At 50.5% G+C, this 70,381-nt stretch overlaps 2 protein-coding genes and 1 long non-coding RNA gene across 4 annotated transcripts in view; all 3 read left to right on the forward strand.

Moving 5' to 3' along the window:
* The first annotated feature begins 1,509 nt into the window (after positions 1–1,509).
* KCNN1 (potassium calcium-activated channel subfamily N member 1) lies at positions 1,510–35,490 on the forward strand. The gene is given in 11 exon segments (XM_081937977.1): positions 1,510–1,618; positions 15,999–16,148; positions 26,462–26,920; positions 27,984–28,079; positions 28,728–29,146; positions 29,892–30,033; positions 31,295–31,405; positions 31,802–31,808; positions 31,811–31,928; positions 33,230–33,299; positions 34,569–35,490. Coding segments are annotated over 10 exon segments (1,722 nt in total). The 5' UTR covers positions 1,510–1,618; positions 15,999–16,130; the 3' UTR covers positions 34,851–35,490.
* Positions 35,491–65,852: 30,362 nt separating this feature from the next.
* Positions 65,853–69,241, forward strand: LOC309384425. 2 transcript variants are annotated; one of them, XR_014174056.1, is made up of 3 exons: positions 65,853–65,886; positions 66,517–66,627; positions 69,205–69,241. It is a non-coding gene; the product is annotated as an uncharacterized lncRNA (long non-coding RNA). The 2 variants fall into 2 exon arrangements; XR_014174057.1 differs by lacking the exon at positions 65,853–65,886 and adding an exon at positions 65,988–66,333.
* A 3-nt stretch (positions 69,242–69,244) lies between these two features.
* OCEL1 (occludin/ELL domain containing 1) overlaps positions 69,245–70,381 on the forward strand; it is a 4,410-nt gene continuing 3,273 nt past the window's right edge. The window contains exon 1 of the mRNA XM_081937976.1: positions 69,245–70,381. This exon is cut by the window's right edge and continues 39 nt beyond it. Within this exon, the coding sequence (XP_081794102.1) occupies positions 69,308–70,381 (1,074 nt within the window). The 5' untranslated portion in view covers positions 69,245–69,307.

The following is a 70,381-nucleotide window of genomic DNA, read 5'->3' on the forward strand; positions in this document are numbered from 1 at the left end:
AGATGCGGGCGCGGAGGAAACTGGGAGTGCGGGGATAGGCAGGTGGGGGGGGGGCTGAGCCTCCGGCACCCCGGGACCCCCCAGTCGCCTCTCCCCCCGCTTCTCTCGGCCGTCCTGTCCCCCTCGCTCGCCGACGATGCTTGCGGGGTCCTCCTGCCGCGGCTTCCCCCCCCCCCCAGCGGCTCTCCCGGGGTCGCCGTTTTTGCAGACGGGGAGCCTTACGGGGCCAGGCGGCCTCTGCGAGGGCCCCCCCCCCCCCTTGAGGAGGGCTTGGAAGCGGCCGTGGTGGCGCTCCCTTCCGCCGCTGCTCTGCGCCGGCCTCCCGGGGGAGCCACGGTGGAGTTGCCGCCTAAAAGCCCGGAAGAGCCGAGAGGGCGCCCCCACTCAGCCAAGACTCCTCGGGGGGCGACACCCCCCCCCCCGCCCTCTGGTGGCCCCCGCCCTGGGGCTGTGGAAGCGGCTCCCCCTGGGGCTGCCCGGCCGAAGGAGCCCCGTCGCTCGGCTGACCAGCTCTGGGCTTTAGTGATGGTGGCGGGGAACTATTTTCTCCCATCCAAGTCCGGTGTTCGTTTGATGGAAACCGGTTCTCGGCAGGAGGAGAGGCGGCCGCTTCCCTCCTCTCTTCGCGGTCCCAAAAACGGCCTGTCGGTATGTCCAGCCGCAGGCGCTTCCTCCGCTTCCTCCGTGGGCGGCCTGCCCGGAGGGGGGAGAGAATTCTGCTCCCTCGGTTGAGCGGGGAGGGTCGGGTTGACTCGGGCGCTTCGCTCGGGCGGAACTCGGTTGTGCAGGCCGCTCTGCGAAGCCCGATCCCGCTGCTACTGCTGCTCTGCGGGGAACCCTCGCCCCGGTTCCGTCCCTTGTCCGCCCGCAGCCTCCGCCCTGGCCACTTTAGCTCCTTTGTTCGCCCGGAGCGGGCAGCGGAGGGGGCGGGTGGCTTTGGAGGGCCGAGGGTGAGCGGGAGCCCCGGCAGAGCCGTCCAGGCCCTCTCGGGAAGACCCCGATCTCCCAGGGGCAGAGCCGTTGCGGGCGGCCCCTGGGAGGTCCTGCAGCCTTCCGCGGGGGTGACGCTCTCGAGGCGGCCCAGGGGCGCGGATCGGGCGGGAGCTCCCGGGAAGGCTCCTGGGCGGCCCCGACCTGTGCTGGCCGCTCTCCGGCGGATCAGGGCGGCGGGAGGCGCAAGGCCCTGGTCAGCCAGCGCTCGCGGCCTCTCCCCACCGCCGGAAGGGACTGCGGGTGCCGCGGCTCGGAAGAGTCCGCCCGCCCCGAAGGGGACCCCGCCGCGGCGCCCTCCCCGCCCGGCTGGCTTCTGCGAGGAGATGGGCTTCCCCGGCGCTGCCGCTGCGGGTCCCGAGAGCGGGCGGGGGTCTCGGGGAAAGCCCGCCCACTCCCCTCCCTCGACGTGCTGGCTGGCGGGAAGGAGCCCCGCCCGCCGCCCCCTGCTTGGCGAGGCGATCCCGGGGGCTCCAGGCAGGGGAGGCGGAGAGCCCCTCCCCGAGCCTCCGCCGGCGGGGCTTCCTCTCCGGCAGGGCGGGATCCCGGCTGCTGGGGCGCGGCGGGGCTTTTGTTCCCGTCTGGCGGGCGGAGCGGGGCCGCTGGAGCTTCGCGGAGGACGGAGCAGGTATTGGCGCAGGGCGACCGGGGTGGGGGGCGCGGGGGAGCCTCGGCGCCGGTAGAGAAGGGGCGCTCGCGGACTGCGACTCCCCCCGCCGCGCGCTCTGCCTTTGACCGGGGCGAGGCGAGCGTTTGTCCCCGGGCGACTCCGGCGCTGCCGGCCCACACCCCTCTTGCTCTGCCGGCTGATGGTGGCGTCCGTCCCCCCAAAAAAAGTTGCCCCGAGCTCTGGCGGGAGGAGCCGGTGGGCAACTTGCGGTGGCGCTGTGGGTTTCGCGTTTGCACTTCGGGGGTCTCAAGTTTGCCGAAGTTGGCATCGCCAGGAGCAGCCCAAAGGGCCGGGAGTCTTTCTGGGGGTGCCGCCGCTCAAAGCCCCCCCCCCCGCTCAGGACTCCCTCCCGTCCCCTTCGCTGCCTCTCCCTTAGCAGCCCCCCCCCGGGGGCACTCGTGGGGGGGGCAGGAAACCTGCACCGCAGCCCCCCCTCCCCCGTGACTGGGCAGCCAGCGGGGGGGGGGGGCTGCGTTTGTGGTGGGATTCGTCCGGCAGCTTCCCTTCTGTGTGGCTGGGTGAGTTGGCAGCCCCCCCCCTCCCCTTGCTTGCCAGCCGTTCTGAATTGTGTCGTTTGATCTTTTGCAAGTCTTTGTGGATTGACTTAATCCTAACATCCCCTCAGGGAAAAAAGAAAAGACACCATCTAATATAATATGCCGAAATCTAATATAAGGTATCAGAAATATCATCCAATATAAGATGTAAGAAAAAAGCATCTCCGGGAGAAGCTAATAAGCAGTTTAAAACTTCCTGCCGTTCTGGAGAATGAGGAGGGCGGCATACAAATTTAATAAATAACTAAAAATGATTCCCAATGCAGGCTGGGGAATTCTGGGAGTTGAAGTCCGTGGATCTTAACCTTGCCCAGGAAGGTTAAGGCAAGGCCTCCAAAGGCCATGCGGGGGTCCCTGGCCCTGAGGAGGGGTCTGGCTTTTCATGATTTAATAATGGAGAATATTTGCAGATCAGAGAGTTGAACCGTGTGTGTGTGTGTGTGTGTGTGTGTGTGTGTCTTTGTGTGTGTGTGTGTGTGTGTGTGTGTGTGTGTCTTTGTGTGTGTGTGTGTGTGTGTGTGTGTGTGTGTGTGTCCTTGGGCTCTCTCAGCTGTGTGGTTTTTTTTTCTTTCCTGCAGACGTTTCATTGCCCAAAGTAGGCAACGTCATCAGTGCTAGGGGGCTGCTAATGCTAGCTACTCGCCCAGTTCCCTAGTTTGGGCAATGAACCGTCTGCCATGAAAGAACCGGGGAGCACGAAGGGCCCCTCGTTTTCAGAATCTCCTGAGGGGAAACAGAAAACACGCCAGGCGGGTGGAGGGAGGAAGCAGGGCTCTTCTCCTGAGCTCAGGGGGCTGGAGCCGTTCGCCCCCTGGCATCTGGGCTGAGGCTGGCCTGAGGGAGCTTGTTCGCCCAGGGGGATCCCAGGCCCGGCTGGAAGAGAGAGGCCTCGGAAGGCCCTGGCTTTGCTCAGCACAAGGGCGCTTCCGTGGCGCCCCCTTAATCTGGCCATCCCCCAAAGTCATGAGGACTGGAAACGGGGGTTGAGGAGGGAAGCCGTTGTTTGCCACTTGCGTCACCCCCCCCCCACCCGGTCTGGCTGGCTGGGCCAGATCCTTGCTCTAAACTGGGACTCCCGGAATCCGCCTTTATTCTGTGGGGAAAGGTCTGTGGAGATTCTCAGGCCACGGTTGTCCCAAAAGGGCTTCCTCAGAAGGAAGAAGTGGCCGTTTTTCCCCTGGAACTAAACGTTTCGTTTCTTATCCAAGAAACACGAAACTTCATAAAACGTTTTGTTCTGTCCAGCTGCCTTTGGAAAAGGCCTTTTTGAGTCCTTCAGGGGGGAAACCCAGTTTGAATGCGCCAGCCGTGAGCCAAGGCTGCCTTTCCGGCTTTGCCTGGCACGGTGGCAGCCCCGCCCGGCCCCTGGGGAGTTTTTAACTGGGAAAGGGGGGGAGGGCTTCCTCCAGCAGCCAAGGAGTCCCCTTTCCTGCCAAAGGCTGCCCTTAGCGGCCCACCCACCCCAGGGGCCGAGGCGAGTCCCTGCCCAGCGGCTCTTTTGATCCCTCTGCCAGGGGTAGGTGGGCAGCCGAGGGGGGCTGTTTTGGGGTAGTGTTTGCGTTTCCACAGGGACCGTGTCCAAAGCAAGGCTACAATGGCTCCCCCTCCCCAGTTCTCTCCAGCGTGTTTATTAATAGCTGCTCCTTTGTTTGGGGAATGAATGGCTGGCAGATGGTGGCAGTGACGGGAATCCCCACAGCCGCTTCTGGTGGGCGAGGAGGAGAAGGAGAGGAGGGGGGGGGAGGAGGAAGGCAGAAGCGGCCATGCTGGGAAAGACCCTCCTTGGGGGTCTCCCCTGGCACAGATTCAAACCTCTTCTGGCTTTCCGACTTTGGGAGACGGGCAAGACGTCCCCGTGGGGGGGGGGTTGGGCTGCAGCAGAGGGGGAGTGCCCCTTTGTGCCCCTGCCTGCCTCCTGGCATTCCTTGCTCAGGGGACCCAAACTCTCCCCGCAGAGGATGGGGGCCACCGGCCTTTGGACAGGGGAAAAGATTTAAAGCGTCTCCCTTATTGTGGACATCAGTACAGGCAGCCCTCGACTGACAAAACAGTTGTTTGGCAACCATTTGAAGTCACAACTGTGCTGAAAAAAGTGACTTACGACCCTTTTCTTAACAACCGCTGCCTCCCCAGAGTCACATGATCCACACTTGGATGCTTGGCAACTGGCATGTACGTGCGCCTGTTGAAGCATCCCAGGGTCAACATTGGTAACCCTCTTAGCCAGTTCTGGCAAGCGAACTCCGTGGAGAAAACCTGGATTCACTTAATGACTGTAGTTCACTTAACAACTGTGGCCTGAAACATTGTGAAATGGGGGGGGGAACTCACCATTGTCTTGCTTAGCAGAAGAAATTGTGGGTTCAATTGTGGCCGTAGGTCGAGGACTGCCTCTGTCTGCCCTTGGGCCCTTCCTTCTTCCTTCTGCCTTTTGTTGATTCAGTTAGAAAGCTGAGAAAGTGAAAGGGGACCCAGGTGCGTTTCCACACCCACAAACCCCCCAAAGACTCTCACGGCCAAACGGTCTTGAATCTCAGGGAATCTTCTCTTCTCCATGGTAATGGCTGAGGAACTGATTCGTCCTGGCCAGTCGGCACCTTATCCCAGGGCAGGTGGATTGATTTAATAAGAACCACAGAACAACAGAGGTGGAAGAGACCAATACAATCAAAATAACAGAATAATAGATTTGGATGGGACCCTAGAGGTCTTCTAGTCGAGCCCCCTGCTCAAGCAGGAGACCCTAGTATACCATTTCAGACAGCTGACTATCCAGTCTCTTCTTGAAAGCCTCCAGTGACGGAGCACCCAGAACTTCTGAGGGCAACTTCAGTTCCACCGGTTAATTTTTCTCACTGTCAGGAAGTTTCTCCTTTCACTGTCAGTTGCTTCACTCCTTGATTAGGTTCCATCCATTGTTTCTTAGTTTGCCTTCTGGTGCTTTGGAAAATAGGTTGACCCTCTCTTCTTTGTGGAGGCCCCTCAAATGCTGGAAGACGGCTATCATGTCACCACTAGTCCTTCTTTTCATTAAATTAGCCAATTCCTGCAACCATTTCTCATATGTTTTGGCCTCCAGTCCCCCAATCGTCTCCATTGCTGTTCTTTTCAACATCTTTTTTATATCGTGTCAAACAAAACTGGCGACCACAATTTAATTATATGGCTGCCTGACTGAATGACAGGAGGCGGCTTCTATTAAAAATTCACTAAAGACAAGTCAGAGGAGTGTCACAGGTACAACGTATGATGCTGATGTGATAGGAGAGGGAAGCATGTGAGAATCAGACTTGGCTAAGGTTAGGGTCAGTTATTGGTGAGGTCATGAAGGTCTCATTCCTTCCTTCATGTGCCAGCGGGAAGACCCCACACATTGTGGGGTCTCACCCCCATAGAGGCACGGCTGATACGGCTTTTCATATCTGCTTCCAGCAATGTTTCTTAACCAGAGCAAGTTTAAGATGTGGACTTCAATTCCCCAGCCAGCTTTGCCAGTCTGAGGGGACTCCATCCAGGGCAGACGCCCCAAATTTGTCTATTAAACTTGCACCCCCTCTTGGCTCCAAAAACCCATGGCTCCGTTTAAAACCAATCACTCCAATCCAAAGTCTATCGGCTAAGAAAACTACCAACCAATGAAATAAGTCAAAACTAAAAGAATTGCAACGATTAAGAGGGGTTAAGAGTTGGTAACTACGTTTAGTCTCTGTCTGGCTGTGCTTTCAAGAGCAGATTCCTGAAAGCCAGCAAGGGGGTTAGGTTAGGCACAGCAACAGCCCCCTCCCCCTCACAGACTCCCGTAAGTATGGGGGCTGTAAGTAACGGCGCTCTCTGGTATTTAGGGGTCTGGTGGAATCTGGAGCAAACTTCTGGTACTTGAGAGGGGGCCATAAAGAGGAGGGGGCCCAACTATTCAATGGTGAAAAGAGTAAGGTTCTACATTTAGGCAACAAAAACGAAATGCCCAGGTACAGTATAGGTGGTACCTTGCTCAACAGTAGTAACTGTGAAAGGGATCTTGGAGTCCTAGTGGACAACCATTTAAATAGGAGCCAGCCGTGTGCAGCAGCTGCCAAAAAAAGCCAACACAGTCCTAGGCTGCATCAACAGAGGGATAGAATCAAGATCACGTGAAGTGTTAATACCACTTTATAATGCCTTGGTAAGGCCACACTTGGAATATTTGCATTCAGTTTTGGTCTCCACGATGTAGAAAAGATGTGGAGACTCTAGAAAGAGTGCAGAGAAGAGCAAGAAAGAGGATTAGGGGACTGGAGACTAAAACATATGAAGAACGGTTGCAGGAACTAGGTATGTCTAGTGAAAAGAAGGACAAGGGGGTGACATGATAGTAGTGTTACAATATCTCAGGGGCTGCCCCAAAGAAGAGGGAGTCAAGCTATTCTCCAAGGCACCTGAAGGCAGGACAAGGAATAATGAATGGAAACTGAACAAGGAGAGAATCAACCTAGAACTAAGGAGAAACTTTCTGACAGTGAGGATAATTAACCTAAGGCCACACTGGGAATACGGCATTCAGTTTTGGTCTCCACGATGTAGAAAAGATGTGGAGACTCTAGAAAGAGTGCAGAGAAGAGCAACAAAGAGGATTAGGGGACTGGAGACTAAAACATAGGAAGAACGGTTGCAGGAACTGGATATGTCTAGCTTAAGAGAAAGAAGGACCAGGGGAGACACGATAGCAGTCTTCCAATATCTCAGGGGTTGCCCCAAAGAAGAGGGAGTCAAGCTATTCTCCAAAGCACCTGAGGGTAGAACAAGAAGCAACGGGTGGAAACTAATCAAGGAGAGAAGCAACTTAGAACTGAGGAGAAACTTCCTGACAGTTAGAACAATGAATCAGTGGAACAGAAGTTGCCTCCAGAAGTTGTGAATGCCCCAACACTGGAAGTCTTTAAGAAGATGTTGGATAGCCATCTGTCTGAAACGTATAGGGTTTCCTGCCTAGGCAGGGGGTTGGACTAGAAGACCTCCAAGGTCCCTTCCAACTCTACTATTGTATTGTATTCTCCAAAGCACCTGAAAGAGGGACAAGAAGCAACGGATGGAAACTAATCAAGGAGAGAAGTCACCTAGAACTAAGGAGAAATTTCCTGACAGTGTCCCAAAGGGGCTTTTTTAAAAGAATAGAGTAGGAATAGAATAGAGTAGAATAGAATAGAAAAGAATAGAATAGAATTCTTTATTGGCCATGTGTGATTGGACACACAAAGAATTTGTCTTTGATGCAGATGCTCTCAGTGTACATAAAAAGACAAGATACATTTGTCAAGAATCATAAGGCGCAACACTTACAGTCCTGCAGTCATAAGTGGGAGGAGATGGGTGACAGGAACGATGAAAAGACTAATAATAATAGTAATGCAGCCTTAGGGAATAGTTTGACTGGCAAGGGAATTAGTTGTTGAGCAGAGTGATGGTGTTGGGAAAAACTGCTACCGTTGTCTTGGTGTGCAGTGTTCTATTGCGTCGTTTTGAGGGTAGGAGCTGAAACAATTTATGTCCAGGATGTGAGGTAGATATTTCCATGGCCCTCTTTTTGACTCGTGCAGCGTACAGGTCCTCCATGGATGGCAGGTTGGTAGTCGTTCTGGTTCTCCTCTGAAGTCCGTGTCTGTCTTGTTGGGTTGCAGAGCCAAACCAGACAGTTATGGAGGTGCAGATGAGAAGATTCAATCGTTCCTCTGCAGAACTGAATCAGCAACAGAATCTTTGGGGCAGCTTGAGCTTTCTGAGTTGGCGCAGGAAGAACATTCTTTGCTCTGCTTGTTTGATGACATTTTTGATGCTAGGGGTCCATTTTAGGTCTTGAGATATAATAGAAGCTAGAAACGTGAAGGGCTCCACTGTCGATCCTGTGTTGTCTAGTATCGTAAGAGGGGGTAGAATGGGGGGGGGTTTCTCCTACAGTCCACCACCATTTCTACGGCTTTGAGTGCGTTTCAAGAGCCATCTGGGCGGTTTGTTTTTTCTTTGAAGATGTTTCACTTCTCATCCAAGAAGCTGCTTCTGGAGAACCGAAGAAGCTCCTTGACTGAGAAGTGAAATGTCCTCAAAAGAAAAACCAGAAAGTCTACCTGCCTCTTGTAAAAACACCTCTGGGGCAACCGTGACCTGGATGACGGAGAATCTCCATAGAGAGGACAACCAACCGGTGGAATGGCTTCCCTCCGGGAGTTGGGGGGAGGGGGGGGGCTCCGTCCCTGGAGGCTTTTCAGAAGAGATGGGGCAGCCACTTGTCTGGAATGGCATCAGGTCTTCTGCCTGAGGAGCAGGTTGGACTAAAGACCTCCAAGGTCCCTTCCAAACTTGTTATTCTATGTTCTAGAATGCTCAACCACAACGAGGTTTATGGACAAAGCAGCACCTTGACCTCTCCCACGACTTTTAATTACCCCCCCCCCCCCCGTTCACGTCTCTTTCTGACTCCTCTAGACTGGGGGGGGAGGGGTGGCAGGTATTTTTGTGACTTCCTGGCAGTGGCCTTGGCCGAGATATCTAACCCAGTGACTCTCCTATTCCCAGTTGGAGGCCTTGGCTGCCTGTCTGTCAAACGTCCTCTTTGCCCTAGCGGTTGTGCAATTCCTCAGCTCAGGGCTGCCCTTGTCAGGCAGGGGTGTGAAAAAGGGAGCCTGCAGGACCAAGAAGGGCAGCCAAGAATGGTGGATGGGAAGGCCTCCCTTGCTGCCTCCTCCTCCGCCAGCCTCCCCTCCAGGGCATCCCAGGGCATCCCAGGGCGGTGGAAGGGGCTGCCTGGCTGGAGCTCTTCAGATCTGGCAGGAGGGGCTCCCAGGTGCCCCTGGCTGCTTAATCTGCCTTCGGAAGAGGAAAGAGCCAGGGAGGGGCCTGTCAGAGGACCTCCTGGGCTGTTCATGGGGGGGGAGGCAATTCAAACGCTTGAAACCTGGGGGGGGGGGACAAGGGGGCGGCCAAGCAGGAAACCTCTGTGTGTGTGTGTGTCCCCATCACACATGAACCTCCCTGGAGTGCTGCAGAAGCCCCCTTCCCCTTCACCCACTGGCCATGGGGCCCTTCTCTGAAACACCCTTCAACACTTGGGGGGGGGGGCGACAATGGGGGGAGGGGCTTCTGTGAGTGAAGGCAGAAAGTTTCCCCAGGCCCTGGGACAGGATTAGGTGGAAGGGTTTGCATACAGGGAGCCCTTCTCATGGGGCCCGAATAACAGAATAACAGAAGGGACCTTGGAGATCTTCTAGTCCAACCCTGTGCTCAGGCAGAAAATCCGCTACCATTCCAGACCAATAGTTGTCCGGTCTCTTCTTGAAAACGTCCATTGATGGAGCCCCCCACAACTTCTGGAGGGAAGCCGTCTCACTGTTTACTGTTCTCCTCACTGGGCAAGTGGGTTGATTTAATAACAGAATCACAAAATAACAGAGATGGAAGAGACCAATATAATTAAAACAACGGAATAGTAGAGTCTTCTAGTCCAGCCCCCTGCTCAGGCAGCAGACCCCAGTATACCATTTCAGACAGCTGACTGTCCAGTCTCTTCTGAAAAGCCTCCAGTGATGGAGGAGCACCCACAGTTTCTGGTGGCAAGCTGTTCCACTGGTTAATTTTCCTCACTTTCAGGATGTTGCTCCTTAATTCCAGGTTGCTTCTCTCCTTGATTAGTTTCCACTCATTGTTTTCTGTCTTGCCCTCAGGTGCTTTGGAGAATAGCCTGACTCCCTCCTCTTTGGGGCAGCCCCATAGATATCGGAAGGCTGCCATCATGTAATCCCAAATCCGTTGTTTCGTTAGACTGGATTAGATTATGAGATTAGAAGGTCTGTGCCTGGGGGTTGAAGTGGAGGGAGGGGGATTTGGTCCTCTCAGCTGTTCTCTTGCAGGGGTTTCATTCGGATGTTACATCTCAAAGAAAACAGCCAAGGTCAGAGAGACCCCTAAGCAGGACTGAGCTTCTGCCACCCTCTTTGTTACTCTGGGGTGGTCAGCCATGCAGCTCTGCCAGGCTTCGATTCTCATTTGTGAGCCTCCCCCTCCCTGCACGCCCCCCCCCCAATGCAACCACTGTAAAGTAAAAGCCCCCCCCCTCCCCTGGGATCTCTGCCCACATAGCCCTCAGCCAGGGAAGGGTCTCGTGGGCGCTCCTGGCACCAGGACGAAGCAGACGCCCCACGCGGGAATTCTCTCTCTCTGCTTCTCTGAGCTTTGCACGTCAGTTGTGGTCCCAACCCAATGCAGGTAGTCCTCAGGCTTACAACAACTCATTTAATGACCATTCAAAGTTACAATGGCAATGAAAAAGGGACTCATGACTGTTTTTCACACTTATGACCGTTGTAGCCCCCCAAGGTCACGTGATTAACATTTGGGCCCTTGGCAGCTGGCTTGTACTTATGACGGTTTCTCTGTCTTGGGGGAGGGGGCACGTGATGATGACCCCTTTTGTGACCTTCTGACAAGCCAAATCAACGGGAAGCCAGACTCCCTTTGCAGCTGCGTTACTAAACAATTCCACTGATTCATTTAACAACTGTGGCAGGAAAGGACATCAAGTGGAGCAAAGCTCCCTTAACGACTGTCTCGTTTAGCAACATACGTTTGGGGCACAACCGTGTCATACGCTGAAGTCTGCCTCCACTAGATTTCCAGGGACTGACATTTCCTGCGCCCCCCGAAGGGCAGCCTCCTCGGCTCAGCCTCTGGAACCCTTCTCCTGAGGTTTTCACAGCTGATCCACGCAGGTTTTTGTGGTGACGATCCTATTTATGCCGCAGCGGGGGCTCAACCGCTTTTAAGCTCCTGGTCGGCGCCAAAGCAGCCGCGCTGGTACGACTCCAAAGCCAACAACCACAGACCACACGCCCTGGAAGCTCCTTTCCTTCGGGAAAGTCCCCTTGGCCGCAGCTCTTCTCCCAGGAAAGGTAGCAGCTTTGCAGAAGGAGCCTGGGCTTTGCCTGTCAAGGCAGCTGGTATAGCTTTAAAGTGACCTTGCCAACTTTTGATCCCCCCTCCCCCATCCATAGGAACCCTAAGGGAGATTTAATCCACTTTTGGAAGGGGGAGCTTCTGTCGCCCACCCCGTTCTGGGCACGTTGAGGAGGAGCTGTCTGAAGAGACCTGGCTCTGGCATTTCCCTCTGGCTCCGTTTCTCCTTTGATGTGGTTGTGGGTCCTTGTGTTGTCTTCAGAGGCAAGCTCTGGAGCATTCATGCCTTGTCCAGCACAATCCCAGTTTTTTTCTTTTCTCTTTTGCACATTTCTGATTCTTTGCACAATGTGCCTCGGCCTTGGCTGTTTGAAGGTGTGCGCTCTGCTCTGCTGACTGGGGAATCCTGGGAGTTGAAGTCCACGCATACTTCAAACAGCCAAGGTTGAGAAACGGGGGTTAAAGTTACCGCTATGAAGCTGCTCCGATTCACAGTCTGGTATCACACATGCAGCAGAAGCCATTGTGCAATTGCATTGATAAAATTTTACCTGCACGTCAGGCGGGGGCCGGTTTCTTTTTATTGTCCCGTTCTTTATATACGTCATGTGCTGCCATGCTCCTTTCAAACTAACCGTTTAAAATGCTTTACACTTAATAGTTAATACTTAGGCAGGAAAAACCAAAGGGACAGAGAAGTCGAAACCTGGCTCAAAAACAGTCGCCGTGAGAGGGACCTTGGAGGCCCAGTGGACCATCCCTTAAATACCATCCAGCCGTGTGCGGCACAGCCAAAAAAGCCAAAACAATCCTGGGTTGCATAAACAGAGGCATAGAATCAAAATTACAGGAGCTGCTTGATAAAACCTTAATAAGAGCACAACTACAATCCTGCATCCAGTTTTGGCCTCCCTACCAGAAAAAAGAAGCCGAGACTCTGGAAAAAGTGCAGAGAAGAGCAACTGAAATAATTTAAAAGACCCGGAGGGTAAAACATACGAAAAGCAATTGCAGGAACTGGCTGTGGCCGGTCGAGAGAAAAGGAGAATTAGGGGGAACTTGATAGCCGTCTTCCAGTGTTTGTGGGGGCTGCCACAAAGAAGAGGGGGGGGTCAACCTGTTTTCTAAAGCACCAGAAAGCCAAGAGAAGAAACAGTGGATGGAAACCAACCAAGGAGTCTGTGGAGATTCTCCGTCCTCCAGGTCACGCTTTTTCCCAAAGGTGCTTTTTTTCAGGAGGCAACTGGACTTCCTTATTTTTTTCTTGTGAAGACATTTCTCTTCTCATCCAAGAAGCTTCTTCAGCTCTGACTGGATAGTGGGGGGAAAGCACCTTTGGGACAGCCGTGATCTGGACGGCTGAGACTCTCTACAGACTTTTAGCTCTACAATTTGGGAAGAAAACTCTTGGAACGGTGGTGGGAGGAGGGATGGATTTCCAATGGGAAAAACACTGCAGACTACAGGAACCGTTTGCCCCACTCGGGTGACCCCGAGGACACAGAGAAGCCTCCAAGGGGCCTCAACATCCAGCTGCCTGGGTAAAGAAAAAGAAAAGATTCACTTCCAAGTTTTTTTATCCAACCATTGATAAAACAAGTCCCATACTTTATAAAATTGCTCATCCTCTAATTCTCTAATTTCAAATGTAAGTTTACTCATTTCTGCACAGTTCATTATCTTCCAAACAGTTTCCTCCTCTGTTGGTACTTTCTCATTTTTCCAGTATTTAGCAAATACAATTCTAGCAGCTGTTAAGACATTTATGATCAAATATTTCAAGTCTTTATTGTATGTTTCTGGTATTATTCCCAATAAGAAAAGTTCTGGTTTCAAGTCTATATGTTTATGTATCATTTTCTCCAACCACATGTGTATTTTAGTCCAGTATCTCTTAGCTTCAGGACAAGTCCACCACATGTGGTAATATGTGCCGGGTGTATGTTGACATTTCCAGCATTTTTCAGACTTATTCTTCGACATTCTTGCTATTCTCGATGGGGATAAATGCCACCTATAAAACATCTTATACAAATTTTCTTTATATGCAGTTGACATTGTCATTTTATAATTTTGAGTCCACAATTTTTGCCATTTTTCTAAATCAATCCCATGTCCAAAGTTTTTTCCCCAGGCTAACATAGTTCCTTTCACTTGTTCTTCATATAATTTCACCTCTAATAAATAATCATAAAATTTTTTAATTAATTTTTCATCGTTACCTGTTAAAATTTTATCTAATTCAGTCAGTTTATCATAAAAACCCTCATTTTTTCGATCTTCATTGTATCTAGAATGTATTTGCACATATGAGTACCAATTGAGTTCAATACCTTCTTGTTTCAATTCTTGTATAGATTTAAGTTCACCCTCTGCATTCAATAATTCAGCATATCTAACTGCTTCTTCCCTTTTAAATATTATTGGATATGAAAAGGCTTCAATAGTTGATATCCAGACTGGAATTTTCAAGTAGTGCAACCTCTTAACCTTCTGCCAGTTTAATAACAGAGCCTCTCTTATAGAATGGTCTCTAAAGTAACCATGTTTTTTAGTTCCTTTATACCATAAGTATGCATGCCATCCCAACAGCAAGTCATGACCTTCTAGATTCAAAAGCCTATCATTTCTTAGCATTATCCATTCCTTGATCCACATCAGACTAGCTGCCTGATAGTATAACTCCCAATCTTTTTCTTTACCCTATCTTATATGTAATAATAATAGAAAGTTATACTTAATGTTTTGAAAAAATCTCTCTCTTTTTTCTTTCTTTTTTTTTCTTTTCTTTTTCTATACATATTAAGCCTTTATTATGAAATAGACCATTTACTTATACGAGATAAGAATAATAATGTATTTAATATATAAGAGTGAGATGATTTAAACTGTTAGGTATGATTATGGCTGGTGACTATTTTATAATATAAAATGGAATAATGATGATGTAATGAACAATGGATGTGAATATAGATTAAAATATTTAATGACTACATGGATTGACAAATAATAATGGGAAATTAAATTTGGAGTTGAGGATGATTGGAAACTTTAAGATTAATGGAAAATAGAAATGTCTTATATGAAGTAATGAGTTTCTTTTTTTCTTTGACTTAATCTCCACTTTTATTTTTGAGAGAATGGTGATACAATTTTATAAAGACCTATTGTTACCTAGTACATAATTGTAGAGATAAAGAAATAAGGGTTGTCATAAAAGAAAGAATACTATGGTAACTTGAACATGCAATGCTCAATGAAATATTTAACTATATTTAATGGATAATTAGTGAACGCATCCTTAATTGTAAAAACCATCGCACAAAAACTTGTAACCAAACGACATGCTTGATGAAAATGTGTTTTTTTTTTACTTCCCTGCTCTTGTATCTTATGTGTTGTCTTGTCTTTTTAAAGAAAAATAAATAAACATTTATAAAAAAAAAAAAAAAAAAAAAACATCCAGCTGCCTGCAAGAAATATCCATCCTTCCCACCATCCCCTCAGAGATGAAGAAGCTTCTTGGAGGAGAAGCGAAAAATCTTCCAAAAGAAAAAAGCAAGAAAGGACCACTTGCCTCCTGAAAAAAAGCCCCTTTGGGACAATTAAGGAAATCTCCTGCTTGAGTAGAGGGTTGGACTAGAAGACCTCCAAAGCCCCTTCCAGCCCCATTCTGAATTGAATTGGTCAGCTTGCACAAACCATTTGCTAGGGACTCTTTTCCCTATTTCCCACTGGATGGTAGTTCCTGAGATTCCTCCTTTAGAGCTGCCCTGACCTCTGTGGGAAGGCTGGGTGGCCGAGGCCTTTTCCAAGGATTCCGCTCTGCCAGCCTCTGAAGTGCTTAACTCAGATTGGCCCCCACTCCTGCTTGCACCCCTGTCCGACTTCTATTTATGACGGTCGCAGTGCCCTGGGGAGGGCGGGGTGTTCATGTGATGCCCTTTTGCAACCTCCTGACAAAGAAATGTCAGAAATGGTGCAGGGTCTCCTGCTTGGGCAGGGGGTTGGACTAGATGACCCGAAAGGTCCCCTCCAAGTCTGTTAATCTATTAAAAAGTCAGTGGGGAAGCAAGATTCACTTAATAACCGTGTTACTAACTTAGTGGCGGCAGTGATTCACTTAACAATGGGGCAAGATCAGTCATAAAATGGGGCGAAGCTCACTTAACTGTCTTGCTTAGCAAGGGAAATTGGGAACTCAATTGCAGTCGTAAGTCAAGGACCACCTGTAGAGTGGCTGATCCTTGTTTGCTTCCAGCATTTTGGGTGCCAACTGTTCTTGCAAAGGGCCTCGCTCGGCTGCCGGCTTTATAAGACTCAACCCTTTTCTTTTCAGCTGCCATCTGGGTCCCCCCCTTGTTTGAAACCCTCTTTCAATCCGAGATCTCAGGCCCCGGAGTCTCTGTGGATGCCTGGCCCCCTTTGGTGCTCGGACGTTGCTCAGCTTCTCTCCTCCTCCCCGTCCTTCTTGCGGCCTTTTCTCTCCTTCCTTCCAGAGGTTGCAGCCTTCTTCTCACTTGCTCTGCCCCCTTCAGTCGCCTCCTCTCATCGAACTGAGGCCGGCTTCTCTTCTGCAGGTCTCTTTTGACCTCTATACATCCCTTCCAATTATTTCATTCTGTTGTTCTATTTTTCAGCAAATTTTGGCCAGGAAAGGGGTGGGGGGTGGGGGTGGGGGCTTGCCCTTGTTGGCTCTTCTCCGTGTAATAGGCGGTGCCTGGAAAAACATCCCTACTATGTGCCTGATTCCAGTTTGTAGCAATTGGGGGGAGGGGGCTGCGCTTCCCTGATCTCCTCCTCCAGACAGATCCTGAGCCCCCTTTGTTTTGGTGACTGACAGGTGCTTTCTTCTCTCCCAGCCCCTCCTCCTCTCTTTCCAGGTGGACGCTGGAGCCAATGGCTCCCAGAACCAAGGAAGGCAACAGACCGGCTTGGCCTCTCTCCACGGTGGGCCAAGAGGTGTAGGCTGATCCCCTCCAGACCTGTCCCCTATGACTGGAGTTGAGCAGGTAAGCCTCCCACCCCCCACCCCCAGAGCCAGAGAGAAGGTAAGCCGACCGTTGCTCCCTGAGCACCTTTGCTTCACAAATGGCTACAAAGGCACTTGAGGACATCAAGAGGTCATCCAGTCCACCCCCGTCCAGGGCAGGATCTAGCCTCCAAAGCAGGGGACATGTCCTGCACATCCAGGTCCCGAGTTCCAGTTCGAACTGCTCTTGGAAAGTGGTTTTTTAAAAAAAACCTTTCAGCTGGAATTGGTTCTTCTGCCCCCGAAAACCTTGCTTGCTTTCCTTCCAGGAACACAAAGGGCCAGCTGGTCACCCAGGGACCCCAAAGGGTGACCCCTCCCTCCCTTTGCCCTCCCTCCCAAGGACTAATCCTGCCCCTCCTTGGGACAGGGCTGGGCGGGGGGGGGGGAGCTCCTGTGGGCACCCAGGGCATTTTCACTGATAAGACCCCATCCAGCCTGCCCTTTGGCTGCTGTGCAGTTTTTCTAGATTCTGGTGGGCATGATAGGCAGCCACACGCCAGACCCTGGGGCTGCCTCTGCCTGGAGAATGCCAGGGCGGGGGTAGAAATTGTTCAAACAAAGACACAACTGAAAACGGGGGGCTGTTGGGGGCTCAGAGGGGCATCCAGAAGTTTTGCTTCCTCTTGTTAGCTGGCCTTGCTGTGCTTGGGCCCAGGACGTTGCCTTTGTTTGAGGTGAAGCCGTGTTTTTTGGTCAGGAACATTACCTGGAATTTGGGGGTCCGTCTGCTTCCTTGTGAATTACGTTAAGCCCCCCTTCTTTGCCTTTGGTGAAATTCATGCAAATATTGAGATGGGGGTTTAGGTAGATATGGAAATAGGAAATCCGCTTCCAATTCCTGCCTCCTGCTTCACGTTTTGCCGAGTGGGGGGGGATGGAGGGGAGGTTGTAGCCAAAAGGAGGAATTCTGTTTGTGGGACAGAGACCCTCAGGCTGAGGCTTTGGGGCAATCTTACCTGCCCACCCAGGTGGACCCCAGCCTCAAAAGAAGGAGCCGATTATTATTATTATTAATAATCAGCTCTAAATAATTGGCATAATATTTGAATTTCCTTTCTTTAGGGGGGGCTGGGGGGAGGGGAGGGGTATAGTATCTGTATGGGATTTATACTGTATGGTGGGAGGCTTAAAGGGGGAAAATATGTTTGAATAAAACTTTTTCAATAAAAAAAAAAGAAGGAGCCGAGGGGAACAATGGGGCGGGGGGGGGGGGCGCCACTCCCACCCAGAGAGACCTGCAGAGGAGGTCTCCAAGGAGCAGCAGGGGAGGGAGGGGGGAAGCCCTGTGTTTCAGCCTCTCTCTGAGCGGCCCCAAGGGAAGGCTGAGCAGTGGGGTTTCCCCATGAGTATGGGTCCTCCCCCTTCCCAGCTTCCATTGGGCGCTGGACCGTACAAGGGACACAGAGAGAAAAAAGGGGGGGGGGGTTGAACAGAGCCACCTCAAGGGAGCAGCAAATGGGGGAGGGAGACCATGGGGCCCCATGCACCAAGAGCCTCTGAGTGGGGGAAGCTCCACTCCCTCCCCCACCCCACCCCCGAAAGCCAACACTGGGAGATTCAGGCTGGCTGGAGCCCCCCCCCCTCCTCAGCCAGGTTGGCAAAGCCTGAGTGCTGGGAGGGTCTCCAGGGTCTTTCTCCCCCTTTTCCCAACGTCCTACAAAGGGTTTCGAAGGGGGGTTTCATGGCTGTGAAGGAAAAGCCCCCTGGGGCCAAGGGAGGAGAACAGCTGTCAAGGGGGGGGGGGGTCCTTTAGGCCTTCCTGCCCCTGCAGACCCCCCTCCGGGACAGATCTTCCTCGCAACGGAGGCCGCTCTCAGGCGGGGGGTCTCGGGACTCCCTCCTCCGCATCGCTGCCGGCCCCAACTCCCAAGAGTCCCGGGCTCCTCAGGCCCTGGCGGGGCTCACCCGGGGGGGCGGGGGGCGGGCGGGCGCGGGTCTGGTTGCGGGAGGGAGGGGGGAGGGAGGGAGGCGGCGCCCCGCTCGTCAATCCGAAGCGCTGCCGCCGAGCGGCCGGACTCCAGCGGGGCCTCCGGAACGACGGGCCGGCCGGGCGGGGCGCAGCGAGGCCGGGGATGCCGTGGCGAGCGCCTGCCGTCGCCCTCCTCCCGCCGCCGCCGCCGCCTCCCCGCGCCCGCAGCGCCGCGCCGGACCAGCAGCCCCCCGGCCGCCCCCGGCCCAGCCACCTGGTCTACCTGTCGCTGCAGGCGCTCTGCGGGGGGGCCCTCCCGCTCGGACGCCCCCCCGCCAGCTGGCCCCCCGCCCGGCGCCCCCCCGAGCCCCGCCCGCCCCGGCGCCCCGCCCAGCAGGTGAGAGGGGCACGGGACCCTCGCGGCAAAGGGGGGGAGGGCAGGCTCTGCCCCTTGCGCTCCCCTTGGCCGGGCTGGGGGCAGCCGCAGAGGCGGGGGGGGGGGCTGCGGGTCCGGGGCTGCGTCGTCCGGCCCTCGGAGGAGAAGGGGGCAGCCCCTCCCCTCCCCGGGCCGCCACCGCCGCGCCAGACACGGGGCTCCGGTGCCGACGGGAAGCTTTGGAGATGCGTGCCGCCGCCGAGCCCCCAGGTAGACTGCCCTTAGCCAAGGAGGCTCCCCGACCAAGGTGGCTGATGAGAAGAGCCCCACGGGCGGCTCGAGGAGCTTTTGCGCCCCCCCTTAAAGTGGGTCTGAAGGGACCTTCCCTTCTCACCCCCAACGGATGATTGACGGCTGCTGTGTGTGAAAGCTTTCTGACACCCGCCCCCCATGCCTTGTCCCCATCTGCTCCCCTGCTGGACCAGCTGGATGCCCTCTTGGGGCCCACAGCTCCGGGGTGCTGCTGGGTGAGCCTGAGCCAGCCAAGGCTCCCTTCCAGGACTCAGTCCTGCCCTGAGGCAGAGAACAGGCCTCCCTTGAGTGCTGCTGTTGGGGAGGGGGAGGTCAAGATGCCCTTGGAGGTGGAAAAGTGGGGAGGGAGATCAGTCTGCCCATCTCCCCCTCAGGTTACCCAGGAACCCTCTTCTCTGGCTTCCAGGATCCCCTGCCCCACTCAAACTTTTGCACTGGGGCTGGGGAGCCTTCAAAGCCCCTTCCCCAGCGCTGGGCACAAGCAAGCCAGTTGGCCTGGGCTGGGGAGAGGGGGCTCCCGATGCTGGAGCAGACCCCAGACCCTAAAGGAAGAGCAGCCAGAGAGCCGGACCCTCTGCCCCGCACAGGCGTGGCTCCTGGCCTCTCCCCTTTGCCCTGCTTCGCCCAGGTCTCCAGGGTGGTGGAATCTGGGGAGGGGGGAGGGGGGCGGCCTGGGGCTGCTTCCAGGAAATCCAGGGCGCTGGGCCAGGGGAGTTTCTGGCATTCTGGCTGCAGAAGATGCAGCCTCCAGGCCTCACTGGCGCATTTGAGGAAGTGATTGCCTGGTGGACTACAATGACCAGCGTTCCCAGCCATCGTGAGTTGAGAGGCGGGTGAGGCCAGTGGTGGCCAGAGTGAGCTGCCAAGAGGGAGGGGCCCAGGGCTGCCCTTGGGATGGGCAGGGGGGGATGCACACACACACACACCCATCCCAAAGAGGGTGCCTTGTCCTCATCAGCGCTGCCCCCTCCCCAGCCACGACTAGTCCTGTGACCTTCCCTCCCTCCTTTAAGTCAAGGAAGGCCTTTGTCCTGGGTGGGTGGGTGGATTTCTATCCCCTGCCCCCAATTTCTTCTGCTTCATCAGCGCCAGGCATCACCCATGGAAGAATCCCCCCCAAACCCTCCTCAAAATCTGTACCAGCAACCAGGAGGGGTGAGGGTGGGGGCAAGGCAAGTCCCCCCCCCCGCAAGCTCCAGCATTGTGGAAGGAAAGGTAGGAAGTTGGGGGGCCATTTGGACGGGGGGGGGGCATCCTTCTTTCCCAGGCTCCCAGTGTTTCCCTCCCTTCCTCCCTTTCTGCTGCGGCTCTTCAGAGTGAGGATGCCTCCTTTTGCCCCCCCCCCCCATTGCAGCCCTCCCCCCAGGCCTGGCTGGCCCAGCGGGCTCTTTGCTGTCAGTGGGGGAGGGGGGCTCCTCTTCCATTCCTCCCAGTTGCCTTCCTTCCCATTCCAGTACCCTTGAGCAGCCTCTGGCCATAACAGAAGAAGAGACTCGGAGGGGAGCTTGGAGGTCTAGTCCAACCCCTCCTCAAACGGACCATGGTCCCTGGCTGAACCTTGCCCTGACCGGAGGCCCATATCTCCCCACCTTTCTGACAGCCCAGTTTCACTCTCTCCTTCCTTCCTTCCTTCCTTCCTTCCTTCCTTCCTTCCTTCCTTCCTAATTATTTAGGTTTATTTGCTGCTCCCCCATCTACTGGGGACAAGTATATGTGAAGTCTCAGGTGTCGTCCCACCCCTTCCACAGTCGCATAAGGAGGGGAGGGGCCAGAGCAGAGCCAGGTGTGGAGGGTGGGGGCCTTTCCCAGGAGGGAGACCGGGCAAGGAAGCCGAGGGTCCCTTGATGAAGGGGCTGCAGGGGCAAAATCTCCCCTCTCTGACCGTCCTTCTCCCCCCCCCCTTATACTCCTGTGACTTGGGGGGGGGTCCCTCCTGCATTAGCCTCCGTTCCATCTTGCGCTTCTTCCTCTGGCAGCTGATCTTCCCCATTGCCTTCAAGGCCCCCTCTTGGAGGGGGACAAGGGGGGGTGGAGCAGTGGGGGGCAATTGTGGGGAGCCTTAACCTGCTTTGGGCAACCTGACTGCATTAGGAGCCAGGACGGCCCACTGGTCAGAATGGGCATTGCAGGCTGACTCTGCTCACTGCCAGCAGTTCGATCCTGAGCAGCTCAAGGTGGACTCAGCCTTACGTCCTTCCACAGTGGGTCAAATGAGGACCCAGATTGTTGCAGGCAACATGCTGACTTTGTAAACCACTTAGAGAGGGCTGTAAAAGCACTATGAAGTGGTATATAAGTGTAAGTGCTATTGCTATTGCCCTCCCTCTCTCCCTCCTTCCCTCATCATCTCTAAATTTCCTCCCTTCCTTCCTTACAATACAATAGCAGAGTTGGAAGGGACCTTGGAGGTCTTCTAGTCCTACCCCCTGCCTAGGCAGGAAGCCCTATACCGTTTCAGACAAATGGCTATCCAACATCTTCTTAAAGACTTCCAGTGTTGGGGCATTCACAACTTCTGGAGGCAACTTCTGTTCCATTGATTAATTGTTCTAACTGTCAGGAAGTTTCTCCTCAGTTCTAAGTTGCTTCTCTCCTTGATTAGTTTCCACCCATTGCTTCTTGTTCTGCCCTCAGGTGCTTTGAAGAATAGCTGGACTCCCTCTTCTTTGTGGCAACCCCTGAAATATTGGAACAATGCTATCATGTCTCCCTAGTACTTCTTTTTTTTAATTGAAAAATTTTAGTAGAATTTACAGATATTTCCCCTTCCCTCCCTCCACCCCAACCCTGCCACCCCTCCACCCCTCCCTCCCCCCAACTTCCCAGAGCAAAATACAGGGTATAAACATTTAACAATCATACACTAACATAAACTAACTAACTATAACATCTTACCTCCCTCTTATACTTTAACTCCCCTTTTATTAAGCTGAATTTGGATAAACTATAACATTCCTTATTCATTCATAAGCTAATTGAAGTTCCTTAGTCCAATGTTTATTTGAATATAGTCAATTCACCTTCTCCATTCCAACTTGTGTTTCTCCTCTGAATAGTCTTTCCAATATGCTGAAATTTTAGCTGTCTCTGCTAAATTAACTACTTTTAACGTCCAATCTTGAATAGTAAGCAATTCTTCCTTCTTCCAGCAATCTTGTCGCCATTATCAAATTCAGAATCAAATTAGTCTCTATAATTGTACAGTCTGTAATTATACCTAGCAAAAACAACTGAAGGGTGAACTTTATCCTCTTTTTGAGAATATTTTAAATAATCCACCATATTTTTATCCAAAATGCTTTAGCTTCTTTACAAATGCACCATACATAATAATACATAGCATCAACACAATCACATTTCCAACATTTAAATTATAAATTGGGATACATACAAGCTAACTATTTAAGATCTAAAGACCGTCTATAAAACATCTTACAAAAACTCTCTATCAAGTTTTAATCTTGCATACATTTTTTTCATTTCTTACCCAAATCTTTTCCCATATTCCCATCGTTATTAGACAAAATTATCAATACCTTTCTACCATTCTTCCATATTTGCATCTTTTTTCCCTTTAAAAAAAAATCTTGATATCATTTAAAGTAAAAAAACCTTAAACAAGACTTTCATTTTACTACTATTATCCTTCCCAGCAAAAACTATTGTAAGTTCTCCCATTTATCCATCTCTATCTATATTTTGTGCCATAATGGTCATAATTATACTTATTCTCCCATTTAAAATTGTAATATAGAGTCCTAAGTGGATAACCTTTTTTACTATCTCACATCCTGTTATTTTTCTGATTCTTTTTTTGGATTTATCCTGGAGGTGGTGGATATCCAGCCTTTAGTACATTATTGTAAAAATCTTTTGCCTTCCAAACTGAATTAAGACGATATCTTTCTTCTAAATAATTCACCACCAATCCATCTATACTGTATCTGGCGATTTCTAAGTTAATCAACTAGGAATGCATAATCCTTTCTGGATCTCAATATTTTAAAAGGAATTTCCTTCAGTACTGCCACCTCCTGTCCTGCCACCTGTAGTTTGCTTTCGTAAGTCGCTTGTAATATTCCATTCCTTGTTTTCCTGGTAACAAAGTAGATTACAATATCTCTTGGTAGTTGTCTCTGTCTGGCAATCCATGAATTAACACGATAATTTTTTTCAATCTGCCAATCATATTCTGCTTTTGGTTCACCAATTAACTGAGCGAAAGCTTCTGCAAAGATTTCTTTCAAATTTTCTTGGTTATCTTCTTTCAGGCCTCTTATTCTCAAAGCAAATTCCATCGCTCTGTATTGTATCATTGTAACTTCTGCCTCTGATTTTTCAATCTTGATTTGAATCTCATCAACTTTATTCTCCAAATTCACATTAGACTGAGTAATTTCTTCCACCCTGTTGTCCAATGATGTTACAAAAGCAAACAAATCCTTAAACGCATCCACTATATCCTCTCTTATTTGTTGATTGCGGGTTTGAATTAAGTCCTTAATTTCAGACATTTCATCAGACACATCTTTAAGGGCAGATGTAATTTTTTCTTGCAAAAACGAGGCTTGTGCTTTTAAAGCGCCTTGGAGAGCTTCAAATGTCACTGTTTGTGTATCTGCTAAAGATAATAAAGACTGCAATTTAGGTGGCTGGGCCGGGTGACTTCCAGCACTCTTAGAGGCACTTATTCTGATTTGTTTTGAAGGCATTTCTGAATATTCAAATCACACTTTCCAACAACCAAGTTATTGAGTCCAAAAAGTCCACTTAATCCCCAAACTTGTTAAATCTTATAGCTCATTAGTAAACCAAAACTGTTTTCTTTAATCTTGAGCTCTTGAGTCTTTTTTTAAATTAAATTTTTAAATAAGTTTTACAATTATCATCCCCCTTACCCTTCCCTCTTCCCACCCGACCTCCCCCCGACCTCCCAGAGCAAAATACAGAGTATAAACATTTAACAACCATACGCTAACATAAGCTAACTAATTTTAACATGTTACTATTCTTGTGCTTTAACTCCCCCTTTATTAAACTAGCTTTGAATAAATTGTAGCATTCCTTATGCCTTCATTCATAAGCTAACTGAAGTTTTTTAGTCCGGTATTTGTTTTGAATATAGTCAATCCATCTTCTCCAGTCCAGCTTGTACTTCTCATCTGAATGGTCCTTCAGATACGCTGAGATTTTGGCCATCTCTGCTAGGTTTACTACTTTTAACGTCCATTCTTGGATAGTGGGCAACTCTTCCTTCTTCCAATACTGCACCACCAACACTGTTCTCTAGGTTTTCTTGAGTCTTTTAATGACGTTAACAAACACTTAACAAATACTTTCCTTTTAAGTTTCGCTTTGATCACACCCTTTGACTTGCAGACGCCATCTTTATTACCCTTTGTTCTCCTCAATCTTCACAGAAGGAAGTGATACTGCATCAGAGTTAAAGTTTATACTTGCAATTATAATCGCTCCTGTCTTTGCTCTGCCTGCTTCTTATTCAATTGTAGATTAAAACATTGATTGCAGGGGTGGTTGTGGCGTTTTGTTTCTGCTGCAACAGAAGCGTCCCGAGATGCGGAGCCTTGTTGGGCTGCTGGGGGGCTCTCACCCTTCGAGCCCCAGAATTGCTCCTGGGGGTCTATGGGGAGCTGTACCCTTGCCCGACTGCTCTTCTCCCCCTCTTTTCCCGAGTGGAGAGTTTTCAAGCCGCTTGACAGCTGATTTACTCTGTTCTAGCAGCTTAAACGCGATCACGATGCTGGCGTTCCCAAAGGAACGTCCTTCAATGCCTACGGTGCCACCGGAAGAAAAACTCCCCTAGTCCTTCTATTCATTAAACTAGACATACCCAGTTCCTGCAACCGTTCTTCATATGTTTTAGTCCCCAGTCCCCTAATCATCATATTTAAATGGTTGTCCACTAGGACTCCAAGATCCTTTTCACAGTTACTACTGTTGAGCAAGGTACCACCTATACTGTACCTGTGCATTCCGTTTTTGTTGCCTAAATGTAGAACCTTACTCTTTTCACCATTGAATTTCATTTTATTAGATAGTGCCCAATGTTCAAGTTTGTCAAGATCCTTCTGTATCTTAAGCCTATCTTCTGGAGTGTTGGCTATTCCTGACAGCTTGGTGTCATCTGCAAATTTGATGAGTTTCCCATTTATTCCCTCATCCAAATCATTGATGAAGATGTTGAAGAGTACTGGGCCTAAAACAGAGCCTTGGGATACTCCACTGCATACTTCCCTCCATGTAGATGCAGTTCCATTGAGGACTACACGTTGAGTGCGGTTGGTCAGCCAGTTACGAATCCATCTGGTGGTGATGCTGTCTAACCCACATTCTTCTACTTTATCTAGTAGTAGGTTATGGTCTACATTATCAAAAGCCTTATTGAAGTCCAAGTAAACTATATCGACGGCATTCCTCTGGTCCACTAATTTTGTCACTTTGTCAAAGAATGCAATAAGATTAGTCTGGCATGATCTGTTTTTGACAAACCCATGTTGGTTTTTGGCTATTACTTTACCTTCCTTCCTTCCTTCCTTCCTTCCTTCCTTCCTTCCTTCCTTCCTTCCCTCAGCCCTCCCAGTGGTGAGAAAGCAACATTGCAGGCTGAGTCTGCCCACTGCCAGCAGTTCGATCCCGAGCAGCTCAAGGTCGACTCAGCCTTCCCTCCTTCTGAGGTGGGTAAGAGGAGGACCCAGATGGTTGGGGCCAAAGGCCGAATGTGTGAACTCCTTAGAGCGCCTCCCGCTGCAAAGCCCTGAGAAGCGATGTGTAGGTCTAAGGGCCGCTGCTCTCGCCTGAGGAGGGTCCCTGGGCATTCTTCACCTGGAGTCTGTCTGAACCCCACTCAAGTGAGATGGGGAGGGGGCTTAGGCCAAGGACCCTCCTTCGGCTGCCATTGTTTGCTCCCAGGAGGCTCTGGGTTCAGGTTTTCCCCCGGGGTACCCCCTTCATCCCCCAAGGGCCCAGGCAACGGGGGGGCCCTGGCCCTCCTCCTGAAGGCGGCTCCAGCCAGGCACTCGGGGGCATCCCAGGCACAGAAGGCAGGGGCAGCACCAACCACTGGGGGGGCAGGGAGACCCCTGGCCACGGGGCCTGCTCTGACCGGACATGGCCTCTTGGGGCACCAGCGATCCCAATGGCCTGTACGGATACTGTTCGACTTACGACCGTCTGTTTAGTGGCCGAAGTTGCAACGTCACTGGAAAAAGAGACTTAGGACCATTTTTCACACTTACGACCATTGCAGAATCCTGTGGTCACATGATCAAAATTTGGGTGCTTGGCAACTGCTTTGCATTTATGGCGGTTTCAGCGTCCCGGGGTCAAGTGTCTGCTTGTCCACCGACTCCTATTTATGAAGGTCACAGTCCCCGGGTGGGGGGAGGGCGTTGTCATGTGTTCCACATTTGCGACCTCCTGACAAGCAATGAGGAAACAAGATTCACTTAACAACCGTGTTGCTAAGTTTAAAACGTCACTTAATAACGAGGAGCGAGAAAGGTCTTAAATTGGGTCAATGCTCACTTAGCAACACAAATGCTCACTTGTGGCCATAAGCCAAGGACTGCCTGTATTTGGTGGGGTGCTCCCCTGAAATGCTTGGCGAGGGTCTCCTTTACTGCCGAGATGGGGCAGTGACGGGCTCTTCCTCCTCCTGCCTCCCCCTCCCCAGGTAAGCGGGAACTTCCCTCCCCTCAGCCATGCGGGGTCCAGGCGAACGGCCACTGGCGAGTGCAGCCCCTTCACCGAGATAGCCATGAACAGCTGCCGGCACAACGGGGGGGCCATGGGGCCGCTGGGCCGCTTGGGCATCTCCCCCCGCCACCTGCGGGAGCTGGACGCCGAGACGCAGCCGCTGCAGACCTTCCCCGACCCCGACCTGGAGGTGGTGGTCTCCAAGGGCGAGCGGGGGAAGGGCTCGGACCCCCAGCTGGACGGACAGGCGGAGGAGGGGGCCAGGGGCCGCCAGCAACGCCAGAAGAGGAACCAGAACGTGGGCCATCGGCTGGGGCACCGGCGGGCACTCTTTGAGAAGCGCAAGCGGCTGAGCGACTACGCCCTCATCTTCGGCATCTTCGGCATTGTGGTGATGGTGACGGAGACTGAGCTCTCCTGGGGCATCTACTCCAAGGTAAGCCCCCACAGCCCCCTCGCCCTTCTGGGCCTTCAGTGAGGGGGCTGAGACACAGAAGGGCAGCCTTGGGAGGGGCCTCCCCACATGTCCCCCCCCCATGTCCCCTTTCCCCCCAGATTCCTGCCTGCCTCTGCCACTCCCTTGTCTGTCTCCAGTGACAAAACCCACCAGGGTCCCCTGAGCCTGGGGGCTCCAATCTCTGACACCCAATCCCTTCCTGCCCCTTGGCACAAGCTCTGCCCTTCCATCCCTCACTGAAGGGGGCTTTTCCCTGCGTGAGGGATTCATCGGCCCCCTTCTGTAGGTCCCCAGCCATCCTCCTTCAGACCCATGGCCTCCTCTCCCTCCCTCCCTCAGGCTCCTCCCTCTTCCCTCCCTCTTTTCCTCCCTCCCTCCCTCTTTCCTCCCTCCATCAGGCTCCTCCATCTTCCTTCCTTCCCCTCCCTCCCTCCCTCCCTCCCTCCCTCAGGCTCCTCCCTCCCTCCCTCCCTCTTTCCTCCCTCCCTCAGGCTCCTCCATCTTCCTTCCTTCCCCTCCCTCCCTCCCTCCCTCCCTCCCTCCCTCCCTCCCTCAGGCTCCTCCCTCCCTCCCTCCCTCCCTCCCTCCCTCTTTCCTCCCTCCATCAGGCTCCTCCATCTTCCTTCCTTCCCCTCCCTCCCTCCCTCCCTCAGGCTCCTCCCTCCCTCCCTCCCTCCCTCCCTCTTTCCTCCCTCCCTCAGGCTCCTCCATCTTCCTTCCTTCCCCTCCCTCCCTCCCTCCCTCTTTCCTCCCTCCATCAGGCTCCTCCATCTTCCTTCCTTCCCCCCCCTCCCTCCCTCCCTCCCTCAGGCTCCTCCCTCCCTCCCTCCCTCCCTCCCTCTTTCCTCCCTCCATCAGGCTCCTCGCTCAACTCACCCCGCCTCTGACTGCCAGGATATTGCCTTGGCTTCAGCCCCTTCCCATCACTCCTTCCCCCCCTCCCCACAACGTGTGGGGTCCCACCCACAGGATAGGGAGACTGTGTGGCTCTTGCCTCCCTCCCTCCCTCCGTCTCTTTCTCTCTCTCTTTCCCTCCTTCCAGGATTCTTCCTACTCCTTTGCCCTGAAATGCCTCATCAGCCTCTCCACCGCCATCCTGCTGGGCCTCATCGTCATGTACCATGCCCGGGAGATCCAGGTGAGGCATCAAGGGGCAGCCCACCCACCCACCAATGCCCTTGCGCCCCCTGACCTGGCAGGGAGGAGGAGGAGGGAGCCTTTGCCAGCAGCAGCCGGTCCCAGGGAGGGGCAGAGGGCTGTGCTCCTGGGTCGGCTCAGCTATGGGGTGGAGGGGGGGACGGGATGGTGGGAGGCTGGTCCAGGAAGAGGCGGAGGGTCCGGCAGGGCTGCCCCTGGCCCTCCTTGCCCTGGGTGGGTGCCAGGCAGGCACAGAAGCGCCTTGTGTGTTGGGGGGGGGAGAGGCTCTGGGGGGGGGAGAGGCTGCTGCGGGTGAATTTCCGGACGGCGTAAGCAGAAGAAGCCGCGTTGTCGCCTCTTAAAACAAACCAGGTTTGAGCTTCTCTCGTTGGGTTTCCTGGGGGCAGCAGAGGACAATTTGGTCGGGCTTTTGTCCTGCCTCGGCCTGCCCCCCCCCCCCCCGCCTGCCCCCCTCTGGGCCTGGTCTGCTTGGCCGGGAATGGCTCCTTTCTGCTTTCCAAATCTCCCCACCTCTGAACGCCAAGCGCCCCTTTCCAAGAGGGCCCCTCGCTTGGTGAGCTTCAGAGGCGGCTGAAGCCAGAGCGAAAGCCCCTCTGCCCCCGCTGACCGCCCTCTGTGCCCCGCCCAGCTCTTCATGGTGGACAACGGGGCAGACGACTGGCGCATCGCCATGACCTACGAGCGCATCTTTTCCATCGCCCTGGAGCTGCTGGTCTGCGCCATCCACCCCATCCCCGGCCAGTACGTCTTCACCTGGACCACCCGCCTGGCCTTCAGCTACGCCACCTCGGAGGCCAGCACAGACGTGGACATCACCCTCTCCATCCCCATGTTCCTGCGCCTCTACCTGATCGGGCGGGTGATGCTCCTGCACAGCAAGCTCTTCACTGACGCCTCTTCGCGCAGCATCGGCGCCCTGAACAAGATCAACTTCAACACCCGCTTCGTCATGAAGACCCTCATGACCATATGCCCCGGCACCGTCCTGCTGGTCTTCAGCATCTCCTCCTGGATCATCGCCGCCTGGACGGTGCGCGTCTGCGAGAGGTAGGAGCCCCCTCGACATGAGTGATGAGTTGGCCACGCCCACCCTGCCCCCCGCCCAAAGCTCAAACACAACTCTGGTGTGGCCCCCAGTGGAATGGAGTTTGACACCCCTGCTCCAGAGAGAGTGCAGAGAAGAGCAACCGGGACGATTAGGGGGTGGCTGGAGGCTAAAACCTACGGAAAACAGTGGCTGGGATTGGGGTGCCTAGTGAAGAGAAGGATTCGGGGTGCCATGATTGCAATCTTGAGGGGCTACCCCAAAGAAGAAGAGGGGGCCAAGCTGTTCTCCAAGGAACCAGAAGGCTGGACAAGAAGCAACGGATGGAAACTAGGCAAGGAGAGAAGCGACCTAGGACTAAGGAGAAATTTCTTGACAGGGAGGACAATCATCAGAGGAACTGCTTGCCACCAGAAGTTGTGGGTGCGCCAATACTGGAGGCTTTTAAGAAGAGGCCGAACAGACGCTTGTCTGAAATGCTCCGCCCACCTGAGCAGGGGGTTGGACTAGAAGACCTCCAAGGGCCCCTCCAACTCTCTTACTCTGTTACTTGAACGTCTGGGTTGGACTCCAGGACCCATGACGCCCGGCCAACGTGCCCAGATCATAGGTTGAGGGCACCCAGGGGGTGGCCTACAGCAGGCAGGGGCAGTTCCACCCTGGGGAGGCCCTCCGTGGGGTCCTGTTTGCTGGGGGTGGGGGGCAGAAGAGGTGTGACCCCTCCCCCTTTGCCCCTCCCCCACATAGGTACCACGACAAGCAGGACGTGACCAGCAACTTCCTGGGCGCTATGTGGCTCATCTCCATCACCTTCCTCTCCATCGGCTACGGGGACATGGTCCCCCACACCTACTGCGGGAAAGGGGTCTGCCTGCTCACCGGGATTATGGTAAGGCTCCCCTCGGAAGGTCCTGGGCTGGGTGGGTCCCTGAGAGGTCATCTAGGCCAACCCAGGCTTTCCAGATGGGGCGATTTTTAAAAAGTCTGTGTGTGTGTGTGAGAGAGAGAAATAAGATTATCATCCTCATCTGTACAGCCAAAGTTTGTTTATCAGGTGTTTTTCAAAACTCTGATTTTATGTTTGTATATATATATATTTGTGTTATGTATTTGTGTTACATATATATACATATATATATGCTTATTTATGGACTTATTTTTACCTCCTCTGCACGATATATGGTGCTATCTTGATTATTGCTCTGTATGTCGCCCCGAGTCCCTGTGGGGAGAGGGGGCGACTAATAAGTTCAATAAAATAAATAAATAAATAAATAAATACATATACATATATACATATACATATACATATACATATATATACATATACATATATACATATATACATATATATACACATATATACATATATGCTGGTTTTGTTGTATTTGGGTCTTTTCCCGTGTAAGATTGAGACAATAAGAACATTAAAAATTTTCATCCCTTACATGCAGACTTGGCAATGTTTTGATGAGGTCTCACTTGCCATCTTCAGGCTGGTGTTTTCTTTTGTGTCGTGCACAAAAGAAACGAAACGTTGCCAAGAGAATCTCAATCTTACACGGGAAAAGACCCGAATACAACAAGACCAGCACGCCTACACCCGGGAAAATCTACAAAAACAAACAAACAAACATGCATGCATACATATATCTCCTATTTATGACGGTTGCAGTGTCCCAGGGTCACATGATCCCCTTTTGTAAACTCAAGCCAAGTCAATGGGGAGGCCAGTTTCACTTAACAACCGTGTGACTAACTTAACAACTGCAGATATTCATTTAATGACTGTGGCAAGAAAGATTGTAAAATGGGGCAAATTCACTTACAATCTCGCTCAGCAGCCGAAATGCTGGGCTCCAATGTGGTCGTACGTCGAGGACTCCCTGTGCAAAGAGAGCTTCCCAAACGCCTCCCACCCTCTGCTGGATTCTGCTTGATGTCCCTGAGCGGCTAGATTTTTCCCTGCAAGGAATTTTGGAAATCCTTGAATGCTCAACCCACACAGCTGGAACAAAAGAGCCGCAGCCTCGGAGGGCCCCCTGAGCGCCTTCTCAGCCGGGAGGGGTGGGCTGGGCTTGGAGTCCCCCACCCTCCTGCCTCTCTCTGTGGGGAGGGGGACTCTACACTCCCCCTTGGTTGCCTTTCAGGGCGCAGGGTGCACAGCGCTGGTGGTGGCCGTGGTGGCCCGGAAACTAGAACTCACCAAAGCTGAGAAACACGTCCACAACTTCATGATGGACACACAACTAACAAAGCGGGTGAGGTTTCCCCTTTGAGGCCCTTTCTCCCCCGGGGTCTTCTCAGTCCCCTCCAGGCTTTGGGACAGGGGGCTCAGCTGCAAACATGGGTGCCCCCCTGCCTGGCCTTTCCTTGGGGCCCCTCAGAGGCTCAAAAGCCGGACCCCCCCCCCACCGCTCCCTGCAGATCCCCTTGGCCTGTCTCTTGGGGGGAGTGGTGCCCCCGTTGCCCCTCCCTGCTTCTGCTTTTAAGGGGGGGGTCTCCACCAAGCCCCTCCTGGGATCCCATGGGAAGGGAGCCCCCCCCCACCAAGAGCGTGGGGGTCGAGGGAAGAAGAGGCTCCTTTTCACTCTCTTCCCTTGCCCATCGGGGGGGGGGGGCTTTCCCTTCTCACCTGTGCCCCCCACCCTCCCCAGGTGAAAAACTCGCGGCCAACGTGCTCAGGGAAACGTGGCTCATCTACAAAAACACCAAGCTGGTGAAAAAGCTCGACCACGCCAAGGTGCGCAAACACCAGCGTAAGTTCCTCCAAGCCATCCATCAGTAAGTCCTCCTGTTTACCTGCTTCCTGCCCCCCCCACCTCGCCGCCCCTTCTCTGCCACCCCCCCCCCATTGATCAGGGCCCCCCTGTCTCCCCCCCCCCCGTCAACTCCAGGGCTCTAAAGGGGGGGGTGGGACGATCTGACCCTCCCCCCCTTCAAGGCAGGTGCTGGGAACCCGACCCTGCCTGGCCTGGTCCAGAAATGGGGAGGGGGCTTCACCCAAATTGGGAGCTGCTGCTTCTATGGAGGGAAGAGTCGGAGGTGAGCGCCCCCCCCCCAGCCTTTGAGTCCACCTGGTTTCCCTCCAGGCCTTGTGGGGGGCCCATCGTCCCTGGAGGTTTTATAAGAAGAGGCTGGACAGTCACTTGCCTGGAATGGCAGAGGGTCTCCTGCTTGAGCGGGGGGCTGGAGTAGAAGACCTCTAAGGTCCCTTCTGGCTCTATTCTGATCGACTTTAAGTGGAAAGGAGTAGGCCCTCATGCTAAGTTTCCAGTCCTCATGGCTGTGAAGGAAAGGCTGCTCTCGGGGGAAGCCTTTTGGTGCCAGGGGGAGGGCAGGGCCAGCTGGCTTGGCTGGAGGGGCAGAGGAGTGGGCAGAGGAGCCCCTCTGTTGCTGGTCAGCCAGGCTCCTCCAGTGGGCACGGAAGCCCCATGGCTGGCCTTGGCACACCTTGACCTCACCAGGAGCACCAGGCTCTGCCTGTGGGCCAAAGGGGGGCATGGATGGCAGGGCTGGGCGGCCCTTTCTGCCACGTGGCTCCATCCCCCCGGGTGAAGCTCCGAGGGGCCTGGGGATCCAGGAGGGGGTGAGCGGTTTGCCAAATGTTTCTGAATGGTCAGCTGGGCCCACGGAGGACCCCGCTGCCCCTGTGGCTGCCCTCCAGAGGAGAAAGCTGCCGTGGGCCATCCTGCCCCTTAAAGGTGGCCTCGTGGGCGGCATCCTCTGTGGCAGAGCCCTTTCCCTCCCGTCGTCTGCCTGCACCACCCAGAGGTTTAGGCTGCCTAGGTAGAAACTCCACAGGTTCTGCTGCCTGGGAGGGGTGGGGGTCAGGGGAAGGACCCCAAGGGGGGCAGAAATGACGGAGAAGTGAAGGAAAGCAGAAAGGCCCCTCCCCCCTGCGCTCCCCAGAGGGAAGAGGGAGGGGGGTCCCAGGGAAGCTTCGGAACCCGAGGAGTGGGTGGGTTTGTCTGCAGGGGAGGGGGAAGCCGCTCCTCCCTCGGTCCCTCCCTCCCTCCCTCCCCCCACCTGGTTTTCTTCTGGTGAGGAGGAAGAGGAGGGTCAGCCTGGATTTTGCCTTCCAGGTTGAGAAGCGTGAAGATGGAGCAAAGGAAGCTGAGTGACCAAGCCAACATGCTGGTGGATCTATCCAAGGTTTGTGGGGAAACCGGAAAGGCAGGAGGGGGTTTCTTTCCCCCTCCCTCCCTCCCTCCCTGAGTTCTGGCGGTGGGGACGCCTCCCCCATCCTCCCATGTTTGAGTCCCTGGGTCTTTGCCGGGAGGGCTGGTGGTGGACTTGGGCCTGGAGAAGGATTCGAATGGAGAGAGGGGGGCTAGTGTGCCCCCCCTTCCACAGAGGGTCCTTATTAAGAGCGATCTGGGTGGGTCCCAGGGGCCCCTTTGCTTCCCTCCCCTCCCTTGATGAAATGATGGTCTTGGGGGCATTTCTAAATCCCCGTCACCCCCCGAGGGCCACTTTTGAAAGTCTGGCCTCTTTCTCTGCCTGTCGTGTATGCAGCAGCATCGAAGGGAAAAAACCCTGGTGGAATTTTGATCCACCGTCGTCGCGGCTGCCATCTTGATAGTTTTTGACCCCACTTTGCCCTTGAACCCCAATTTCTTCCGCCCGCTGTTCTCCCTTCCCTTGTCTCACACGGCTGCTCCCAGCCGTGGACACGACTCCCTTCCCTGCAGCCGACTCGGTCGGTCGCTGATCCCTTCGTTTCCAGCCCCGTCTTCCTTGTGGCCCCACGGAATCCACCCGACATTCCCTGCCCATGACTCCACCGCTTCTGCCCAGAATAACAGAGTTGGAAGGGGCCCTGGAGGTCTTCTAGTCTGCCCAAGCAGGAGCCCCTGTGCCGCTGCAGACAAAGGGTTGTCCAGTCTATTCAGCCCATTAGTGGTGTTTCATGGCTTCTTGTTTGCTTTTCAACTGGTTCATGTTGAAGAATTCGCCAGCAGAAGGGAAGTTGCCTTCAGGCGTTGTGGGGGGCTCCATCACGGGGGGCTTTTAAGGAGATCCTGGACAGCCATTGGTCTGGAGTGGTAGAAGGTCTCCTGGTGTTGGACTAGAGGACCTCTGAGGTCCCTTCCAGCTCTGAACTTCACAGATTGACCTATCCATCTACGAAATCTACAGGAAATCTGCAGGGGAGGGTGGGGCAGGGACCCCTCGGCCATCATGACATTTCAGCTCCATTCGGGGCGTTGGACGGACCCTGGGGGGAAGCGGAGGGCTGGCGGGAGATGTGTGATGTGACTGTGCACCACTTGGGAAGGCAGCTGCTGCTCCTGCCCCTCTTCCACCCACCATCCCCTGAGCTTCTGTATGCTCATAAAGGGAGCCCCACAAAGAAAGCAATGCGGTAGTCTAGCTGTAGTCTATCCATCTCCAGGTAACCTTCTTTCCCTTCCTCGGCAGACCCAGAACATCATGTACGACATGGTGTCCGAACTGCAGGAGCGCAACGAAGACCTGGAGAAGCGCATCACTGCGCTGGAGGGCAAAATTGACACGCTGGGGTTCACCCTGCATGCGTTGCCCGGCCTCGTCAGCCAAGCCATCTGGCAGCAGCAGCAGCAGAAGCCCCGGCCCCTCCCAAGGCCCCCCGCCCCCTCCCACGGCTCGGAGCACTCTCTGTGGACCCCCACGCAGCAGCAGTCTCCCTCCACCGCCCCCCACTCATCCTCCAACAGCGGGTGATGCGCGCCGGAGCCCCTGAGCGGCTCTGCTACCTATGGCCATTGTGTGGCCGGATTCCCTCTGAGCTTTTTTCTGGAAAGCCCCGGAAGGATAGCTACCGCCCCCCCCCTTGTGCCAGGTGGAGAGGGAGGGCTGGGCGGTCTTTGGGTCAGCCGGGAGAAGAGGCCACCGTGCCAGCCAGTTCCAGTGCAACATTTGGCAAAGCTTTGGGGCAGGGAAGGGTGGTCTCGGTAGAAACAGTGCATGTTCAAGGGAGGGAAGGAAGGAAGGAAGGAAGGAAGGAAGGAAGGAAGGAAGGAAGGAAGGAAGGAAGGAAGGAAGGAAGGAAGGAAGGAAGGAAGGAAGGAAGGAAGGAAGGAAGGAAGGAAGGAAGGAAGGAAGGAAGGAAGGAAGGAAGGAAGGAAGGAGACGTGGGTGGGCAGCTTCAGATCTTCAGCTTGAAGAAGGAAGGAAAAATCTCAGCACTCTGAGGAAGTGGGTGCTGCCCCCTTCCCTGTGGGCACTGCAGGGAATGCGTCACAGCTTGCGGGGATGGCATCACTGTGGGTGTTTGAACCAGCCCCCTCGGCTTCCAGGGAGCCCCGGAGAACTTTACTTTTTATAATAAATTGGAAGGAATCCCTTTTGGGTCAGCCTCGAAGTGCTTCACTTGGCACGATTAATATTCTGATTCTTTGCCCAAAAGGCACCCGACGAGTGTGTCTTTCCACAGCATGAAAAGAGGTGGCAGCCATGACCGAATTGGGTATTTCATGGAATAGCGAAGGGAAGAGAAAGTGACACAGCCGCTGCCTGGTGCTTGTTGCTTGTCCATCGATGCTCAACCCTACTAGACCTGTTAAAACAGGGGGGGGGTGTTTCCCAGGCTGCCAGGAATGTCTCGGCACAGCGTTCCCCAACATTTCTGGCCTGATAGACTGGCGGAAGTGGCTGGGGGGGGGGGAGGGGATGGTTATCTACACGTGTGCCACTTTCACAAACGCAGCTTAGTGCACGTTCTCTCGCCCACCACTTCCACGGCACAGTTCCGAATGGACTGTGCTCCGGCACTGGGCAGCAGACCCTTGCCCTGGCACAGGGTAGGCAAGGGGAAGACGTGTAGGCACCCCAGTTGTTTCATTGCCGACTCTAGACGGCTCCCCCCCTTGGGCTTCCTTAGTGCCCCTTGTAGGCTTGGCAGGCCTTGTGGATGAGGCCATGCCGGGGATGGTGCTTCTGTGCCAGTGCTTCCCAGGTGGTGGTGCCTGGGCCCCGACCCCTTCAGCGAGGCCTTCAGGTGTCCTTGGGGAGTTTCTTCTCCCCTCCGTGTGAATGTTTTCCCCCCAAAACTGAGCCGCCCCACAGCCTATGCTCTTTTCAGCCACCTGTGGGCAGACGTGCTGTTGAGAGAACTCCCGTCTCTGGTCCTTCATCTCGCCACCCGATGCCCAGGGCTGTGCCAAGCCCAGTCACGTGGAAGGGGTTGAGCTGTCTGGCATGCCTGCTACACAGCCCGCCTTCCACGGGCCCACAGGAAGGAAAGGGCTCCCACAGCTCTGCAGAGCTTCAGTTTTGTGGCTGTGGGCCACCGTCTACGGGAAGCACCACTTTTCTGCCATTGAGTTCGGTCCAAGCGGTCAGTGCTCGGGATGGGGGTAGTCTGAATTGCCCTTGGATTGTGACTGTGAGTTCCGTGGGTGTGTTGCATGAGGAGGAGCAGGCCGGCGCAGGGTCTTTGGATATTGATGGTGAGTCCAAAGTTGACACAAGCCGTAGAGAGTTGTCCGTGCTGATGGGCATCTCTGGCTCTGGGGCAGCATTTGGGGTACAATCATTGGCAGAGAGGAAGCTGCCTAGTAGAGTTTTCCTTCACTTTCGGGAAAGTCTGAAGTCTCCTGGGCTGAAGAGCTCGGGGCCCCCAAAGCTGACACCAACCAGAGCATAGAAGGACTCAAGCAGTGCAATGTCGGAAGACGAGGAAAGGCCTGGCTCCTCATAAACCCACCCAAGAGTCGGGCACGATGGAAGGAATCCGATTTCATCGTCACAGGTGTCCTCAGGTTGACGAGTTTCTCATCCACTCTGGAGTTGAGGCTGATTCCTGAAAAGCACAGCAAGACGTGGAGGCAAACACCCTGCGAAATGGTGTGGGTGCCAGCACAGCGCCCACTTAACGCCCCTGGGGACTGGGAGTGCCTGAGGGGATTCTCCACCATCCGGCACCCGTTGGCCATAAAGGAACTGGCACGTCTCCCATCTGGATGAATATGTTGGGTAGCACCTGATATTCTGACATGATCTTCCATGCGCCTTGTGGGGTGACACAATGAAGGCTTTTGTGAGGCCAACAAAGATTGTACAGAGATGACAATTCTGCTCCCCACCGTTCTCTTGAAGGTGGCACTTGGCAAAATTCACGCCAGCAGTCCCACAATATTTGTGGGGGCCACACTGTGTGACTCTGGCAACACAACTAGCTGCAGATACAGGACCAGGGAAAAAAAAGCAACCAATGATTTTTCCGGGGTTGGAGAGTGGCGAGATTCCTCACTGGTCGTTGCATGCAAGTTGTGTGCCTTTCCTCCTGTAGAAGGGTCCCACGGATGCATCTTTAACTTCCCACGGAAGGCACTCCTGCTTTTAGAAAAAGGGGGAAAACTCAGGTCTGTTTCTCCACAAATACACTACCCATCGACTTTGTACATCTGTGCAGATGTGGCGTCTGCCCCTCAGGCTTTGCCACTGGGGAAGCCGGCTGGCAGTTTTCATGACTGCTACAAGTGATCAACCTTGGCACTGAGGGGGCCAGCCTGGGCAACCCTGTCTGTTGCCTCATCGTTAGTGTCAAGGCAGCTAAGGATTGAGAGGGTCCAACCCACCTCTGTGGGGTCTGAGCCTTGTCTGTCACGAGAGTTGTAGCACCTGTACCAGATCTGGGCATTTCATGGCTTGCAAACCACATCCAGCTGCAGGCGGTCCCAGTCTCACCTGCAGCGTTGGCATCAGTGCGTCAGTAGCAAAGGGGTTTCAGCAGGAGGCAGGGTTTGAGGTCTCAGCAGAAGGCAGGGCAGTGGTGCTGCAGAATAGGAGTGTGTGACATTGGTGGAAGTGGGGTGTTGGTTGTGGGGTAGCAGTGGGTGGCAGGGTGGTGCCAGCGTGGGGGGGGGGATCCTCCACAACAGTTCTGGTTTCTCATGTGGCCCCTTGGGAAAATTCACTGTCCACCCCTGATCTATGCTCAGGAGGGGGGAATTCCTGAGAGACCGTTAAAAGTGGGTCTCCAAACTTGGCAAGGTAACAGTTAATTATGAATAGGTCAACCATCCCACAACAGTTGAACACAACCCTCCTCTCACAAGTCCCCCTTCTAAGGCGAAAGCCTTGGCTGCACGTCAGAGTCGCTGGTGGCACCTGCATAGCATCTGCATAGCACCAGAGGCTGCCGGGAAGAGCCGCTCACTGTGGGTTCAGGAGCACCGAGACAAAGTCCAGTTAGCGGCTGATCCACAGACCTAACGGCCCACGAATCATATAAGCGCCAATCTAAGAGACAGTAGTTGACCTCTGGTGAGTGCTTCTGTGATTGCGATTTTATTTTGGAATGTCTGGTTCAGTTCAAGGCAACGCTTGTTTTGCAGCTGCCTTCTGTGGCGCTCTCTGTAAAGTTGGATACCACCCTATTTATAAGCCAATTGCTCCTCTGCATGGACCTCCTGCTTGTGTAGAGTGTCTAGTCCGTGCGCCCAGGCAGAAATGAAGTGGCCAACACAGCCGGTATGTTTTATTGAGCTGCCCCTCTTTCAGCCCCCTCTTGCACCAAGACCCCACTGGAGAAGGGCAGTGAGGACCAGGGTGGGACCTGGCAGGGTGAGAGCAGTCCGTGTTATGTCCCTGGTGGATTCGTCCAGTTCAGGAACAGCCAGCCTTGGTTCGAGGCAAGTACAGGTTGTAGCCTCTGAGGAAGCCCCCGATGGAGAGTAAACACAGGTCCAGGATGTCTCTGCGGCTGAACAAGCCCCGGTTGGAGATTATGACGGACAGATGGTGTACCGGAACGGAAGTGGAAGCTTTAACCCAATGACGAAGGTTGGCGAAACGGTCAGGGTGTCCATATTTCACGATTTTGACCTCCCGGGCGCCTCTCACCCAGCAGCCAGTGACCCCGGAGGTTGCTGCTTCTTTCTGTGCACATTCAGGTGTGAGGAAAGCTGAACCGGATGGGCTGATGGGTTCGACCAGGAACGGAGCCTTTCTCTGCCCAGGAGCTCTTCAAGGCGCTGAAGTATGCGCTTGTGCATTGTGGTTGACTTCGCAGGCACGCAGGATGCGGTTGAGGCGCCTCTGCAGCCCTTGTCGGTGACCTGGCAGCAAGCGCATCACACGCTCCTGGCCTTGGTGTAGAGTAGGCGGCCCCAAGTACAGGTGGGGGAACACCCAGGAGGAGCACAACAGCCACTCACGACTGGCTGCCTGACATTTGGGATCCTCAACTCTTGGCCGCCGATGGATTTGAAGAGCCGCTTCCTCCCCTCGACTGGCAGGCCTGCCTTGGGGAGGACGGCTGTGTAGTTTGCTTTGCGTGGCTCGTTAAGCTCCCCCCCCCGTGGAATTAAAGGCACCTTGTCACACAGCGTGGCAGGTTCCATGCGGTCTTTCAAACTGGGCCTCCTGCAGGAGGGGATCGAGGCGGAGGAGGCCCCCAAAGCTCCGTCTTTGGCTTTGGGGTGGAAGTCAGCTGAGGGGAGAAGCCTTCAGGAGGCACAGCCAGCCTCTCGCCATGGAGCGAACCGGGCAGTCCAGTGTCTTCAGGGTGTTGTGATGCGTGTGACCTGGTGTGACCTTGTGCCTGGATTTGGGCACCAGACGCACCTTCAGTGGCTTCAACGGTGCCTTTAAGAGCTCCTGCATCAAAGCCTTTGGGCTGGAGAGGCCTGGGCTGAAGGCTTTGTGGGACCCTCCTGGGCTGTTTCCATGGGCTCGGCCCCCCTTCTCTCTCCCAGGGGGCAAAGAGAAAGACGGGGTCGAAGGGACGCCTAATATGGACACCAAATCCTTTACAGGGTCAGAATAGGAAAACTGCCTGAAATCTAATCTGGTGGCTAAAGAAAACCCACAAATCCCCGCAAAGAAGCAGTGGAAACGTTGGCTGTTCCTGGAGTCGCTCTCTCCTGGCCCACAGCACGGCCGTTGCTTATTCCAATGGTCCTTGGGAAACCCCTTCCCTTTGCCCCAAGGGAAACCCCCACGAGCCCCAGGTACTTGGGAACACGGAGCCAAAACTGCTCAGTTGCAGTGGAGCAAGATACTTTTTTGAGGGGGGGGAGGCAAGGGGGGAGGCATGTGAAAAAAGGAGCCCCCCACCAACGTTTTAAGAAGGGGGGGCAGCCCGTGGCCCAGGAAATGCTGTGCTGGTGGAAGGGAGAACAGATCCCACTAAATGTCGAGATAACCTGAAAGTCAATGGGGAAATTGAAGCCGAAAAGAGGCCTGAGAGGTCACAAGGAAGGTCCTCGGAACCCCCCCCCCCCACATCAGCCACAAAACGCCCGCAAGAAAGGAAAGGAGGCTTCCACACCCCCTGCGCCCCCCCCCCTGAAACTCTCTGGGAAGAACCGGAGCCTGGAAAGAGACCCAGGAATGTTTCTGAACTAGGAAAGCTCTGCAAGGAAGGGGGGTGGGGGGTGGGGGTGGGGGGAGGCCCAAGCCTAAAAGAGCCGGACCATTTCCTTGGTTTTCCGGGAAATGGGTGGAAGCCGCCATTCCTGACTTTTTTTTTGGGGGGGGGGTGAAGCTGCTTCCCCCCAGTGATGCTCACTGCTTGGTTTCTCCCTCCTCCTCCTCCTGCGCTCAGGTGGCCTGAAAGAGGCGCCTTTCCCTTCCGTGCGTGGCGGTTGTGTCGACTTCTGCTCACTTTGGCGTCCTTTCAAAGAGGGGCGGCTAAAGCTTTGGAGGCCACCGGGCGCCCCTGGGGGTGGGGAAGCCTCCAGTGCACCCCATATGCGCACGGGGCCTACCTGGGGGCCCAGCAGCTGTTCACCAGCTGGTGCCGAAGGATGCCACCCTCCCCCTCCGTCTCTCTTCCAGGGGTCCCTCCTCCTCCTCCCGTTCAGCCACCACCGGCTTTCCCCTCCCAGGACCCCTAAGCCCCCTTGGCCGGCCGGCCTCTGCCCATTTTCCCCCAGGGACCCTCTGGCCAATGGAACCGGCCTCTTCCCCCCCTTTTCACGGGGCTTCATCCCGATCATTCCAGACGGAGCTGCAAAGGCCAACCCCCCCCCCCTGGGCTTTTGGGGCAACCTCGTCACCCCCTGATGATGCAGGCACAACGTCCGGTCTGCCACAGTCCCAAGGTCCTGAGTGTTAGAGGGGGGCTACCGGCTCTCTTAGCGGATGCCTCAAGCCGTTTCTCAGCCCCAGAAAGCAGCTCGCTCTCTGCAGGCTGCATGTCCTGCCTTGGCCGTTCTCTGCACGGAGGGAAGATGGGGTGGGAGGGAGGAGACCCAGGGAAGGATCTTCCACGCTCCCCCCAGGGTTTTCTGCATTCCAAAGCCCCCTCCAAGGTTGCATGTGGGGGGGGGGCAAAGGGGCCAGGAAGGAGCCGGGCAAAGCAAAGGCCCCATAGAAGCTGGGCAGGGGGGGGAGGAGGCCCCTCCCTGGGCTTTGCGTTGCATCCAAATGTTGCATTGAAACGGGCTCTGCGGCTGGAGAGAAATTGGGAGGAGGGGGCTCCCTGCCAGAGGGACCCCTGCTGGGGGCCCTTCGCCAGACTCCAGGGGCAGATTATCTTCCCTTGGTCGGTTTTTAAAATGATACAATAGCCCCCGAGCCCCCTCCCTCCCTCTGAGTGCCCCCCCCCCCCTCATACACACACATCCAACCTGAATCCTGACCTGGGTAACTTGTCCTTGTTCCTCGCTTGGAGGGCTTCCTGGGGGCCTGGATTCCCCGCCTGCAGTTTTCTTACCACCCCACTTTGCTCCGTAGAACATAGAGTAACAGAGTTGGAAGGGAGCCTGGAGGTCATCTAGTCCACCTCCCTGCACAGGCCAGCAGGAGAGTCTGTTCCATTTCAAACCAGTGGCTGCCCAGTCTCTTCTTGAAAGCCTCCCTCTTCCCCACCACTGGCCAGACTGAAAGGAGACACTCTGCGTTTGGGGGGGGGGGCTGTCTGTGTATGTGAAGCAAACCACCAATGTAAGCCAGAACAGGGTTTATTACTAGGGCGTTGCGTGTGAGGGAAAGGCAGCAATTCAGCTTGATCACCCGGGTTAAGGTTGTGAATGTATTGTGAGAATCGGCCCCAGTGCTTTGTGGAGATGAAAAGAATGCGCAAACAATTGAGTCAAACTTAAAACTTTATTTCAAGTGGGACATGATGCTCCCTTTCCCCAGCTGAGCTAGAGGGTCTTCCTGCTTCGGAGACGGGGATGGGCACCTCTGGTCCCCCCAGTCCTCCAGACCCCCTTCAATTCAACCCCAATTCAATCCAGGGCCCCCTGACCCTCCCCAAAGCCCAGCTACAGGGGAGGCATGGAGGCTGCAGGCTATGCTAATCCCTCCCTTCCCCTTATTTCTAAGGGGTCTCCCATCGAGGGCAGCGTCAAGCCTCCCTCAGCAACCAAGAAAGAAAGCATTTAGCTCCACTTTGCAGAATTACTTTTACTGGTTATGAAAAGATAGCAGCTAAGCGTAGCAAGATCTGAGGCAAAAGCGGGCGAAATCATACATATCAATAGGTGACCAAACCCCCTCCCCCCTGGCAACCCCCACCCCACTGTCCACTCTGCAAATCCCTTAGGTGTCATGTGAGTTCCACCTTCAAGGAGCAGCATCAGGTTGGCATGCAGACGGTTGGCCTTGACCGACACCAAGCGCTGATCTCCAGCATGCGCAGTAGACGGTGAGACCAAAACTCCCTTTTTACAATCTCTCCTGTACTTAAACTTCCCCTCCCGAATACCAGCCCCCCCCCCCCATTTCAATGGCAGCCGAAAGCAAATAGCGAAACAGAGGCTGACAGGCAATCAGATAGAGACTCTCGGCAAAAGGAAGCTCTGCTGAAGCCAGATCAGAGGGGAGGGGGGAGGGGCAATCTGGCTTTCTGGGCCTCTGGAGCCCAAGGCCAAAACTGCCTCCATCCCATCCGAGATGCCAAATCCAGAGAAAATCCACAGAAGGCAGCCCGGCTATTCCAGTAGGAGAGGAACTGGGGAGCCTGGGATCAAAGGGATTTTTCTTTTCCCTGCAAACATCAGCAGGAACCCAATTGGGGGGGGGGGGGAGTCTTAGTTCAAATTGTAGGCCTTTGCTGCCCTCTAGTGGCTGACCCACTACAAGCCCTCATCACAATTGGCTGCTAGCATCTGTTAAGGTCTCTGTGGATCTTAGCAACTTGGGAGATGTGCAGACTTCAATTCCCAGAATTCCCCAACCTGGGAGTAGAAGTCCACGTGTCTTTACGTTGCTCTGGTCAAGAAACGCAGCTCCGGAGTTGGGCTCCCGACCCCCCTTTTAAAGAGACGGACTGTGGGGTTTCTGAGGGGACCTGCAGGGCTCAGATCTTTGTGTCCGAGGCCTCACTTGAATCACCTCACAGAGCTGCGCCGAGCGGAGTGTCTCCACGGTTTGGGGAAAGACGCCATTTAAGTGATGCTTGAAGGGGGTCGGGGAAGGAGACCCCCAGATTCTGGCTGCATTTTGGCCCAGAGTGTAGCTTTTAGCAGGGAGAGAAACCTTTAGGAAATATTTCCACTGGAAATGGCGAATCTGTTGTCTGGATAATGAAAGAGAATCTGCTCTCTCAAAGTCACCGTTACGGTTCCTCAGTTCCTGCAATTCTGCAAAAGCAGGAGGGGGGGGGGGCTGCCTTCCTCTCGGCTGATGGGAGAAATCGTTCCAAGGCCGGAGGGGGGGGGGTGTCAGAAGAAGTCAGATAATTTGGTTCTATGAAAATAAAAGTCTCAGCCACCCCAAATGGCCGAAGGCAAATAGCCGCTTCTTTATTTCACCCAGATAAATATTCATTTTGAGCTTTTCCATTCCCATCTGCAGAGGGCAGCCGAGATGGATGGGAGCAGCTGGGCTTCCTTAGCAGGGAATGAGCACTTCTGGTTTTCCAAGGGGCTCTTAGTGGGGGGAGGGGTGGGGAAGGGGCTGCGGAGGAAGACTTTGGCTGAGACCCTTGGAGAGGGCTGGGCACCTGATTGGGGATGTTCAGCCTCAGGGTGCTGTGTTGGAGCCAGAGGGAGCAAGAGGGAATGGGCTTGCCCAGGCGTCCAGAGTAACAGTGTCCTTTGTGTGTGTTGTGTGTTGTGTTGTTATTGTTTAAGCCGAGTTGGTTACCGGGATGAAGTGTCCAGTTGTGTAGGCTGTCTGAGAAGGGAGCAAGGCTGGGCAATCCGCTTTTTCTGAGGTCACCTTGGAAAGACCTTTTGCTGTCTGAAGGCGCCAGGTGTGCTTGTCTGGGCTAAGGCAGGGGGAGGGGAGGGGTCCTTGGCCTGGCTGGGTTGGTGGGTCCTGTGGAGGGTCTCCCTGCTCTGGGCACTCTGCACCCCAAAGCCCCCCCCCCAGACCCTCCTTTACTTGCTGATTGGACTTAGAAAAACTGCAGGTTGAGAATCCCTCTGGGAGACCCACAAAGACACAGTCCCAACAAACAATCCCCCTCACACACACACACACACACATCCCCGACTCCTCCCAGGGAAGACCATTTGGGCGCTTTCTGCTTCTTTCCCATAGAAAACTCTCCCTGCTACCTCCCAGCTTTGGGGATCCGCCCTGTTTGGGGAACTTCCTATAACCACCAGTTTCCCACAGCAGAGTCAGGTCTGGTGCTGAAGGGGCCGCTTGGTCAGCTGCCCGCAGGACGGAGGGCAACCAGGAGCTCCTTCACAGCAGCCTCCTCCCACCAGCTGGGCTTGGCCTGGGACTGGGAGGGCCAACTGTACCAGTGGAGCTGCAGGGACTCCGGCAGGGCCCCCAGGGAGGAGATGGAACACCTGTGTAGTTTTGCTCCAAAGACTTCCCGGAAGAGACACGCCGGGGGGGGCAGCCAATTATGCTCACGGGCCCCTTCAGGCTCCTTCCTGTGTCCCAATTTCCCCCAATGGAATGAAATGGTGTATTTCCAGTTTGAGCCATTGGCTGTATTAACCCCCCCTCCCCCCCTCTCTGGAAGGATGTAACTTGCTTGGAGACCTTCCTGTTTTGTCCCCATCCCTGCCGGGAAAGTCTCCCAATACCGTTCCTGAACCGTTTTCCCTCCAGTCCTTCCGTGCCTCTGTTTTGCCTTCCTTCCACCTCGTTTTATAAAATCACACCGAAATGTTTTTACAGGCTTATTTTAAATTTTCTCATGAATGCTCCAATTTTATATGCATTTGATTCTGACAAATACTTTTCTATGCATTTTGATACTTTTTGAGCCACGGAGACTTTGCGCAAATGGGAAGCTCGTGACCGGAAATTCGGCAGCTGTGTTCCATCTACACCCCCATCTGGAAAACGTGGATTGGGGTGAAATCCCTTTGAGATCATGGCTAAGCCAGGGCGGCTCTCTCTAAGGAACAGGGGTGGTGGTGGGCTTCTCTTGGCTTGAATGCCGCCTCTGGTGCATTTCTGTCTTTTTTCCCTCCCTGATATGCTGAGCCCACCTCCCCCCCCCCCCGAGTCTGGTGTTGGTCATGCAACACCCAAAGGATCTCAGCAAAGCCTATTGTAACCGTTACCCCAAGATGATGTTGGCTTTTTTTTTAGCCTCGTGTGAAATGCACTAAACTAATACAACCACATCCTTAACTCTGAAACTCCCTGCAATCGGTGCAAAATGTAATCCTACTTTCCTGCAGGGTTTTATATTTTCTGCCTAGGTAAAGCTTGATTATAGTCAGAAATTATTACGATATGAGAATTGGCACAAAAAATTAGAGGCACTAAACAGAACTACTTTGAAAATGCAAATAAACCAGGCAGATGATTGGCATATAAATTGAAAAAAGAGAGAGAAGCAAAGAAAATATTGCAGCTAAGAGATGAGCAAGGACAAATTCAGACCGGATGGATTACCAGTGGAATTCTACAAAACATTTGAAGAATCCTTGTCTCTCCCACTTTTAGAAGTTATGAATGAAGTGATGCCTGAGACTAGAATACTTAAATCATGGTCAGAAGGAATACATTGCATTGCTACCTAAAGGGGAGACTGATCTAACACAAACCAAGAACTATAGACCAATTTCTTTATTAAATTCAGATTATAAGTTATTTGCATCTATATTACCAGAGAGACTTAAAAAGTACTTAAATAGTTTTATCCACTCTGATCAAAATGGTTTTTTTACCAAAGAGGCAAATTAAAGACAATATGAGAATGATTTTGAACACTTTGGAATATTATGAGGCCCATCCCGAAAAACAAATGGCTTTGATGTTTCTTGACGCACAGAAGGCTTTTGACAACGTGAATTGGCGATTTATGTTCTTACAATTGGAACAGATGAATTTTGGTAAGAAATTTATCCAAACTATACAAATGGTATATCATAAACAAACAGCAAGGATAATGGTAAATGGAGAACTGACAGATTCTATTGAAATAAAGAGAGGTATGAGACAAGGTTGCCCACTACCACCGTTACTTTTTGTCTTAAATTAGAAGTCTTAAACAGAAAGATTAGAGGAGGAGAAGAAGAAATAAAAGGAATGAAAATTTAAAAAGAAGAATACAAGCTACAAGTTTTTGCAGATGATTTGGTTTTTATCCTTGAAGACCCATTAGAGACATCATACAAATTTTTAGAAAGAATAGAGGAATACGGAAAAGTAGCAGGCTTGAAAATAAACAAAGACAAAACAATGATACAATACAATACAATAGTAGAGTTGGAAGGGACCTTGGAGGTCTTCTAGTCCAACCCCCTGCCTAGGCAGGAAACCCTATACCGTTTCAGACAAATAGCCATCCAACATCTTCTTAAAGACTTCCAGTGTTGGGGCATTCACAACTTCTGGAGGCAACTTCTGTTCCACTGGTTAATTGTTCTCACTGTCAGGAAATTTCTCCTCAGTTCTAAGTTGCTTCTCTCCTTGATTAGTTTCCACCCATTGCTTCTTGTTCTACCCTCAGGTGCCTTGGATAATAGTTTGACTCCCTCTTCTTTGTGGCAACCTCTGAGATATTGGAATAATGCTATCATGTCTCCCCTAGTCCTTCTTTCTCTTAAGCTAAACATACCCAGTTCCTGCAACCGTTCTTCATATGTTTTAGTCTCCAGTCCCCTAATCATCTTTGTTGCTCTTCTCTGCACTCTTTCTAGAGCAGTGATGGCGAACCTATGGCACGCGTGCCACAAGTGGCACGTGGAGCCATTTGTCAGGGCACGCAAGGCGCTGCCGTGTCAGCTGGCCAGCGCGCATGCACGCGCTGGCCAGCTGAGTTCACCTTTTTAAAAGCTATTTTTCGCCTTCCCCAGGCTCCAGAGGCTTTATAGGCTTCCCTGAAGCCTTTGGAGTGCTTAAAACGACCCTCTGAGCAAACTGGAAGTGACTTCCGGTTTGCTCGGAGGGTGGTTTTAAGCGCTCCGAAGGCTTCAGGGAAGCCTCTGGACGGTCCCTGTAGCCTCCGGAGGGCCTCTGGGGGGGGCGGGGGAGGCTCTTTTCGCCCTCCCCAGGCTCCTATAAAGCCTCTGGAGCCTGGGGAGGGCAAAAAAAGCATGTAAAAATGGGGGGGGGGTGTTGTGCGCACATGCGCACTGGGGGATTGTGCGTTGCATTATGGGTGCGGCACACCCGCACACAACCCCCCCACGCTCCCCCCACTTGTGGCACGCGAGCCAAAAAAGGTTCGCCATCGCTGTTCTAGAGTCTCCACATCTTTTTTACATCTTTTTTCTGGCGACCAGAACTGAATGCAGTATTCCAAGTGTGACCTTCCCAAGGCATTATAAAGTGGTATTAACACTTCACGTGATCTTGATTCTATCCCTCTGTTGATGCAGCCTAGGACTGTGTTGGCTTTTTTGGCAGCTGCTGCACACTGCTGGCTCATATTTAAATTTAGATTTTGACAAAGAGCATACCATTAAGACAAAAGGAAGAGTTGGTGGAAGTTTTGCAGATTCAAGTCACAAACAAGGTTAAATACTTGGGGATATACCTATCAGCTAAATGCAGTACTCTTAAGGTGGACAATTATACCAGATCAAAGCAACAAATTGCGACTGACTTGATGAAATGGAAAAATCTACAACTACCAATTGTTAGATATTAGCATAAACCGCTGTAAGTCTCCACTCAGGTCCGCCACTAGGGCGGGAACAAGGGGGTGTTCTGATTGGGTGGGAGGTCTGCCAGATCCCTATAAAAGGGGAGCTACTCGACCCCATACCAAGCTGGATTACTGCTACTAATAAATAAAGAGCTGTTGTTGTCACGTTCGTCTGGAGTCTGTTCTCTTGTTGCCCGAATCTAACATTGGCGACGAAGGTGGGATCGAGAGACAGATAGGACGAAGAAGCTACCTCCAGAATCTACGGATCCGATCCAGCCCCGGAATTCGGCAGAAATTCCGGCAGCCATCTCAGCGCGGCAAATTCGAACGCAGACAAGATGTCGATGCACGCTCCACCTACTCCATACGACCCAATCGCCGAGCATTGGGAATCCTACATGCTGAGATTCGAATGTTTCCTCGATGCAAACGATCTCACGGGAGTACCGGACTCCCGGAAAAAGAATATGTTCCTGAGCTACTGCGGTCGAGAGGTCTTCGAGATGGCCAGGGATCTCTCTGAGCCAACCCCCATCCAGGCGGTAACATGGACGGCGCTACAACAGACGCTGCAAACGCATTACGCGCCAAAACCTTCCCGCCACGTTTGCCACCAGGAATTCAACACGAGGAACCAGAAGGTGGGAGAATCCATCAACCAGTACGTTGCAGCACTTAGAAAAGCAGCAACGCATTGCGAGTTCAGGGACCTGGACGAGGATGACATCAAAGTTTCCTTGAGATGATATGAGCCCCGAATGTGTTCTGGAGCCTGCTTTTATTAAGTCAGAAGGCATTCAAAAAGTTTCCGTTATACATCGTGTGATTACATGATTGGTTACCTGCTTGTGGCAGGGCAGAACTAAACAGGTTAGCATACAGCCATATAATTGGTTAAAGCTTTCCATAGGATGTGGTTTTTTCTCTCCTGTCCGGAGTTCTCTGGACAGGCTCTGTGGTTAGCATTTCTTGCATAAACAGCAGGTGTTGAAGCATAGCAAAGGATGTGGTTTTCAATGTCGTAAGGCTACCTTGTCAGGTTGTCTTTCATTTAATGTGAAGCAAAATTATTTGACCATTGCAAAAGATCCCAACATCTCCTCCTTTCTTTTTTTATTTCAATGGAAAGGCTGTGGCAGTTGGAGCCGGAGTGTGGCCCAGGCCCCTCCGGGCCCGAGATTCACTATCACTCACTGACCACTGGATACAAGGTCAAGTCCTCCGACTCAGCCTGTATCGTTGACCTTACCCTGATGTTTTTCTGAGGAGATGTTTGTATGGTTTGCAAAGTGAGCTAAAGGATTGACTCATCCTCTTCACTCACAATGAAATTATTTGACACCTCATCCTGAGGTATGGGTTGGTAGGTCCCTCTGCTTTCGAGGTCCCAGAGGGTATTCTGGGATTGCAACAGCATGGTCTGCAATGAATCTATTCTAGATGTGATAAATGTAGAAAAGCAATTAAATAAGCATGGGCCAATTGTGCACGCTAATACAAGCAAAATTAATGGTCCTATAAGAGCACTTAGCAAAGTGTTGAGCCAAGGGGAAAGGTTATACCAGTTTCCAAACCATCCTTGTTGATCTTCCCTCTCCTGTTTTCATTTATTCAGGCCTTCTCTGAGTTTTGTCATAGAGTCCTGCACTATGTCAGAGTGGTCTGCATAAAAACAACATTCTTCCCTTAAGGCCACACATAACCATAAAAACAACATTCTTCCCTTAAGGCCATACATAACCCCCCCCCCTTTTTTTTTAAAGTAAATCGAGTCCTCTTCTGATTTGCAAAACCACTTCTGAGAGGGAGGTTAAAGATTGTCATGTTAGGCAAAGTATTGTTAGGAATACAGTCATGTGGATGTAACTTGGGATGGAATTGGCAAACATGGCGATCCGGAATTCACAAGGAGTAGCCTGGGAGTATAAAGTCACACATCAATGGTTGCAGACTCAGGAGATGAGGAGGCTGGCAGCGGAGATGGGTGGGGTGCTGGTGCAAAGTAAGGCCGGATACAGCGACCAGGAACCCACAAGACTTTGTCAGGCAGTTGGACTGCTGCGTAGCCTCTTCCCCAGGTGATGAGATCAGCGGGCCCTCTCCAGGCAGGATCTGGGAGTTGGCGATACCAAACCTGAGGGCGGGGGAGAGAGAGGGAGGGGGAAGAAAAATGCCTTGTGGCAGCAGAAGAGTCAAGTTTAAAAAATTCAAGGAAAATAAGCATAAGTTCAAAATGTTTTGCACCGTTGGGAGGTTAGGGAGGTTTTTCCCTTTTTTGTCAATGTGCCTGTCTAATGCATGTTTTAAGGTTTGGTTAGCCCTTTCAACCAAGTCTTGACCTTGGCTGTTATAGGGAATGCCAAACTTATGAGTGATTCCCCATTTTGAACAAAAGTCAGCAAAGGCACTGCTGGTATAAGCAGGGTCATTGTCAGTTTTGAGTTCATTTGGACGTCCCAGCGATGCAAAGGTACGAATACAATGAGTAATAACATGCTTGGTGGATTCACCCCTTTGGGGTGAAGCCATGATGAACCCAGAAAAGGTATCAATAGATACGTGAATATACTTCCATGGGGAAAAGGAAGGATATTGGGTAACATCCATTTGCCAAATTTGACAACATTCAGTTCCTCTGGGATTGACACCCATAGGAATGGAATGAGATTGTTTACTACAAGTAGGACATTGTTGTAAAATTGCCGAGGCTTCGGCAGCAGTGATGCCAAATAGTCTAATGAGAGCCTTTTTGTTTTGATGAAAGTATGAATGACTTTCCCAAGGAGTGGGAGAGGTAAGAGGAAAGACAATTGTAGACGCAGAAGCAGCAGTGGCAGCTGCATCAGCACGGTCATTGCCTTCCTGGATGATGCCAGGAAAAGGTTGATGACTTCTAATGTGAGAAACATGAAATGGATTTGACCTAGTATTGATAAAAGATTGTAAAGCTAAAAATAATGACATCAAAGAAAATTCAATAGAGGGAGATAAATAAGACATGTAGACGGAAGAAATAACTTGGAAAACATACAAACTATCTACTATAAGATTAAAGGGTTGATGTTGAAAGTGTTGAAAGGCCAATAAGGAAGCAGCTAATTCAGACCATTGAGCAGAAGTTTGTTCAGATGTGGTTTTAATTATCCATTCACCATCCTGTTGCCAAGTGCATGCACCAAACTGCTTGCTTCCATCAGCAAAGACAGTGACTGCATTAGCAAGGGGAACAGGTGAGTAGGGGGAGGACCACTGAAAAGGTACAGTTTTTGGTTTGGAGCTTCTTTGTAGATTGTTCCTGTTTGCACCGCCCCCAAGGGCGTGGCACTAAGCCTTGAAATGACCAGGTTTCCCACAATTAAAGCAATTTCCAGTAGGGCGGGAAGAAGCAGATGAAGAAGAAGCAGAGGAAGAAGAAGCAGGAAACGCGCCAAGTTGTTGCAACGCAGCAGCAAGAGCCCCCATCTTGTGGTCAGTTGTACCCACGATGCGACAAGCCTGAAGGAAATCAGCTAAAGTAACCCCGGGATGATTTGCTATAGGTTGAAGAACCTTTTGACAATCCCTATTACCATTTTCATAAGCCAATTTCAGAGAAAGTTCCTCATTATCAATTTGTCTTTCTAGATTTCCTTGTAAACTGAGCTGGATTCAAACAAAAATGTTATTCACTCTCTCTGACTTCATATTGTAATTTCTAAGTCATCTCTGTAAGAATTCCTAATAGGGCAGCAACTAGCGCTGCCGACAGACAAACAAACAAACAATCAACAAACAATTAAACAAACAAACGGGACATCTGTTAAACATACAAGGTGCGCGCAAACATAAAAACATAAAAGAGAAAAAAAACAGCTTCAAAAATAAAACAAACAATCTAAATAAAATAATTTGAGTCAATATTAAAATTTTCCAAAAAGCAAAGTTGAATTAAAACTTCAGATGCAGGCATCAGATATCACCCTTTACCCCGCCTTTCTCGGCTGGCAGGAAGAGAAAAGAAAAAAAAATGGTGAAAAGAACACAGCCCCCCTCCTCCTGCCTTCTCACCAGGGGCAAAGAGGGGGGTGAGAGGAAAGGAAAAAATGTTTCAAAAACACCTCTTTTAACACAACACGCTCTGCTTTTTCAGCCAACAAACCTTACATTTCAAGCATCCAATACTGACTACATACACACTCATTCACACCTATAGTTACATTTCTTTTGCAATAAATCAGTCATTAAATTTATTTCAATGAACTAGCTTACCCCCAAAGCAGTGAAAACCCAGGCAGTAGTTTTAATCACAAAAGTGATAGGGCCCTTTAACGACTGTCTGAGTTGGCCTGCCTCAAGGCAAAAGCACATTCATTTTGCTGGCCAGCAATTAATTAATTAAATCACATTAATGTTACACACTATCATTATAGATGCAAAGAACGGTAAGTCAAAAGAAATTAAATGCACAGCGGGGGAGGATTGCAAAAGCAGAAGTCAGGAAAGGGGAAGCAAAAGTTGTATTTTAAAACTGATACAATTTACAATCCGTAGACACATAAATCATTTTTGTACTAGGGTTTTGATCCCTGATGAAAGAGAGGGCGAGATGTTACAGACATGCCCCTCCTTGGATTTTTATACTCTCTTTTAAAATAACGCTTTTCTTGAGGTTTGCTGTCTTGTAATAAAGCACAAGTCATTGCAGAATCGTATGGGGGAGGTGCGACACCTACTGGCTTAGAAGGTGAATTAGGATCATATTTATGATGAACAACTAAACATTCCATAATTATGCGCCAATTAATCACTATTTGAATAGGTGCTCTAGGAGATTGATGCAAATATTCCCCCAATTTGATCCATGTAGAGATTTTTAAAGTCCCTTTCTCAGGGTAAAATGGAAATTTTTGCCAAATGTAAGTTAACAAATTCCTAATCTCCTTTTTTTTTTTTCGTGGTAATTTTTTACCACTTTGAGAGGCGATCTTAGAAGTAGCATCGATTAATTCCCCCAATTCCTTCAAATGACCTATCTGAGGTTGGGAAAACTTTCTACCCATAACTCACGAGATCCTGTCGTCTTTCAGACGGACAATGCGCGGCCTTCCTCAGCGATGAGAATGGGCAGTTCGATCTAACGGCTTCTTCGCAAAGAAATCACGTCGGGGTCACCAAAATGCAGCGTCACCAGCTGCATTAGGGAGGGCTCATACATGAGATGAAATAACAGGATGACAGCAAAGTTTCCTTGAGATGATATGAGCCCCGAATGTGTTCTGGAGCCTGCTTTTATTAAGTCAGAAGGCATTCAAAAAGTTTCCGTTATACATCGTGTGATTACATGATTGGTTACCTGCTTGTGGCAGGGCAGAACTAAACAGGTTAGCATACAGCCATATAATTGGTTAAAGCTTTCCATAGGATGTGGTTTTTTCTCTCCTGTCCGGAGTTCTCTGGACAGGCTCTGTGGTTAGCATTTCTTGCATAAACAGCAGGTGTTGAAGCATAGCAAAGGATGTGGTTTTCAATGTCGTAAGGCTACCTTGTCAGGTTGTCTTTCATTAATGTGAAGCAAAATTATTTGACCATTGCAAAAGATCCCAACAGATCATCTCGTGGTCAGCCATGAAGAAGGCAATTCCGAGCCTTAAGAAGCACCAACTGCGAACACCAGACATCCTACTACGAGACTACCAGGGGAACAGGGTCCCCATCGTGGGACTAGGCACGTTTCGGGTCCAGTTCAAAGACATCATAGCCCAGCTGCCCGTGACCGTCACCAGCGCGCCATTGCAGAGCCTCCTGGGACTGGATTGGTTCGAAGCCCTGGGGCTAGAAGTCACCGGAATCAACACCGTGGAGAACAGCAGCGCTGAAGAAATTTTTAAGGAGTTCAAGGATGTGTTCAGCCCCGGCCTTGGTAAGTATGTGGGAAAGCCAATATCATTCAATTTGGATCCAAAAGTGGCGCCAATCCGACTCAAACCTAGAAGAGTGCCTTTCGCACTCCGTCCCAAAATTGACAAAGAAATCGATAAGCTTGTAGAGCAAGGGATCCTGGAACCGGTGGATCACGCGCGCTGGGAAACCCCAATCGTGACCCCAGTTAAGCCAGACGGGTCAGTCCGCATCTGCGCAGACTATAAATGCACAATTAATGTCGCCCTACAACAAAGCGCATATCCTGTGCCCGTAGTTCAACACCTATTGCACTCGTTGGGACCAGGGAAAATTTTTGCAAAATTAGACATGGCACAAGCGTATCAGCAGCTGCCAGTGGATAGCGCCACGGCGGAGGCCCAAACTATAGTGACGCACAGGGGTGCTTTTAAATGCAACCGGTTACAATTCGACGTAAGCATCGCTCCGGGTTTGTTCCAAAGCATCATGGAACCGCTTTTGCAGGGCATACCAGGAGTCGTCCTGTATTTCGACGACATCTTGGTGTCGGCTGCAAACGAGGAGCAACTATTAAAACGTGTCAAGACTGTTTTGGCCAGAATTAGAGAAAAGGGTCTCCGCCTAAAAAAGGAAAAATGCCAAATTAACGTGCCAAGCATAGAATTCCTGGGTTATAGAATCAATGGACTGGGTATACACCCAACATCGAAGAAAATTAAGGCGATCCAGGACGCCCCCACACCACGAAATCAGACCGAGTTGCAGACATTCCTCAGACTTCTTAATTCTACAGCGTTTTTCTAAGACAGAAAGCTACCGTCGCTGAGCCGCTACACCGACTCCTAGCCAAGAACGCGAAATGGACCTGGGGACATTCCGAGGCGGCCGCCTTCGCCGCAGTCAAGCGCCTGCTCACGACCGACTCTCTACTCATCCAGTACAGCCAAACTCTACCACTGGTATTGACCTGCGATGCATCACCTCTTATATCTCTTGGTAGTTGTCTTTGTCTGGCAATCCATGAATTAACGCGGTAAATTTCGTCGATTTGCCATTCAAACTTTGGTTCCCCAGTTAATTGAGTGAAAGCGTCTGCAAAATTCTCTCTTAAATTTTCTTGGTTATGTTCTTTCAAACCCCTTATCCTCAGGGCAAATTCCATTGTTCTATATTGTATCATTGTAAGCTCCACCTCCGACTTATCAATTTTACTTTGTGCCTCCATAAATTTATTGTCCAACTGTATATTAGACTCATTAATTTCTTCCACCTTCTCATCGAGAGATGTTACGTAACTAAATAATCCTTTAAATGCTTCAACTATATCCTCCCTTATCTCTTGGTTACACGTTTGGATTAAATCCTTAATTCCAGATATTTCATCAGAGACATCTTTAAAGGCACTTGCAATATCCCCCTCCAAGAAAACTGCCTGTTCTTTTAATGCATTTTGTAAATTATTTTGTAGAGCCTCCAGTGTCCGGGTTTGTGTTTGTGTTTCCACCGGAGGTAGTAAAGACTGCAACTTTTGCGACTGTGCTGGAGAACTGCCAGCATTGTTTGAAACATTGAATTTTGCCTGCTTTGAAGCCATTTCAAAGTATTCAAATCAAGCTTTTAAGCAACCAATTTGTTCAGTCCAGAAAATCCACCTATTCTCTCAAGTCTTCCAGCAGCACTAACAAGCACCTTCAAGTGCTAATCAGCTTCTGCTTCACTTTCATTTTCACCACACCCTTTATTGTTCTGGCGTCATTTTTTTAAAAGTTCCCTTTAAGTTTACAGAAGGAGATATTATCTATGGAGTTAAGGCTTGTACTTGCGATATATTGACCTCCTGGTTTGCTCCACCTGCGTCTTGTTCAGATGTAGAATAAGCGTTGAAACAGCAGGAGTGGACGCTGCCTTTTGTTTCTGCAAAGGCAGAAGCATCCCGAGATGAGATTGTTGGGTTTCCTGGGGAGTTCACACCCTTCACGCCCCAGAATTAATTCTGGGGCCGCTGGGGACCTCTACCCTATGCCAGAAAGCTCATCTCCCCCTCTTTTCCCAAGGGAGGGGGTTTCAAATTGCTGGACAGCTAATTTATGCTGGCGTTCCCAAGGGAGCGTCCTCCAAGGCCAGCAGCGCCACTGGAAGTTGAAAGAAAATACTCTTAACAGGAGTATATGCTCCCAACCAACAACAAGAAATTTTTTATAAGTTGCTTTATACTAAATTAATACAATGGGATTATAGATCGTGTATACTACTGGGTGACTGGAACAGAGTAATGGACACTACCAAAGACAAGAAGAGACTATTGCAAAATACTCAAATGCGAACAAGACTACCAAAATCCTTTTTTGAGTTGATGGATGATATGGAACTGAGAGATATTTGGAGAGAACAGAATGTTAAAGAACGGGACTTCACATTTTTCTCTGATAGGCATCAATCCTTTTCCAGAATTGACTTTATACTAATTACAAATGATTTATTTTCTAGGGTGAAGAAGATGAAGATATGCTCGAGAACCCTAACAGATCATAATCTGGTTTGGATGGAATTGGAATATAGAGAGGGATCTAGGAGATCTTGGAGGTTAAATGAAAATTTATTTAGATATGAGAGAAATGTTACAGAATGTAAAAAACAATTGAAAGAATATTTTGCTTTTAACATGGATAAGGGGACATAGATGGAAATGGTTTGGGATGCAAGCAAAGCTTACATGAGAGATGTCTTAATAAATTTGAACAATCTATATAGGCGTAGACAGGGGGGAAAACGAAGGGAATTAGAAGAAGAGATAAAAAAGAAAGAGCAGGCGTTAATATCTAACCCAGATGATAAGAAGACAAGAGAAGCAATTACTTTACTGCGAGGGCAGTTCAATATGTTGATGTCAGATTAAGTAGCCACTAATCTGATATATGCTAAACATACTACTTTTTGTAATGCAAATAAACCAGGTACATGGTTACCATACATGTTAAGAAAAAAACAAAAGTCTCGTATTATAGAGAAAGTAGAATACAAAGGCAAAGAAGTCCATCAACAGGACATGATTAAAAAGGCTTTCTCAGATAGATATTTGGAGAAAGAGAAAATACCTATAGTTACAGATGAGCAAAGGGAAAGATTGAATCAATTTGTAACTACAGAGGAAATTCTCCTGGCAATTAAGCAGTTAAAAATTGGGAAGGCCCCAGGTACAGATGGATTGACAGCAGTTTATTATAAAAAGTTACAATTAGAAATGGTAGATCCTCTTAAGGAATTATTTAACAAAATTCAAACGGAAGGAAGGTTACCGCCATCTTGGAGAACAGCCTTTATTTCCCTGATTCCAAAAGAAGATCAGGATCACACTCAGCCAAAAAACTATAGACCTATTTCATTACTTAATACAGATTATAAAAATTTTCCTAAAATATTAGCAAATAGGTTGATGTCAATTATACAACAAACGATTCATAATGATCAATCTGGTTTTATACAGGGAAGACAAATGAGAAGTAATGTAAGACAAATTGTTAATATATTGGAATACTTGGGGGAAAACAACCAAGTCTCCGCAATGCTTTTATTCTTAGACGCGGAGAAAGCATTTGATCGAGTGAATTGGCAATTTCTAATAAAAATAATACAAAAAATGCATTTTGGAGAGTATTTTACATAATCTATCAAGGCAATATACCAGAAACAAACAGCACAAATTATAGTTAACAATAGTTTAACAGAATCCTTTAAAATTGAAAAAGGAACAAGATTATTGTTTATCTTAACCTTGGAGTTACTGCTGAATAGAATACGTGGGTCAGATGACCTACATGGAATTAAGATTAGGCATTATGAATATGACTATGAGCATTTGCGGATGACTTGGTTGTAACTTTAACCCAACCGGGGAAATCAGTTATAGGTTTAATGAACATAATTAATCAATATGGTCAAGTATCCGGGTTTAAAATAAATCTAGGGAAAACAAAGATGATAGTTAAAAATATGACTACAAATCAAAAAGAAGAATTAGAAAGAGTAACAGGATGCGAGATAATAGAAAAGGTTAAATATTTAGGAGTTTACATTGCAACTTCAAATGGGAAATTATATAAGTATAATTATGAACCACTATGGCATAAAATACAGTTAGAGATGAATAAATGGAAAAAATTACAATTGTCCTTGTTGGGAAGGATAGCAGCAGTAAAAATGAATGTTTTGCCTAAGTTTCTATTTCTCTTTCAAATGATACCAATACTTTAAAAAGATGCAAATTTGGAAGAATGGCAGAAAGGTATTAATAACTTTGTCTGGGCGGGGAAGAAACCAAGAGTAAAGCTTACAATAATGCAAGATATACGGGAAAGAGGAGGTTTGAAAATGCCCAATTTAAAATTATACTATGAAGCAGTACTTTTATCAACAATTAGTAATTGGATTAATCTAACCAGTGACGTGCGGTCAGTGGAGGCAGGGGAGGCAGAGCCTCACCGCTCTCATCATAAAAAGAAAAAAAATGGGGGGAAAAGGTCCCCTTCATGTTGACTTGGGCTCCGGTCCAGCTACCACCAACTAACGCCTGGGAAACAGAGCTCCTCGGAGCTCCTCTATGCAGCCACCGCCCGTCCTCGCTGCCCCTTTCATTGCTTTCCCATTCAGGCGGCTGCGCTGTCACCCCGCTCAAGCCTTGCCGCCTGCATGGGAAGCCGCCTGAATGGGAAATGGGAATGGGAAGCGCAGCCGCCTGAATGGGAAAGCAACGAAAGGGGCAGCGAGGGCGGGCGGGAAAGCAACAAAAGGGGCAGCGAGGGCGGGCGGTGGCTGCAGGCAGCAAGGCTTGAGTGGGGTGAAAGCGCATCCCCTTTCGTTGCTTTCCCATTCACCCCGCTCAAGCCTTGCCGCCGGGCCCCGCAGAGCCGCTTTTCCTGGGCAGCGATTGGTGAAGCCGCTTGACAACCACACAGCCGGCCCGCCGCCTCTCGGGTCTTTAGGAAGCAAACGCAAAGCAACCCACCGCCACGGGCCCGCATTTGTGGGCGCCGGTGGCTGCAAGCCTTGGATGGGCTCTTCTTCTTCTTCCTCCTCTCCCACACCCCTGGGAAGCTCCTGCCCCCATTTTGTGCGTCTCCCTCCCTCACCCCGATTTTTTTCTTGGAGTCGGTGGCTCGGGAAAGGCCCACCCTGTAGGTGAGTCTCTCGTTTGATGTGGGGCCATTCCTGGGAGCCGGCGGGTCTTTTGCTGGCTGCCAAGGCAGGGCTTCGCTGAGGTGACGACGCTAAAGAAGCCGTGCAGGAGGAGTTAGGGGGATGCAGAAGGCCCGAGGGAGCTGGGGATTGGGCTTTGGGTTGGTGGGAGACCTTGAAGGAGTGGGGGGGAAAGGGACTGGCGCCGGTGGAGGAAGTAACGCTACGTGGATCAGTGCACCCCGCGGTCCCCTTAATGTTCACTCAGGAAGGTGGGGAATGGGACCACGTGTGCTGGAGGCTGAGGCTGCCTCAGCCTCCTGCACACGTGGTCCCATTCCTCGCCTTCCTGATGACGTCACCAGCCTCACCAGCCATAACCCTCACCGCATGTCACTGAATCTAACAGAGGATAGAATATTGAATATTGAGGGATATGATTTGGTATATGGTTGGCACGCTTATTTAATATATGATAAGAAGGTGAATAAGATTTTTAAAAGCCATATATTAAGGAATGCCCTATTGCGTGTCTGGAAAAAATACCAATATAGGCTAAATGATAAGATACCTATGTGGGTAGTACCCAAACATGCGATAGAGAATATAAGTATAGAACAAAAACAGGATGTAATTACATATAGAGAACTTCTTAATATAGAGAGAGGTGTACTACAGTTAAAGCCTTTGAACGTATTAAGAGAGGAAAGGGTAATTCAAACCTGGTTCCAGTATGGACAGTTACAAGCTAGATGGAAAAAAGATCAGACAATTGGTATCATGCAAAATGAGGATAGTTTGGTAAAACAAATTAGGGACCAGAGTCAAATGCATATAAAAAGGTTGTATAATATACTGATAGAAATAGACTCAGAAAAAGAGTTAGTTAAAGGTTGTATGATAAAATGGGCACAAAACTTCGAAGAGCCAATAATGATGGGAACATGGGAAAAGATTTGGGTAATAAATGTAAAATTTACGCAAGCTCAGAATTTGAGAGAGAATTTTTATAAGATGATGTATAGATGGCATTTAGATCCCAAAAAATTATCTTGTATGTATCCAAATTTACAACCTAAATGTTGGAGATGTGATTGTGCTGATGCTATGTATTATCATATATGGTGGACTTGCAAAAAAGTCAAAGCATTTTGGATAAAGAATATGGTGGGTTATTCAAAATATACTTAAAAAAAGGATAAAGTTCACCACCACCCCGTGTTGTTTTTGTTAGGTATAATTACAGACTGTACAGTTATAGAGTCTAATTTGATTTTGAACTTAATGACGGCAGCAAGATTGTTGGTGGCGCAGTACTGGAAGAGGGAAGAATTGCCTACTATTCAAGAATGGACGCTAAAAGTAGTAAACCTAGCAGAGATGGGCAAAATTACAGCATATTTGAAGGATCCTTTGGATGAGAAATATAAGTTGGAATGGAGAAGATGGATTGACTATATTCAAAATAAATATCGGACTAGGAATTTCAATTAGCTTATTGAGTGAAGGCACGAGGAATGTTACAATTTATCTAAAGTTAGTTTAACAAAAGGGGAATTAAAGCACAAGAGGAGGTAGGATGTCAAAATCAGTTAGCTTATGTTAGCGTATGATTGTTTATTTTTTATTTATTTATTTCTTGGATTTCTAAACCGCCCCCTCTCCCAAAAACGTTTATACCCTGTATTTTGCTCTGGGAGGTTGTGGGGAGGGAGGGTCGGAGGGTGGGAAGGGGAAGGGGTAATATTTGTAAAATTTGTTAAAACCTTTAATAAAAAAAATAAAAAAGAGGAGGATTGGGGTTACCTGACTGGGAGTTATATTATCAAGCAACAAACCTGATGTGGATTAAGGAGTGGGTAACACTAAAAAATTCCAGATTATTGGATGTAGAGGGCCATGTTTTATTGTTGGGATGGCATGCTTTTTTATGGTATAAGGGAACTAAAGCACGTGGTTATTTTAGAAGACACTATATAAGGGAGGCTTTGCTATTAAACTGGGAAAAGGTTAAAAAATTACACTACTTAAAAACTCCAGCCTGGATATCAACCATTGAAGCATTTTCATATCCAATAATATATAAAAAGGAACAAACAGATATGTTGAAATATTGAATACAGAGGATGAAGTCAAATCTATCCAAGAGTTGAAACAAGAAGGAATAGAAATGAATTGGTATTCATATGTGCAGATATAATGAAGATAGAAAATCAGAAGGTCTTTATAACAAAATGATTGAGCTAGACAAAATTTTAACATGTACTGATGAAAAAGTAATTTAAAAACTATATGGATATTTATTAGAGGCTAAATTACAAGAGGAACAAGTGAAAGAAACTATGATAGCTTGGGGGAAAATTTTTGGGCATGGGATAGATTTAGAGAAATGGCAGAAATTGTGGTCCCAAAATTATAAAATGACAATGTCAACTACATATAGAGAAAAGTTGTATAAGATGTTTTACAGGTGGCATCTACCCCCAACAAGAATTGCAAGAATGTCCAAGAATAAATCAGAAAAGTGTTGGAAATGTCATCAGACACCGGGCTCATATTACCACATGTGGTGGACTTGCACTGAAGCTAAAAGATACTGGACTAAGATTCACATGTGGTTGGAGAAAATGATACACAAACACATAGACCTTAAACCAGATATTTTTTTATTGGGAATCATACCAGAAATTTACAATAAAGACTTGAAATATTTGATTGTAAATGTTTTAACAGCACCTAGAATCGTATTTGCAAAAAATTGGAAAAATGACACAATACCAAAACAGGAGGAAGTTATTCGAAAGATAAAAAAGATAAAGGTAAAAAATATAAAAAAGAGTAAGGTTCTACATTTAGGCAACAAAAACGAAATGCACAGGTACAGTATAGGTGGTACCTTGCTCAACAGTAGTAATTGTGAGAGGGATCTTGGAGTCCTAGTGGACAATAATTTAAATAGGAGCCAGCCGTGGGCAGCAGCTGCCAAAAAAGCCAACACAGTTCTAGGCTGCATCAACAGGGATAGAATCAAGATCACGTGAAGGGTTAATACCACTTTATAATGCCTTGGTAAGGCCACACTTGGAATCCGGCATTCAGTTCTGGTCGCCACAATGTAAAAAAGATGTGGAGACTCTAGAAAGAGAGCAGAGAAGAGCAACAAAGAGGATTAGGGGACTGGAGACTAAAACATATGAAAAATGGTTGCAGGAACTGGGTATGTCTAGCTTAAGAGAAAGAAGGACTAGGGGAGACATGATAGCAGTGTTCCAATATCTCAGGGGCTGCCCCAAAGAAGAGGGAGTCAAACTATTTTCCAAGGCACCTGAAGGTAGAACAAGAAGCAATGGGTGGAAACTAATCAAGGAGAGAAGTAACCTAGAACTAAGGAGAAATTTCCTGACAGTTAGAATAATTAATCAATGGAACAGAAGTTGCCTCCAGAAGTTGTGAATGCCCCAACACTGGAAGTCTTTAAGAAGATGCTGGACAGCCATCTGTCTGAAACGGTATAGGGTTTCCTGCCTTCTAGTTCCGGTTGGACTAGAAGACCTCCAAGGTCCCTTCCAACTCTGTTATTGTATTATTGTATAATGAAGTGTGCTGAAATGAGTAAATTGACATTTGAAATAGAGAACAAGAAGATGAGCAATAGCCAATAGCCAACACTCCAGAAGGCAGGCTTAAGATACAGAAGGATCTTGACAAACTTGAACATTGGGCACTATCTAATAAAATGAAATTCAAGGGTGAAAAGAGTCAGGTTCTACATTTAGGCAACAAAAACAAAATGCACAGGTACAGTATAGGTGGTACCTTGCTCAATGGTAGTAACGGTGGGAGGGATCTTGGAGTCCTAGTGAACAACCATTTAAATATGAGCCAGCCATGTGCAGCAGCTGCCAAAAAAGCCAACACAGTTCTAGGCTGCATCAACAGAGGGATAGAATCAAGATCACGTGGTGTTAATACCACTTTATAAGGCCACACTTGGAATACTGCATTCAGTTTTGGTCACCACGAGGTAGAAAAGATGTGGAGACTCTAGAAAGAGTGCAGAGAAGAGCAACAAAGAGGATGAGGGGACTGGAGGATGAAACATATGAAGAACGGTTGCAGGAACTGGGTATGTTTAGCTTAAGAGAAAGAAGGACTAGGGGAGACATGATAGCAGTGTTCCAATATTTCAGGGGTTGCCTCAAAGAAGAGGGAGTCAAACTATTCTCCAAGGCACCTGAGGGTAGAACAAGAAGCAATGGGTGGAAACTAATCAAGGAGAGAAGCAACTTAGAACTGAGGAGAAACTTCCTGACAGTTAGAACAATTAATCAGTGGAACAGCTTGCCTCCAGAAGTTGTGAATGCTCCAACACTGGAAGTCTTTAAAAAGATGTTGGATAGCCATCTGTCTGAAACGGTATAGGGTTTCCTGCCTAGGCAGGGGGTTGGACTAGAAGACCTCCAAGGTCCCTTCCAACTCTGCTATTGTATTGTATTTTAAGATATGGGATTTGTTTTATCAGTGGCTGGACAAAAAAAACCTGGAAATGAAAAATGTTTTATTTATGTTTTAATTGAAGGAGATAAGTGATAATACAATTATGTTGTTAAATAGATTAATAATGATACAATGAAAGACCGATGTACATATGAATTGAATAGAATATTTTGTTTTAAAATGAAGGATAAGGATAATAATGAATCTATGTACATTTAATAGATGATTGGTGCTATTATGCATAACTCTAAGTAGTGATGTATATTATAAAGATATTTTGCTGTTGATAAATAGTTTAATAAGGAAATATTTATGAAGTGAGTATTTAGAATACTGTTTAAAAACGAAGGAATAACATTTGTGCTTGAATATATGATGTACAAGGACAACAATGAACATAACCATGCTTGATGGATGATTGTCGGGATTATGCATAATCGAAAGTAGTGATGTATAAACATAAACAATTGGTAAATTCTTTTACACTGTAAAAATAATCAGAATGAGATGAGTGATTACATAAAGGTATATTGTTATTAATAATACAATACAATAATACAATAATACAATAATTAGATAGACAATCAAGGATTCAAGGGAATTAGGTTCGCTGAAAGGAAAGAAATATTAACTGTAATTGAATATATGATGTACAATGAAAGTGAGGTACCTAGTTATATTAGATGGAAAATCTGTGACTGTATACGTAATTGAAAATATGGATGCATAAAAGCTTGTAACCAAACGTATGTAATGGATGAGAATTTTTTTATGTTATCTTTTATGTTTTATATATATATATATATATATATATATATATATATATATATATATATATATATATATATATATATATATATATATATATATAATGTATATGTATATATATATAATGTATATGTATATATATATATATAAATTATTACGATATGGAAATTATATAGAGTTGATTCATACACAGGCAGTCCTGAACTCAAGGTTGCAATTGGCACTGAAAAAAACCACACTTTTTTTTATCCACGTTTTTTTTATTTTTAAACATAAAAGATTACATTAAAAAAAAAATTCATCCATTACATACAGCATGTCGTTTGGTTACAAGTGCTTTTGCACCCGTATTTTCAATTACATATACAATCCCAGTTTTTCCATCCAATACAGCCAAAAACCTCACTTTCATTGTGCAGCATATGTTCAATTACGATTAATATTTCTTTCTTTTCAATAAGCTTAATTCTCTTACATTCTTGATTGTCTGCTTAACAACAACATACCTTTATGCAATCATTGTCTCATTTTAAATATTTTTACAGTATAAAAGAATTTACCAAGTGTTTATGTTTGTATATCTTTCACTGCTTTCAACAGGATATCTTTATGGTATGCACTTAGAGTTATATATTATATTACCAATCTTCTATCAAATGTACATCGGTTCATTTATTATCTTTATCCTTCATTTTATAACAAAAAATTCTAAATTATTCATATATATGTCAGTGTTTCATTGTATTATTGTTAGTCTAACAAGATTATTATATTTTTGCTTTTCTCCTTCAATTAAAACATTGTATCATTATTAGTCTATTTAACAACATTATTGTATTCTCACTTTTCTCCTTCAATTAAAACATAAATGAAACATTTTTCGTGTCCAGGTTCTTTTTTCCAGGCACTGATAAAACAAATCCCATATCTTATAAAATTGCTCGTCTTCTTGTTCTCTAATTTCAAATGTCAATTTGCTCATTTCAGCAGACTCCATTGTCTTTCGAATAATTTCTTCTTGTTTTGGTATCATTTCGTTTTTCCAGTTTTTTGCAAATACGATTCTAGCTGCTGTTAAAACATTTAGAATCAAATATTTTAAGTCTTTGTTGTAAATTTCTGGTATAATTCCCAGTAAACAGATCTCTGGTTTGAGGTCTATGTGTTTGTGTATCATTTTCTCCAACCACATGTGGATTTTAGTCCAGTATCTTTTAGCTTCAGTGCAAGTCCACCACATGTGGTAGTATGAACCCGGTGTCTGATGGTGAAAACAACGGGCAATAAGCGGAACAGCCTCCTCCCTTCTTGGACTTTCTGATTTAGTTGTAGCTCTGGAGCACCGAAAGTCGCTATTTTATTTTGCACTTTGATCTATGATTTGGGAGTCAGTTTTGGTTTTTAGTTTTTTTACGCCAGCCCTTTTAAGGCTCCAGAACAGGATTTCCTTTCGAAAGGAAGACTTGAAAGGTGGGTGTGGTTTTCTTTTTCCTTACTCTGAGCATAGAATTTTATTTCTTTTAATTGCTTGGTTTTACTTACAATGGCAATTTACCCCAAACACATTAAGAATGATTTTTAAAGTAGTAGTAAGGTTCCTTTTTTTTTGTTTTTTTGTAAACTTCTGGTCCCTAGGTTTCACTCCTTATCAGGCGCTGGGCTTCCTCGGTGGGAGTGGTCAGCCATTTGGAAAGGTTTCCGCAAAGACCTTTGGGGGGAAAAAGGCAGGCAAATAAACTGCTCGCTGGTTTTTCTTCCTTGACCCCCAGCAATGGGCCGGTTCTGGGTTCAAGTTCTCAATCAGGGTCAGCACGAAGAGCCTGTGCTTTTCTGCACTGCTTCACATGCCCAGAGACTGGGCTCATCCAGCAGATTTAAGCACTTCCCTCGGGCGCCAAGGGGAAAGGGCACCAACAGGTGGGGGGGAAATCCTAGCTCTTCTGCCCTTAAGTCTCTGGCGGCTGTCTTTGGAGTCTTGGGGGTTGATCTGTGGAGGGGCCCCCTCCCACCGGGGCTCTGGGTGGATTTGTGCCTCCCTTCCCCATTTATGAAAGTGGGCCTTGTAGCTTTCCTCTGTGTGTGTGTGGGGGGGGGGGGTAGTTGCCGAAGGATCTTGAAAGCTTGTGGGGCAAATGCCCTTCGAAGGAGCCAGCCAAGCGACCAACGTAGGCAACCCACATAGGCTCCGCTGTGCCCGCTTGGAGCTCCCAGGTAAGCCCTCCACCGCCGGGGAGGCTAACCGCGCCCGATTCAGCCGCCTGTCCCGCTTCCCTGCCCGACCCCCGAGGCTGCGGCAGACCCGGCCACGTCTTGCCTGCCTGGCCCCGGGGAGAGGCTCGCCTGCCCGCCCCGCCCCGCCCCTTCCCCGCGCCGCTGTCCCGAGGCTGCTCCTGACCGGCGGGGCCGCTTCTCACGCCCCCCCTCCAGGAGCGTCCGGGCCCTTTGCCAAGGGGGGCTCCTGCGAGGACGCTCCGCTGCGACCCCGCGGCCGCCCGCCCAGACCCTGCCCGGCTTGCCCCCTTCTTGCCCGGGGCCAACGACCCCCGAGACCGGCTGCCTGGCCGCTTCTCCCTCCGGCCCGACCTGGGTCCGTGGGCCGATAGGGGGGAGGGGGCGCTCCCTTACCCTTTTTTTCTAGGAGAGGAAAGAAACCCTGTGGATTGCCTCCCTCCTCTCTCCCTCTCTCTCTCTCTCTCTCTCTCTCTCTTTCCTCCCTTCTCTGCCAGGGCCATCGGGAAGGAGTGGGGCAGAGGGGGCCAAAAGAAAGGATCTTTTGTTGATCTAACTGGTGGGAGATCGGATCCCTGAAGGGAGCCTTTACCTGATCCCAAGGAAAAGCCCCTGGGGGGGAGGGGGGTCTCCAGAAGCTCTTTGGCGCTGGGGGGGCTGCAGGGAGGGCCCGATCCTGGTGGGATGATCTGTATCTACATCCTCTCCCCCAGCCTTAAAAGCTGCCTCTCAACCACAGAGGCTGCAGTGAGGAGGACTCTGCGCACAGCCCCACAAGCACACCTGGGGGCCCATTTTCCCCCTGGCCAAGGCAGCAGGATTCGAACTGAAGGCTGTGCAGAGACCCCCCACAAAGACTGGCCCCCGGTTCACCCAGGGCCTTTCCGTGGCTGGGGGAGGGGGCTTTGGATTCAGGTACCCCCTAAGAGTTTCTCCCCCCAGGTGGAAAATGAGCTCTGGGGCTGGGATAAAACGTTTGGCCGGAGCTTCTGAAGGGGCCTCAGCCCCCTCGGGACACGGAGCCCATCCTGCCCCATGGGACTCAGAAGGGGGGGGGTCAGAGGGTGGGAGGAGGCCTGTCCTCCTCCTCTTCCTCCTCTTCCTTCCCTTTCAGGACATGGATCCATGGGCCCCTGCAAAGTGGCTGTTGCAACGGAGACCACTTGGGCAGTGCCCCATGGGCATCTTGGTCCTGAAGTGAAATCAGGGACTTCAGGGGCTCTGGGCCTGGCGCTTTTCTCCAGCCTCCTGTTAATCATTAACCTCCGCGAAGCCCCATGATTAGATGCCCGCTTGGAGCCCAAATCTTTTGTTGCGCCGAAGCTGCCAGAGCTCGGAGCCCTCTCCCCCCCCTACACACACACCAAAGGGAGGAGGAAATTGCACGCTTCCTCACTGGCCTTTGAAGTGGCCCTGATCTCACCACCCTCTTCCTCTTCCTCCCTCTCTGGAGTGGGAACTGCAAGCAGGCGGAAGGTATGGGGGCCATGGGGGGCGGATAGGCTCCAAAGATGGGGCCCTCCAGCTGTGGGGGATGAAAGTAAACATCTGGAGGTGGACTGAGAAGGGGCAGCCAGAGGCGGTCTTGCTGGGAAGGTTTCCCTCCTCTTCCTCCTTTTTGTCTTCCTCCTCATTCTCCCCTCCTCTTCCTCTTTGTTTTCCTCCTCTTCCTCCTCCTTCTCTTCCTCCTCTTCTTCCTCCTCCTCCTCTCTGACTTCCTCCTTGGAGAGCTTCCGCTGTGCAGTGGGGGCTGGCAGAGGGGTCAAAGGTCAGGCGAGTAGGCGTCACAGTGGATGAGCAAAGCCAGCGGTGGGATCCTTCCCCTGAGGAGTGGGCTCCAACAGAGGGGACTGGACCCCACCCTGGACAGGCTGGGCGGGCAGGAGAGGAGGAGCCCTAGAATGCCCGATTCCACTCTGCCTCTTCCTGGAGCTCTTTCCATATCCTTTCTCAGTACCCCCCCACCCCCACCCCAGAGCAAACGAAGGGACTCTGGGCAGCCAGCAGTCGGCCTTTGCCTGATCTCCATCGGGAGATGCCGGGGGCAGAGCTGGGGAAGGGGCGGGGGCGCTCCCCGCCGTCTTATAACGGGCACGATTGGCACTGCCAGCTGCCTTCCCCTCTCTGGGCCTTCGGACAGGGCTGAGTCTGGGAAGCAGAGGTCACCCCAGAAAGGGGGCCTGGAGGTCCAGTGCTGGCTCCCCTTGGCCCCCTCCCCGCAGTGGCAGGGGGGGGAGAGATAGGCTGGCAAGGGCACCTATACTGGCTCTGCTCTTGCCTTGGTTCCCCTCCTCTGCCCTGAGGAGGGAGGAGGGAGGGTGGGGGTCCCTCTTGGGGGGCAGAGTCTCCCCTTTCCAACCAAGGGGGGCCTGGAGGCCCTACCCATCCTATAACCGAGCATCATCATCATCATCCCATCCTTTAGCTCTGCGTCCGCCTAGTAAAAGCCCCTTTAAAAACCCACATTCAGAGTCAATCTAGGAAGCTCTTGGCCTTCTCCTCCTGGAGGCCCCAAAGGCTCATTCCTCTCTCTTCTTTCTTCACTCGATGGGGCTGAAGAGAAGATCTCCCTGCTGGGATCCACCTTTCTCCTCCTGAAGACAAGACTCCACCAGGACGTGAGGGAGGAGACCCCTCCCCACCCGATGCCTCCGGGGATCAGATGCTGCTGCGTGGATCCACCCCTGAGAAGCCCCTTCCGGCTGGGGCAGAGAGGCAGCCTCTGGTGGGCCTGGGGGCAGACCCCTGGCTCCCCTCCAGCCCTCTCCCTCCGGGGGCACCAAGGATACCGTGCTCTGCCTGGAGCTCTTGGTCCGACTCTCCAGCCGCTTCGCCCCCTGGTCCCCCCCACCGGCCAGGCTTCCCTGGTGGACCTTGGGGCCCAGAGGTTCCCCCTCTGGAGCCCACCCAACGCTTCTTCCCTCTGTCCTGGAAGAAGGCTTTCGGGAGGGCCCCCCGAGAAGACCCCCCTCCCTTGGCCCCCTCCTCAGCCTTCCCAAACTCCCCACCCGGGAATCCAGGTCTGGAGGGTCCCGAGAGAGCCAGCTTGGCTGGGGAAGATGGTTCCACCGGTAGCGAGAGGAAGGATGGGGAAGATGGTGAGGAAGCCTCCTCAGATGCCACCACCTCTTCCAAGTCTGGGAAGTCCACGAGAGCCACGAGCCACGGAGGGGCCTCCCCAGCTGCCCCGGGGTACAAGGAGAAGCTGGAGGCTTACGACCGCAAGTACAGCTACCTGAAGTCCTGGCCGGGCCTCCTGAGGCTTCTCGGGGGGCTGGAGCTCATTTTGAGTGGAATGGCCTTTGCTTGCACCGCGGCCTACGTCCAGAAGGACTACCAGTGGTCCCAATTTTATGGCAACAGCTTCGCCGGAACGGACTACAGCTACTACGTCCCCATGACCCCCTTTGTGCTGGTGGTGGCCAGCCTGGTCTGGCTGCTGACGGCCATCCTGCTGGCCCTGGGGGTGACCATGCACTACCGAGCCATCCTCCTCAACTCCCACTGGTGGCCCCTCGCCGAGTTCGCCCTCAACCTCTCCATGTTCCTGCTCTACCTGGCGGCCGCCATCGCCTACGTCCAGGACGTCAACCGGGGTGGGCTCTGCTACTCGGCCTTTGCCTACGGCCCCCTCCTCACGGCTCTGTGCCGGGTCGAAGGGGGGCAAGTGGCCGCCCTGACCTTCCTCTTCCTCGCCCCCTTGCTGTACCTGATGGGCTCCCTCGTCTGTCTCAAG

The sequence above is a fragment of the Natrix helvetica genome (genome assembly GCF_964273705.1).
Source record: "Natrix helvetica genome assembly, chromosome: 1".
NCBI lineage: Eukaryota > Metazoa > Chordata > Lepidosauria > Squamata > Natricidae > Natrix > Natrix helvetica.